Raw genomic sequence first — 72,089 nt, 5'->3', positions numbered from 1 at the left:
AACCCTTAAACCCAAATCTTATTTTCAAGTGTCCACCATACCTACCTAGGGATTGAGCAAGATCCATCAAGTAAGTTGTCATCAGTGCAAAAAGGCAATAAAAATTGCTTCCAAAAGTGTGAGATCATTTAGTGTAAGAGAAAATTGAGCGTTGCATGAACTTGTGATGGTGAAGAATAAAAGCGATAGACTGCATAATAAAGGTCGCTATCACAAGGGGCAATGCAACATCACGTTCTTTTGCATTAAGGGGTTGAGCATACAAACAAATAAGCGCATGGCAACCTCTGCTTCCCTCTGTGAAGGGCCTATCTTTTACATTTATGTATTTACTTTTACGCAAAGAGTCAAAGTTTTCCTTATATTCCCTTTTATTTTTCTCCTTCGGCAAGCATCATGTGGTGAGGAAAGATCTAGGCACATATGTCCAGTTGAATATAGATAGCATGAGTTATTATTGTTGACATCACCCTTGAGGTGGATACGTTGGGAGGCAAAACTATAAGCCCCTGTCTTTCTATGTGCCCGGTTGAAACGTTTTGCTCATGTGTACACGGTGAGTGTTAGCAATCATAAAAGACTATATGATGGTTGAGTATGTGGACTTGCCTAAAGGTGTGATACGTGACCCTTCCTGAAAAGATGATGAACTGTAGTTGCAAAGTTGACTGAAAACATAGTTTGTTGGTTTTTAATAGAGTTTTTGCTTCATACTTCGATTGTGTGATGACTTGTTACTTATTCATGAGAAGTATATGATACAAGTTCTATGATAAAAGTCTTATGTTCAATTTTGTTGCTGTTATAATAATCAACATAATGCTCCTATGTCCGTATTTTGTTTTTATCGGCACCTCTCTCTCTCAAAGCATGTGGACATATTTTTCGATTTCGGTTTTCGCTTGAGGACAAGCGAGGTCTAAGCTTGGGGGCTTTGATACGTCCATTTTGCATCATGTTTTCTTACTATTATTTATAATGTTTTATCCATAATAATGCTTTTTGGAGTAATTCTAATGCCTTTTCTCTCCTAATATGCAAGATATACACAAAGAGGGAGAATTCCGGCAGCTGGAAATCTGGACGTGAAAAAGCTATGTCAGGCTACCTATTCTACACAACTCCAAATGAGCTGAAACTTCACGAGGATTTTTTATGGAATATTTAAGAATTATTGGAGCAAATAACTACCAGAGGGGCCCCACCAGGTGGGCACAACCCACCTGGGCGCGCCAGGGAGCCCAAGCGCGCCCTGGTGGGTTGTGCTCACCCAAGCCCACCTCCAGTGCCCATCTTCTGGTATATAAGTCATTTTGACCTAGAAAAAAACAAGAGGAGGGCTTTCGGGACGTAGCGCCGCCGCCTCGAGACGGAACTTCGGCAGGAGCACTTTTGGCCTCCGGCGGAGCGATTCCGCCGGGGGAACTTCCCTCCCGGAGGGAGAAACCATCGTCATAATCATCACCAATAACTCTCCCATCTTGAGGAGGGAAATCTCCATCAACATATTCAACAACACCATCTTCTCTCAAACCCTAGTTCATCTCTTCTGTTCAATCTTGTTACTGGAACTATAGATTGGTACTCGTGGGTGACTAGTAGTGTTGATTACATCTTGTAGTTGATTTTGGTGGAAGATTATATGTTCAGATCCAATATGCTATTTAATACCCCTCTGATCTTGAGCATGTTTATCATTTGTGAGTAGTTACTTTTGTTCTTGAGGTCACGGGAGAAATCATGTTGCAAGTAATCATGCGAACTTGATATGTGTTCGATATTTTGATAGTATGTATGTTGTGATTCCCTTAGTGGTGTCATGTGAACATCGACTACATGAAACTTCACCATATTTGGGACTAATGGAATGCATTGTGGAGTAGCAATTAGATGATGGGTTGCGAGGGTGACAGAAGCTTAAACCCCAGTTTATGCGCTATTCCGTAAGGGACTGATTGGATTCGAAAGTTTAATGCTATGGTTAGAATTTATTCTTAATACTTATCTCGTAGTTGTGGATGCTTGCGAGAGGATTAATCATAAGTAGGAGGTTTGTTCAAGTAAGAACATCACCTAAACATCGGTCCACCCACACATCAAATTATCAAAGTAGCGAACACAAATCGAGCCAACGTGATGAAAGTGACTAGATGAAATTCCTGTGTACCCTCAAGAACGCTTTGCTTATCATAAGAGACCATTTTGGCTTGTCCATTGCCTCAAAAGGATTGGGCTACCTTGCTGCACTTTTGTTACTACTATTGTTACTTGCTCATTACAAATTATCTTGCTATCAAACTACTATGTTACTTACAGTTTCAGCACTTGCACACATTACCTTGCTGAAAACCACTTGTCATTTCCTTCCGCTCCTCATTGGGTTCGACACTCTTACTTATCGAAAAGAGCTACAATTGACCCCCTATACTTGTGGGTCATCAACGTTGGTGGTAAGTAGTATGACTATCACCGCCCAAAACTCTTTGTGTTCTACTCGTGCATATCATCTACGCATAGACTTGGCTCATGATGCCACTGTTGGGCATCGTTGCATGGAAAACAAAAAAAAAAATCTACGCACACGCAATGATCTATCCATGGAGATTCATAGCAACGAGGGGGAGAGTGTGTCTACGTACCCTCGTAGACCGTAAGCGAACGCGTTTCACAACACAGTTGATGTGGTCGAACTTCTTCTCACGTCAACTGACCAAGTACCGAACGCACGACACCTCTGTGTTTTGCACATGTTCAGCTCGGTGACGTCCCTCGCCTTTTTGACCTAGCAAGACATCGATGTAGTAGATGAGTTCCGTCAGCACGACGGCATGATGACGAGGATGGTGAAGTGATCTCTGCAGGGCTTCGCCTAAGCACTACGAAAATATGACTGGGGTTGTAAATGGTCGAGGGGGCGCCGCACATGGCTAACAATTGATCTGGTGTGTGCTAGGCGCCCCCACATATATATAGGTGGGAGGGAGGGAGGAGCAACCATAGGAGGCACCCAAGTAGGAGGAATCGTACTTGGAGTCCCTCCCAAGGCGCACCCCCCTGCCATATATAACCGAGGGGGAGGAAAGAGGGGGGAGAGGGGCGGAAGTGGGAATCCTAATCCACACTTTCCTTTCCCTTCTTCCCTTTCCTTATCCTCCTCCTTAGGCCGGCCCATATGGGGGGCGCCCCAACCCCTTGTGGCTGGTGTGTTTCCCCTCTTCGCCCATAAGGCCCATATCTTTTGCCGTGGGTGCCCGGAACCCCTTCCAGTGACCCGATAAGTACCCGGTACCCCCGAAACACTTTCGGTGTCCGAATACCAACATCATATATATAAATCTTTACCTCTCGACCATTTAGAGACTCCTCGTCATGTCTGTGATGTCATCTAAGACTCCGAACAACATTCGATCACCAAATCACATAACTCATATAATATTATATCGTCATCAAACGTTAAGCGTGCGGACCCTACGGGTTCGAGAACTATGTAGACATGATCGAGATACCTCTCCGGTCAATAACCAATAGCGTAATATGGATGACCATATTGGCTCCTACATATTCTATTGAAGGAAATATGCCCTAGAGGCAATAATAAAGTTGTTATTTATATTTCCTTATATCATGATAAATGTTTATTATTCATGCTAAAATTGTATTAACCGGAAACTTAGTACATGTATGAATACATAGACAAACAGAGCGTCACTAGTATGCCTCTACTTGACTAGCTCGTTGAATCAAAGATGGTTAAGTTTCCTAGGCATGGACATGAGTTGTCATTGAAGGAAATATGCCCTAGAGGCAATAATAAAGTTATTATTTATTTCCTTATATCATGATAAATGTTTATTATTCATGCTAGAATTGTATTAACCGGAAACATAATACATGTGTGAATACATAGACAAACTTAGTGTCACAAGTATGCCTCTACTTGACTAGATCATTAATCAAAGATGGTTATGTTTCCTAACCATGAACAAAGTGTTGTTATTTGATTAATGAGGTCACATCATTAGTTGAATGATCTGATTGACATGACCCATTCCATTAGCTTAGCACCCGATCGTTTAGTATGTTGCTATTGCTTTCTTCATGACTTATACATGTTCCTATAACTATGAGATTATGCAACTCCCGTTTACCGGAGGAACACTTTGGGTACTACCAAACGTCACAACGTAACTGGGTGATTATAAAGGAGTACTACAGGTGTCTCCAAAGGTACATGTTGGGTTGGCGTATTTCGAGATTAGGATTTGTCACTCCGATTGTCGGAGAGGTATCTCTGGGCCCTCTCGGTAATGCACATCACATAAGCCTTGCAAGCATTACAACTAATATGTTAGTTGTGAGATGATGTATTATGGAACGAGTAAAGAGACTTGCCGGTAACGAGATTGAACTAGGTATTGGATACCGACGATCGAATCTCGGGCAAGTAACATACCGATGACAAAGGGAACAACGTATGTTGTTATGCGGTCTGACCGATAAAGATCTTCGTAGAATATGTAGGAGCCAATATGGGCATCCAGGTCCCGCTATTGGTTATTGACCGGAGACGTGTCTCGGTCATGTCTACATTGTTCTCGAACCCGTAGGGTCCGCACGCTTAAGGTTACGATGACAGTTATATTATGAGTTTATGCATTTTGATGTACCGAAGGTTGTTCGGAGTCCCGGATGTGATCACGGACATGACGAGGAGTCTCGAAATGGTCGAGACGTAAAGATTGATATATTGGAAGCCTATGTTTGGATATCGGAAGTGTTCCGGGTGAAATCGGATTTTACCGGAGTACCGGGAGGTTACCGGAACCCCCCGGGAGCTAAATGGGCCATGATGGGCCTTAGTGGAAAAGAGAAGAGGCAGCCCTACATGGGCCGCGCGCCCCTCCCCTCCCTTGGTCCGAATTGGACAAAGGAGAGGTGGCCGGCCCCCTCTCTCTCTTTTCCCCCTCCGCGAATCCTATTCCAACTAGGATTGGGGGGGGGAATCCTACTCCCAGAGGGAGTAGGACTCTCCTGGCGCACCCCTTGTGGCCGGCCAGCCTTCCCCCCTTTGGTCCTTTATATACTGAGGTAGAGGCACCCTAGAACACACAAGTTGATCCACGTGATCTATTCCTTAGCCGTGTGCGGTGCCCCCTGCCACCATAATCCTCGATAATACTGTAGCGGAGTTTAGGCGAAGCCCTGCTGCTGTAGTACATCAAGATCGTTACCACGCCGTCGTGCTGACGGAACTCTTCCCCGACACTTTGCTGGATCGGAGTCCGGGGATCGTCATCGGGCTGAACGTGTGCTCGAACTCGGAGGTGTCGTAGTTTCGGTGCTTGATCGGTTGGATCGTGAAGATGTACGACTACTTCCTCTACGTCGTGTCAACGCTTCCGCAGTCGGTCTGCGTGGGTACGTAGACAGCACTCTCCCCTCTCGTTGCTATGCATCACATAATCTTGCGTGTGCGTAGGAAATTTTTTGAAATTACTACGAAACCCAACAGTGGCATCCGAGCCTAGGTTATTTATGTTGATGTTATATGCACGAGTAGAACACAAGTGAGTTGTGGGCGATATAAGTCATACTGCCTACCAGCATGTCATACTTTGGTTCGGCGGCATTGTTGGACGAGACGACCCGGACCAACATTACGTGTACGCTTACGCGAGACCGGTTCCCCCGACGTGCTTTGCACACAGGTGGCTTGCGGGCGACTGTCTCTCCAACTTTAGTTGAACCAAGTATGGCTACGCCCGGTCCTTGCGAAGGTTAAAACGGAGTCTATTTGACAAACTATCGTTGTGGTTTTGATGCGTAGGTGAGATTAGTTCTTGCTTAAGCCCGTAGCAGCCACGTAAAACTTGCAACAACAAAGTAGAGGACGTCTAACTTGTTTTTGCAGGGCATGTTGTGATGTGATATGGTCAAGACATGATGCTGAATTTTATTGTATGAGATGATCATGTTTTGTAACCGAGTTATCGGCAACTGGCAGGAGCCATATGGTTGTCGCTTTATTGTATGCAATGAAATCGCGATGTAATGCTTTACTTTATTACTAAGCGGTAGTGATAGTCGTGGAAGCATAAGCTTGGCGAGACAACAACGATGCTACGATGGAGATCAAGGTGTCATGCCGGTGACGATGGTGATCACGACGGTGCTTCGGAGATGGAGATCACAAGCACAAGATGATGATGGCCATATCATATCACTTATCTTGATTGCATGTGATGTTTATCCTTTTTATGCATCTTATCTTGCTTTGATTGACGGTAGCATTATAAGATGATCTCTCACTAAATTATTAAGAAGTGTTCTCCCTGAGTATGCACCGTTGCGAAAGTTCTTCGTGCTGAGACACCACGTGATGATCGGGTGTGATAGGTTCTACGTTCAAATACAACGGGTGCAAAACAGTTGCACACGCGGAATACTCAGGTTATACTTGACGAGCCAAGCATATACAGATATGGCCTCGGAACACGGAGACCGAAAGGTCGAGCGTGAATCATATAGTAGATATGATCAACATAACGATGTTCACCATTGAAAACTACTCCATCTCACGTGATGATCGGTTATGGTTTAGTTGATTTGGATCACGTAATCACTTAGAGGATTAGAGGGATGTCTATCTAAGTGGGAGTTCTTTAATTAATTTGATTAACTGAACTTAAATTTATCATGAAACTTAGTACCTGATTAGTATCTTGCTTGTTTATGTTTGATTGTAGATAGATGGCTCGTGCTGTTGTTCCGTTGAATTTTAATGCGTTCCTTGAGAAAGCAAAGTTGAAAGATGATGGTAGCAATTACACAGACTGGGTCCGTAACTTGAGGATTATCCTCATTTCTGCACAGAAGAATTGCGTCCTGGAAGCACCGCTGGGTGCCAGGCCTGCTGCAGGAGCAACGCCGGATGTTATGAACGTCTGGCAGAGAAAAGCTGATGACTACTCGATAGTTCAGTGTGCCATGCTTTACGGCTTAGAATCGGGACTTCAACGACGTTTTGAACGTCATGGAGCATATGAGATGTTCCAGGAGTTGAAGTTAATATTTCAAGCAAATTCCCGGATTGAGAGATATGAAATCTCCAATAAGTTCTATAGCTGCAAGATGGAGGAGAACAGTTCTGTCAGTGAGCATATACTCAAAATGTCTGGGTATAATAATCACTTGATTCAATTGGGAGTTAATCTTCCAGATGATTGCGTCATTGACAGAATTCTCCAATCACTGCCACCAAGCTACAAGAGCTTCGTGATGAACTATAATATGCAAGGGATGAACAAGACTATTCCTGAGCTCTTCGCAATGCTGAAAGCTGCGGAGGTAGAAATCAAGAAGGAGCATCAAGTGTTGATGGTCAACAAGACCACTAGTTTCAAGAAAAAGGGAAAAGGGAAGAAGAAAGGGAACTTCAAAAGAACGGCAAGCAAGTTGCTACTCAAGAGAAGAAACCCAAACCTGGACCTAAGCCTGAAACTGAGTGCTTCTATTGCAAGCAGACTGGTCACTGGAAGCGGAATTGCCCCAAGTATTTGGCGGATAAGAAGGATGGCAAGGTGAACAAAGGTATATGTGATATACATGTTATTGATGTGTACCTTACTAATGCTCGCAGTAGCACCTGGGTATTTGATACTGGTTCTGTTGCTAATATTTGCAACTCGAAACAGGGGCTGCGGATTAAGCGAAGATTGGCTAAGGACGAGGTGACGATGCGCGTGGGAAACGGTTCCAAAGTCGATGTGATCGCGGTCGGCACGCTACCTCTACATCTACCTTCGGGATTAATATTAGACCTAAATAATTGTAATTTGGTGCCAGCGTTGAGCATGAACATTATATCTAGATCTTGTTTAATGCGAGACGGTTATTCATTTAAATCAGAGAATAATGGTTGTTCTATTTATATGAGTAATATCTTTTATGGTCATGCACCCTTGAAGAGTGGTCTATTCTTGTTGAATCTCGATAGTAGTAACACACATATTCATAATGTTGACGCCAAAAGATGCAGAGTTGATAATGAGAGTGCAACTTATTTGTGGCACTGCCGTTTAGGTCATATCGGTGTAAAGCGCATGAGGAAACTCCATACTGATGGACTTTTGGAACCACTTGATTATGAATCACTTGGTACTTGCGAACCGTGCCTCATGGGCAAGATGACCAAAACACCATTCTCCGGTACTATGGAGAGAGCAACAGATTTGTTGGAAATCATACATACAGATGTATGTGGTCCGATGAATATTGAGGCTCGTGGCGGATATCGTTATTTTCTCACCTTCACAGATGATTTAAGCAGATATGGGTATATCTACTTAATGAAACATAAGTCTGAAACATTTGAAAAGTTCAAAGAATTTCAGAGTGAAGTTGAAAATCATCGTAACAAGAAAATAAAGTTTCTACGATCTGATCGTGGAGGAGAATATTTGAGTTACGAGTTTGGTGTACATTTGAAAAATTGTGGAATAGTTTCGCAACTCACGCCACCCGGAACACCACAGTGTAATGGTGTGTCCGAACGTCGTAATCGTACTTTACTAGATATGGTGTGATCTATGATGTCTCTTACTGATTTACCGCTATCGTTTTGGGGATACGCTCTAGAGACGGCCGCATTCACGTTAAATAGGGCACCATCAAAATCCGTTGAGACGACACCTTATGAAATGTAGTTTGGCAAGAAACCAAAGTTGTCGTTTCTGAAAGTTTGGGGCTGCGATGCTTATGTGAAAAAGCTTCAACCTGATAAGCTCGAACCCAAATCAGAGAAATGTGTCTTCATAGGATATCCAAAGGAAACTATTGGATACACCTTCTATTACAGATCCGAAGGCAAGACTTTTGTTGCTAAATTCGGAAACTTTCTAGAGAAGGAGTTTCTCTCGAAAGAAGTGAGTGGGAGGAAAGTAGAACTAGACGAGGTAACTGTACCTGCTCCCTTGTTGGAAAGTAGTACATCACAGAAAACTGTTTCGGTGACACCTACACCAGTTAGTGAGGAAGCTAATGATAATGATCATGAAACTTCAGATCAAGATACTACTGAACCTCGTAGATCAACCAGAGTGAGATCCGCACCAGAGTGGTACGGTAATCCTGTTCTGGAAGTCATGCTACTAGATCATGATGAACCTACGAACTATGAAGAAGCGATGGTGAGCCCAGATTCCGCAAAATGGCTTGAAGCCATGAAATCTGAGATGGGATCCATGTATGAGAACAAAGTATGGACTTTGGTTGACTTGCCCGATGATCAGCAAGCAATTGAGAATAAATGGATCTTCAAGAAGAAGACTGACGCTGACGGTAATATTACTGTCTACAAAGCTTGACTTGTCGCGAAAGGTTTTCGGCAAGTTCAAGGAATTGACTACGATGAGACTTTCTCACCTGTAGCGATGCTTAAGTCTGTCCGAATCATGTTAGCGATTGCCGCATTTTATGATTATGAAATTTGGCAGATGGATGTCAAAACTGCATTCCTGAATGGATTTCTGGAAGAAGAGTTGTATATGATGCAACCGGAAGGTTTTGTCGATCCAAAGGGAGCTAACAAAGTGTGCAAGCTCCAGCGATCCATTTATGGACTGGTGCAAGCCTCTCGGAGTTGGAATAAACGCTTTGATAGTGTGATCAAAGCATTTGGTTTTATACAGACTTTCGGAGAAGCCTGTATTTACAAGAAAGTGAGTGGGAGCTCTGTAGCATTTCTGATATTATATGTGGATGACATATTACTAATTGGAAATGATATAGAATTTCTGGATAGCATAAAGGGATACTTGAATAAGAGTTTTTCAATGAAAGACCTCGGTGAAGCTGCTTACATATTAGGCATTAAGATCTATAGAGATAGATCAAGACGCTTAATTGGACTTTCACAAAACACATACCTTGACAAAATTTTGAAGAAGTTCAAAATGGATCAAGCAAAGAAAGGATTCTTGCCTGTGTTACAAGGTGTGAAATTGAGTAAGACTCAATGCCAGACCACTGCAGAAGATAGAGAGAATATGAAAGATGTTCCCTATGCATCAGCCATAGGATCTATCATGTATGCAATGCTGTGTACCAGACCCGATGTGTGCCTTGCTATAAGTCTAGCAGGGAGGTACCAAAGTAATCCAGGAGTGGATCACTGGACAGCGGTCAAGAACATCCTGAAATACCTGAAAAGGACTAAGGATATGTTTCTCGTATATGGAGGTGACAAAGAGCTCATCGTAAAAGGTTACGTTGATGCAAGCTTTGACACTGATCCGGACGATTCTAAATCGCAAACCGGATACGTGTTTACATTAAACGGTGGAGTTGTCAGTTGGTGCAGTTCTAAACAAAGCGTCGTAGCGGGATCTACATGTGAAGCGGAGTACATAGCTGCTTCGGAAGCAGCGAACGAAGGAGTCTGGATGAAGGAGTTCATATCCGATCTAGGTGTCATACCTAGTGCATCGGGTCCAATGAAAATCTTTTGTGACAATACTAGTGCAATTGCCTTGGCAAAGGAATCCAGATTTCACAAAAGGACCAAGCACATCAAGAGACGCTTCAACTCCATCCGGGATCTAGTCCAGGTGGGAGACATAGAGATTTGCAAGATACATACAGATCTGAATGTTGCAGACCCATTGACTAAGCCTCTTCCATGAGCAAAACATGATCAGCACCAAGGCTCCATGGGTGTTAGAATCATTATAGTGTAATCTAGATTATTGACTCTAGTGCAAGTGGGAGACTGACGGAAATATGCCCTAGAGGCAATAATAAAGTTATTATTTATTTCCTTATATCATGATAAATGTTTATTATTCATGCTAGAATTGTATTAACCGGAAACATAATACATGTGTGAATACATAGACAAACTTAGTGTCACTAGTATGCCTCTACTTGACTAGCTCGTTAATCAAAGATGGTTATGTTTCCTAACCATGAACAAAGTGTTGTTATTTGATTAACGAGGTCACATCATTAGTTGAATGATCTGATTGACATGACCCATTCCATTAGCTTAGCACCCGATCGTTTAGTATGTTGCTATTGCTTTCTTCATGATTTATACATGTTCCTATAACTATGAGATTATGCAACTCCCGTTTACCGGAGGAACACTTTGGGTACTACCAAACGTCACAACGTAACTGGGTGATTATAAAGGAGTACTACAGGTGTCTCCAAAGGTACATGTTGGGTTGGCGTATTTCGAGATTAGGTTTTGTCACTCCGATTGTCGGAGAGGTATCTCTGGGCCCTCTCGGTAATGCACATCACATAAGCCTTGCAAGCATTACAACTAATATGTTAGTTGTGATATGATGTATTACAGAACGAGTAAAGAGACTTGCCGGTAACGAGATTGAACTAGGTATTGGATACCGACGATCGAATCTCGGGCAAGTAACATACCGATGACAAAGGGAACAACGTATGTTGTTATGCGGTCTGACCGATAAAGATCTTCGTAGAATATGTAGGAGCCAATATGGGCATCCAGGTCCCGCTATTGGTTATTGACCGGAGACGCGTCTCGGTCATGTCTACATTGTTCTCGAACCCGTAGGGTCCGCACGCTTAAGGTTATGATGACAGTTATATTATGAGTTTATGCATTTTGATGTACCGAAGGTTGTTCGGAGTCCCGGATGTGATCACGGACATGACGAGGAGTCTCGAAATGGTCGAGACGTAAAGATTGATATATTGGAAGCCTATGTTTGGATATCGGAAGTGTTCCGGGTGAAATCGGGATTTTACCGGAGTACCGGGAAGGTTACCGGAACCCCCCGGGAGCTAAATGGGCCATGATGGGCCTTAGTGGAAAAGAGAAGAGGCAGCCCTTCATGGGCTGCGCGCCTCCCCCTTCCCCTAGTCCTATTAGGACTAGGAGAGGTGGCCGGCCCCCTCTCTCTCTTTTCCCCCTCCGCGAATCCTATTCCAACTAGGATTGGGGGGGGGGGAATCCTACTCCCAGAGGGAGTAGGACTCTCCTGGCGCACCCCTTGTGGCCGGCCAGCCTTCCCCCCCTTTGGTCCTTTATATACTGAGGTAGAGGCACCTTAGAACACACAAGTTGATCCACATGATCTATTCCTTAGCCGTGTGCGGTGCCCCCTGCCACCATAATCCTCGATAATACTGTAGCGGAGTTTAGGCGAAGCCCTGCTGCTGTAGTACATCAAGATCGTTACCACGCCGTCGTGCTGACGGAACTCTTCCCCGACACTTTGCTGGATCGGAGTCCGGGGATCGTCATCGGGCTGAACGTGTGCTCGAACTCGGAGGTGCCGCAGTTTCGGTGCTTGATCGGTTGGATCGTGAAGACGTACGACTACTTCCTCTATGTCGTGTCAACGCTTCCGCAGTCGGTCTGCGTGGGTACGTAGACAGCACTCTCCCCTCTTGTTGCTATGCATCACATAATCTTGCGTGTGTGTAGGAAATTTTTTAAAATTACTACGAAACCCAACAGTCATTTGATTAACGGGATCACATCATTAGAGAATGATGTGATTGACTTGACCCATTCCGTTAGCTTAGCATTTGATCGTTTAGTATATTGCTATTGCTTTCTTCATGACTTATACATGTTCCTATGACTATGAGATTATGCAACTCCCAAATACCGGAGGAACACCTTGTGTGCTACCAAACGTCACAACGTAATTGGGTGATTATAAAGGTGCTCTACAGGTGTCTCTGATGGTACTTGTTGAGTTGGCATAGATCGAGATTAGGATTTGCCACGCCGATTGTCGGAGAGGTATCTATGGGCCCTCTCGGTAATGCACATCACTATAAGCCTTGCAAGCAATGAAACTAATGAGTTAGTTGCAGGATGATGTATTACGGAACGAGTAAAGAGACTTTCCGGTAATGATATTGAACTAGGTATTGAGATACCGACGATCGAATCTCGGGCAAGTAACATACCGATGACAAAGGGAACAACTTATGTTGTTATGCAGTTTGACCGATAAACATCTTCATAGAATATGTAGGAGCCAATATGAGCATCCAGGTTCCGCTATTGGTTATTAACCGAAGACGTGTCTCGGTCATGTCTGCATAGTTCTCGAACCCGTAGGGTCCGCACGCTTAACATTCGGTGACGATCGGTAATATGAGTTTATGTGTTTTGATGAACCAAAGGTAGTTCAAAGTCCCAGATATGATCACGGACATGACGAGGAGTCTCGAAATGGTCGAGACATAAAGATTGATATATTGGAAGCCTATATTTGGACATCGGAATAGTTCCGGTGAAATCGGGATTTTACCTGAGTGCCGGGGGGTTACCGGCCCCCCCGGGGGGGGGGGGGCTAGTGGGCCTTGATGGGCCCTAGTGGAGAGAGAGGGGGGACGGCCATGGCAAGCCGCGTGTCCCCTCCCCTTGAGTCCGAATAAGACAATGAAGGGGGGGCGGTGCCCCCCTTGCCTTTCCCCTCTCCCACTCTTTCCTTCCCCCTCCTAGTGGGACTAGGAAAGGGGAGTCCTGCTCCCACTAGGAGGAGGACTCCTCCTCTTGGCGCGCCCTGCTAAGGCCGGCCGGCCTCCCCCCTTGCTCCTTTATATACGGGGGCACGCGGGCACCCCAAGACACACAAGTTGATCGGTTGATCTTTTAGCCGTGTGTGGTGCCCCCCTCCACCATAATCCACCTCGGTCATATCGTAGCGGTGCTTAGATGAAGCCCTACGTTGGTAGCATCATCATCACCGTCATCACGCCGTCGTGCTGACGGAACTCTCCCTCGAAGATCTGCTGGATCGTGAGTTCGTGGGACGTCACCGAGCTGAACGTGTGCTGAACTCGGAGGCGCCGTGTGTTCGGTACTTGGATCGGTCGGATCGTGAAGACGTACGACTACATCAACCGCGTTGTCATAATGCTTCCGCTGACGGTCTACGAGGGTGCGTGGACGACACTCTCCCCTCTCATTGCTATGCATCACCATGATCTTGCGTGTGCGTAGGATTTTTTTTGAAATTACTACGTTCCCCAATAGTGGCATCCGAGCCAGGTTTATGCGTAGATGTTATATGCACGAGTAGAAACAAATGTGTTGTGGGCGATACAAGTCATACTACTTACCAGCATGTCATACTTTGATTCGGCGGTATTGTTGGATGAAGCGGCCCGGACCTACATTACGCGTACGCTTATGCGAGACTGGTTCTACCGACGTGCTTCACGCACAGGTGGATGGCGGGTGTTAGTTTCTCCAACTTTAGTTGAATCGAGTGTGGCTAGGCCCAGTCCTTGTGAAGGTTAAAACATCACATACTTGACGAAATATCGTTGTGGTTTTGATGCGTAGGTAAGAATGGTTCTTGCTCAGCCCGTAGCAGCCACGTAAAACTTGCAACAATAAAGTAGAGGACGTCTAACTTGTTTTTGCAGGGCATGTTGTGATGTGATATGGTCAAGACATGATGCTAAATTTTATTGTATGATATGATCATGTTTTGTAACAGAGTTATCGGCAACTGGCAAGAGCCATATGGCTGTCGCTTTATTGTATGAAATGCAATCGCCATGTAATTACTTTACTTTATCACTAAGCGGTAGCGATAGTCGTAGAAGCAATAGTTGGCGAGACGACAACGATGCTACGATGGAGATCAAGGTGTCGCGCCAGTGACGATGGTGATCATGACGGTGCTTTAGAGATGGAGATCAAAGGCACAAGATGATGATGGCCATATCATACCACTTATATTGATTGGATGTGATGTTTATCTTTTATGTATCTTATTTTGCTTAGATCGACGGTAGCATTATGAGATGATCTCTCACTAAATTTCATGGTATAAGTGTTCTCCCTGAGTATGCACCGTTGTGAAAGTTCTTCGTGCCGAGACACCACGTGATGATCGGGTGTGATAAGCTCTACGTTCACATACAACGGGTGCAAGCCAGTTTTGCACACGCAGAATACTCGGGTTAAACTTGACGAGCATAGCATATGCAGATATGGCCTCGGAACACTGAGACCGAAAGGTCGAGCATGAATCATATAGTAGATATGATCAACATAGTGATGTTCACCATTGAAAACTACTCCATCTCACGTGATGATCGGACATTGTTTAGTTGATATGGATCACGTGATCACTTAGATGATTAGAGGGATGTCCGTCTAAGTGGGAGTTCTTAAGTAATTTGATTAATTGAACTTTAATTTATCATGAACTTAGTACCTGGTAGTATTTTGCATGTCTATGTTGTTGTAGATAGATGGTCCGTGCTTTTGTTCCGTTGAATTTTAATGCGTTCCTTGAGAAAGCAAAGTTGAAAGATGATGGTAGCAATTACACGGACTGGGTCCGTAACTTGAGGATTGTCCTCATTGCTGCACAGAAGAATTATGTCCTGGAAGCATCGCTAGGTGCCAAACCCGCTGCAGGAGCAATGCTAGATGTTATGAACATATGGCAGAGCAAAGCTGATGACTACTCGATAGTTTAGTGTGCCATGCTTTACGGCTTAGAACCGGGACTTCAATGACGTTTTGAACATCATGGAGCATACGAGATGTTCCAGGAGTTGAAGTTAATATTTCAAGCAAATGCCCGGATTGAGAGATATGAAGTCTCCAATAAGTTCTACAACTGCAAGATGGAGGAGAATAGTTCTGTCAGTGAGCATATACTCAAAATGTGTGGGTATAATAATCACTTGATTCAACTGGGAGTTAATCTTCCGGATGATAGTGTCATTGACAGAATTCTTCAATCACTGCCACCAAGATACAAGAGCTTCGTGATGAACTATAATATGCAAGGGATGGATAAGACAATTCCCCAGCTCTTCGCAATGCTAAAGTCTGCGGAGGTAGAAATCAAGAAGGAGCATTAAGTGTTGATGGTCAACAAGACCACCAGTTTCAAGAAAAAGGGTAAAGGGAAGAAGGGGAACTTCAAGAAGAACAACAAGCAAGTTGTTGCTCAAGTGAAGAAGCCCAAGTCTGGACCTAAGCCTGAGACTGAGTGCTTCTACTGCAAAGGGACTGGTCATTGGAAGCGGAACTTCCCCAAGTATTTGGCGGATAAGAAGGATGGCAAGGTGAACAAAGGTATATGTGATATACATGTTATTGATGTGTACCTTACTAATGCTCGCAGTAGCACCTGGGTATTTGATACTGGTTCTGTTGCTAATATTTGCAACTCGAAATAGGGACTACGGATTAAGCGAAGATTGGCTAAGGACGAGGTGACGATGCGCGTGGGAAATGGTTCCAAAGTCGATGTGATCGCGGTCGACACGCTACCTCTACATCTACCTTCGGGATTAATTTTAGACCTGAATAATTGTTATTTGGTGTCAGCGTTGAGCATGAACATTATATCTGGATCTTGTTTGATGCGAGATGGTTATTCATTTAAATCTGAGAATAATGGTTGTTCTATTTATATGAGTAATATCTTTTATGGTCATGCACCCTTGAAGAGTGGTCTATTTTTGATGAATCTCGACAGTGATACACATATTCATAATATTGATGCTAAAATATGCAGAGTTGATAATGATAGTGCAACTTATTTGTGGCACTGCCGTTTAGGTCATATTGGTGTAAAGCGCATGAAGAAACTCCATTCTGATGGACTTTTCGAATCACTTGATTATGAATCACTTGGTACTTGCGAACCATGCCTCATGGGCAAGATGACTAAAACGCTGTTCTCCGGAACAATGGATCGAGCAACAGATTTGTTGGAAATCATACATACTGATGTATGCGGTCCAATGAATGTTGAGGCTCGCGGCAGGTATCGTTATTTTCTCACCTTCACAGATGATTTGAGCAGATATGGGTATATCTACTTGATGAAACATAAGTCTGAAACATTTGAAAAGTTCAAAGAATTTCAGAGTGAAGTGGAAAATCATCGTAACAAGAAAATAAAGTTTCTATGATCTGATCGTGGAGGAGAATATTTGAGTTACAAGTTTAGTCTTCATTTAACACAATGTGTAATAGTTTCGCAACTCACGCCACCCGGAACACCACATCATAATGGTGTGTCCGAATGTCGTAATCGTACTTTACTAGATATGGTGCGATCTATGATGTCTCTTACTGATTTACCGCTATCGTTTTGGGGTTATGCTTTAGAGACGACTGCATTCACGTTAAATAGGGCACCATCTAAATCCGTTGAGACGACGCCTTGTGAACTGTGGTTTGGCAAGAAACCAAAGTTGTCATTTCTTAAAGTTTGGGGTTGCAATGCTTATGTGAAAAAGCTTCAACCTGATAAGCTCGAACCCAAATCGGAGAAATGTGTCTTCATAGGATACCCAAAGGAGACTGTTGGGTGCACCTTCTATCACAGATCCGAAGGCAAGACATTCGTTGCTAAGAATGGATCCTTTCTAGAGAAGGAGTTTCTCTCGAAAGAAGTGAGTGGGAGGAGAGTAGAACTTGATGAGGTAACTGTACCTGCTCCCTTATTGGAAAGTAGTTCATCATAGAAATCTGTTCCTCTGACTACTACACCAATTAGTGAGGAAGCTAATGATGATGATCATGTAACTTCAGATTAAGTTACTATCGAACCTCGTAGGTCAACCGGAGTAAGATCCGCACCAAAGTGGTACGGTAATCCTATTCTGGAGGCCATGTTACTTGACCATGACGAACCTACGAACTATGAGGAAGCGATGATGAGCCCAGATTTCGCAAAATGGCTTGAGGCCATGAAATCTGAGATGGGATGCATGTATGAGAACAAAGTGTGGACTTTGGTTGACTTGCCCGATGAGCAGCAAGCCATCGAGAATAAATGGATCTTCAAGAAGAAGACTGACGCTGACGGTAATGTTACTGTCTACAAAGCTTGACTTGTTGCGAAAGGTTTTCGACAAGTTCAAGGAGTTGACTACAATGAGACTTTCTCACTCGTAGCGATGCTTAAGTCCGTCCAAATCATGTTAGCTATTGCCGCATTATGATTATGAAAATTGGCAAATCGATGTAAAGACTGCATTCCTGAATGGATTTCTGGAAGAAGAGTTGTATATGATGCAACCTGAAGGTTTTATCGATCCAAAGTATGCTAACAAAGTGTGCAAGCTCCATCGATCCATCTATGGACTGGTGCAAGCATCTCGGAGTTGGAATAAACGTTTTGATAGTGTGATCAAAGCATATGGTTTTATACAGACCTTTGGAGAAGCCTGTATTTACAAGAAAGTGAGTGGGAGATCTGTAGCATTTCTAATATTATATGTGGATGACATATTGTTGATTGGAAATGATATAGAATTTCTGGATAGCATAAAAGGATACTTGAATAAGAGTTTTTCAATGAAAGACCTCGGTGAAACTGCTTATATATTGGGCATCAAGATCTATAGAGATAGATCAAGACGCCTAATTGGACTTTCACAAAGCACATACCTTGATAAAGTTTTGAAGAAGTTCAAAATGGATCAAGCAAATAAAGGGTTCTTGCCTATGTTACAAGGTGTGAAGTTGAGTCAGACTCAATGCCCGACCACTACAGAAGATAGAGAGAAAATGAAAGATGTTCCTTATGCCTCAGCCATAGGCTCTGTCATGTATGCAATGATGTGTACCAGACATGATGTGTGCCTTGTTATTAGCTTAGCAGGGAGGTACCAAAGTAAATCCAGGAATGGATCACTGGGCAGCGGTCAAGAACATCCTAAAATACCTGAAAAGGACTAAGGATATGTTTCTCGTTTATGGAGGTGACAAAGAGCTCGTCGTAAATGGTTGCAAGATTTTGGAGAAGCCTGTATTTACAAGAAAGTGAGTGGGAGATCTATAGCATTTCTAATATTATATGTGGATGACATTTTGATTGGAAATGATATATAATTTCTGGATAGCATAAAATGATACTTGAATAAGAGTTTTTGAATGAAAGACCTCGGTGAAGCTGCTTATATATTGGGCATCAAGATCTATAGAGATGGATCAAGACGCTTAATTGGACTTTCACAAAGCATATACCTTGATAAAGTTTTGAAGAAGTTCAAAATGGATCAAGCAAATAAAGGGTTCTTGCTTGTGTTACAAGGTGTGAGGTTGAGTCAGACTCAATGCCCGACCACTACAGAAGATAGAGAGAAAATGAAAGATGCTCCCTATGCCTCAGCCATAGGCTCTATCATGTATGCAATGCTGTGTACCAGAGGTGATGTGTGCCTTGTTATTAGTTTAGCAGGGAGGTACCAAAGTAAATCCAGGAATGGATCACTGGACAGCGGTCAAGAACATCCTAAAATACCTGAAGAGGACTAAGGATATGTTTCTCGTTTATGAGGTGACAAAGAGCTCGTCGTAAATGGTTACGTCAATGCAAGCTTTGACAGTGATCCAGATGACTCTAAGTCACAAACCGGATACGTGTTTATATTGAATGGTGGAGCTGTCAGTTGGTGCAGTTCTAAGCAAAGCGTCGTGGTGGGATCTACGTGTGAAGCGGAGTACATAGCTGCTTCGGAAGCAGAAAATGAAGGAGTCTGGATGAAGGATTTCATATCCGATCTAGGTGTCATACCTAGTGCATCAGGTCCAGTGAAAATCTTTTGTGACAATACTGGTGCAATTGCCTTGGCAAAGGAATCCAGATTTCACAAGAGAACCAAGCACATCAAGAGACTCTTCAATTCCATCCGCGACCAAGTCAAGGAGGGAGACATAGAGATTTGCAAGATACATGCGGATTTGAATGTTGCAGACCCGTTGACTAAGCCTCTCTCATGAGCAAAACATGATCAGCACCAAGACTTCATGGGTGTTAGAATCATTACTGTGTAATCTAGATTATTGACTCTAGTGCAAGTGGGAGACTGAAGGAAATATGCCCTAGAGGCAATAATAAAGTTGTTATTTATATTTCCTTACATCATGATAAATGTTTATTATTCATGCTAGAATTGTATTAACCGGAAACTTAGTACATGTATGAATACATAGACAAACATAGCGTCACTAGTATGCCTCTACTTGACTAGCTCGTTGAATCAAATATGGTTAAGTTTCCTAGCCATGGACATGAGTTGTCATTTTATTAACGGGATCACATCATTAGAGAATGATGTGATTGACTTGACCCATTCCGTTAGCTTAGCATTTGATTGTTTAGTATATTGCTATTGCTTTCTTCATGACTTATACATGTTCCTATGACTATGAGATTATGCAACTCCCGAATACCGGAGGAACACTTTGTGTGCTACCAAACGTCACAACGTAACTGGGTGATTATAAAGGTGCTCTACAGGTGTCTCCGATGGTACTTGCTGAGTTGGCATAGATCGAGATTAGGATTTGTCACTCCGATTGTCGGAGAGATATCTCTGGGCCCTCTCGGCAATGCACATCACTATAAGCCTAGCAAGCAATGCAACTAATGAGTTAGTTGTGGATGCTGTATTACGGAACGAGTAAAGAGACTTGCCGGTAACGAGATTGAACTAGGTATTGAGATACCGACGATCGAATCTCGGGCAAGTAACATACCGATGACAAAAGGAACAACGTATGTTGTTATGTAGTTTGACCGATAAAGATCTTCGTAGAATATGTAGGAGCCAATATGAGCATCCAGGTTCCGCTATTGGTTATTGACCGGAGACGTGTCTCGGTCATGTCTACATAGTTCTCGAACCCGTAGGGTCCGCACGCTTAACATTTGGTGACGATAGGTAATATGAGTTTATGTGTTTTGATGAACCGAAGGTAGTTCGGAGTCCCGGATATGATCATGGACATGACGAGGAGTCTCGAAATGGTCGAGACATAAAGATTGATATATTGGAAGCCTATATTTGGACATCAGAATAGTTCCGGGTGAAATCGGGATTTTACCGGAGTGTCGGGGGGTTACCGGAACCCCCGGGGGCTAATGGGCCTTGATGGGCCCTAGTGAAGAGAGAGAGAGGGGCCGGCCATGGCAGGTCGCGCCCCTCCCCTTGAGCTCGAATAGGACAAGGAAGGGGGGGGCTTGCCTTTCCCCTCTCCCACTCTTTCCTTCCCCCTCCTAGTGGGACTAGGAAAGGGGAGTCCTACTCCCACTAGGAGGAGGACTCCTCCTCTTGGTGCGCCCTGCTAGGGCCGGCCGGCCTCCTCCCTTGCTCCTTTATATACGGGGCAGGGGGGCACCCCAAGACACACACGTTGATCTTTTATCCTTGTGTGGTGCCCCCCTCCACCATAATCCACCTCGGTCATATCGTACTGGTGCTTAGGCGAAGCCCTGCGTCGGTAGCATCATCATCACCGTCATCACACCATCGTGCTGACGGAACTCTCCCTCGAAGCTCTGCTGGATTGTGAGTTCATGGGACGTCACCGAGCTGAACGTGTGCTGAACTCGGAGGTGCCGTGTGTTCGGTACTTGGATCGGTCGGATCGTGAAGACGTACGACTACATCAATCGCGTTTTCATAATGCTTCCGCTTACGGTCTACGAGGGTACGTGGACGACACTCTCCCCTCTCGTTGATATGCATCACCATGATCTTGCGTGTGCGTAGGATTTTTTTTGTTGAAATTACTACGTTCCCCAACATCTATGAAGATCTTTATTGGTCCAACCGTTATGACAACATATGTAATTCCCTTTGTCCATCGGTATGTTACTTGCCTAAGATTCGATAGTCGATATCTTTATACCTAGTTCAATCTCGTTACTGGCAAGTTTCTTTACTCGTTCCGTAATACATCACCTCGTGACTAACTCATTAGTCATTTGCTTGCAAGCTTATGATGTGTATTACCGAGAGGGCCCAGAGATACCTCTCCGATACTCAGAGTGACAAATCCTAATGTCGATCTATGCCAACCCAACAAACACCTTCGGAGATAGCTGCATCTTTATGATCACCCAGTTACGTTGTGACGTTTGATAGCACACAAGGTATTCCTCCGGTATCTGGGAGTTGCATAATCTCATAGTCTTAGGAATATGTATTTGACATGAAAAAAACAATAGCAATAAAATTGAACGATCATTATGCTAAGCTAACGGATGGGTCTTGTCCATCACATCATTCTCCTAATGATGTGATCCCTTTATCAAATGACAACTCATGTCCATGGTTAGGGAACCTTAACCATCTTTGATTAACCAGCTAGTCTAGTAGAGACTTACTAGGGACACGGTATTTGTTTATGTATTCACACATGTATTTAAGTTTCCGATCAATATAATTCTAGCATGAATAATAAACCTTTATCCTGATTTAGGAAATATAATAATAACCATTTTATTATTGCCTCTAGGGCATATTTCCATCATATATTCCGTGTTAAGTTACAACCCCTCCAACCAGACGTAGTCCTTGTGCAGAAGGATGAACTGGTCGAACAAACACCCTGTCGCCATCGAGCATCACTTGGTTACCCCTGCTACTCCTATTTACTTTCGATCATGTGATTTGTCTCGATGCATGTTTTAGTTTCCTTTCGGTAGTTTGTTTTAGCTCGCTGTACTTTGTTTTTCATTCGCTCCGCTGTTGGGTTCCGAGGCTTTTGAGATTTTTGAAAGAAATTTTAAAACTCCCATTCACCCCCTCTGGTAGACATACTTCGTTCCTACATCCAACATTGTATGTTTATCTATAAGAGAGCAATGGAGGTTTGGTCAGATCTAGGGGTGAAGGACAGGGTAGAGGAAGCAGTACGACATGATCGCTCAATGTCTATAACTGCTGAAATCCCGTGTCAGATGAATGGAGTAATTGACAGACTGCCTGCTGCGGAACCTATGATGGTAGCGGCCTTGTTCCTATGGTGGCAACAACGTCAACATGTTAAAGTGAACCAATCCAGACCCCTAATAGAGCTGCAATCTCTATTAAGGTTTTGGCAATGAACTGTACCGGGCTTATACGGCTGGATAGCCAATGAGGATCCATGAGCATATGTTGAAGAAACCGACTAGTGATGTGGTTAAAATCAACGACGAGTCGTCGACGCGACGTTCTAAGCTGAAACTTTATCTGGTGCAACTGGTGCTATTGCTCGGGGTTGGAGAGGAAATTTTATTGCGGTTGCAACATGGTTTGTTCCTCATGTGGTCGGTATTGATTCTGCTAAGATGAGAGCAATTCAGAACAAACTATATCTAGTAGAGAGGGTCGGTTGCAACAAAATGATCATCGAGTCCGATACTAGCTTTGTGGTGGAAGGGGTGCAACAACCAGATACATATGTTGGCTCAGATGTTGCAATGGTGCTCGAGTGCAAACAATTAGCAATAGACTTCGTAATTGTTTCTTAGCGCCAGTTCTTTTGGGTGATTCTGAAGAATCGCCCCCTTCCCCAGCTTCTCTCAGAATCGCCACTTGATTTTATTATGTTAAGATCTAATTAGCTAGGATTGTGAAAAACATATGAAGTGACGATTCTGGAAAAAGGTGATGAGGAGGGTGATTCTAGCAGAATCATCCAAAAGAACTGGCCCTTACACACAGTGCCCACGTGAAGCTAATGAAGTAGCTCATAGCCTAGCTAAGAACTCGTAGTGAAAAATCGTCTTTGTTTTGGGAATCTATAATTCCTGATTTTATTTCTCATTCACTTGTAAACAATATGTCCGAATAAATCTGTTGCTTTTAAAAAAAGTCTGTCTACTGTAAAAAAAAGACCCGCGGCACCGCAAATAAATATCCTAGGCTCCTATTTCCCTCTTCCCACCCTGCATTTTTCCAGTCCGCGAGTAAAACGTACGAGTAGTACAGTACTACTACACGAAGAGAGAGAGAAAGTTCGGGGGGCCAATAGGGAAAAGGCAAAGAGAACCCCGCGAAGCGAGAGACAAGAGCGAGAGGGAGAGGGAGGGAAAGAGAGAGATAGGGAGGTGAAGAGAGGCGAGGGGAGGGGAGGGAGCTCGCCAATGGCGGTTAGGGTTTCGCCTCCATCCTCCTCCCGCTGCTAGCCGCGTCGCGATTCGAGAAGCTGCCGTACCGTCCCCCCGTCGGAACGCGAGCGGGGTCTCCGCGATGGGGGAGAAGCCGGGCCAGGGCAGGAAGGAGGCGTGGCAGGGCGAGTCGCTGCGCACGCGCATGAAGGTGAGCTCCTCCCGCTTATTGCCCCTCATCGGAGTTCCTAGAAGCATCCAGCGGCGAGCTGGTGCGGTAGATCCACTCGCGGCAGTTTTTTTGGCGCGCCCGTGCCTTCGGTTTGCGGCTTGGGGCGCGGGCTGTCATCGGAGCTCCCGTTTGATCCCCATTTCGAGGTACCCGATGTTTCTAGAAGTCCGCGGGCTCTGGGATTGACGAGGTCGCTCCTCTGGAACTGAGAGGCGGTAATTCGATGTTCCGTTCATGTTGGGACAGTGTAGAGTGGGCATAGTTTTGGGGATTTTCAAGCGCACGGCTGGTTGGAGAAATCTAGGATGTCTTCGCTATGTTTTGTGCGATTTTCTGCAGCAGCAAGCCCTACAAGTGACGATCTCTTGCTAATTAGCACATACAATCGTTTTTCTTTTTAAGTCAGCACCTACAGATTATAATACTTTGATTCGATATAGCCATATAGGAGATTAGGAGTATCAGAGGTATTTCACGTGTCCAGTTCATTCACGTGAATGCAGTATGCCGCCTCGTGTATATCTAGAGGAACGGTGCAACATCAGTTTGCTGAATAGTTTTTACTCAAGACATTTTAGTTCCATTTGCCGAAAAAGGCTCACGCCACATTTTATGTATAAAGCAACTTTTTAGTTCCATTTCAAGCTTCAGCTAATTTGTTTACTATGCTGCAAACAAGGATTTACAGAAACCCCGTTTCTGCTGCGGAGTTGTTATTCACAAGGGAATTTTCCTGCTCAGCATCTTAGGTGCTGGTTAGTAGCAAGCATGTAACATGTTTGTTTAGTTGTTTTTGAGCTTCGTGCTTCAAGGATATGGCATGTACACCTGCTCGATCTTGTATGAACTATCAGGTTTTATCTAAATATATGTCAGTTAGTAACCTGATGTCTGCATTGGGATAGCTACTTGTAGAAGAAGGTCAAACTTCATGCCTTAAACGGGATTAGAGCATCAGAAGTGGGATATAGTGTATGGGTGCTACTCTACTGGTGTGCAATACAGCCATGGATCATAAATAGATCTGAGTAAGGAATTTAGACCACTATGCTCTCTGTTTGGTTCAATTAAAAATCACCATCACAGAAGTGTTGCTATCTCCTTATTGTAATGATTAGATTTCTGCTTATCCGGTTCTGTTTGGTAAGGAGGATAATCATAGGTCAAGATTCATAAGACTTATATTCCAGTAATTTGTAGATCACATTTATTTTCGGCAGAGGGAATCAGGGGGTTATAGTATTGCGTTATTGATATAGAGAATCGAGCATCGTCCTGTTGGCTAAAGGCGCGGGTCCGTGCCGACCCACTGTGTTCGAGGCTTAGTCTCCATGGGGTATGCTTGTGACCATGGTTATCTTCTTAATTGAAATGCCACGGGTGCTAGTGCCTTCTTGGTGCTGGTTGAGTTTCTTTATATACTGATATGTATTTTTCCAGACATTAGTTTGATTATTCAAATGTAGGTTGTTGAACGTTCCCAAGCATGAAATTTCAGAGTCATAGCAGAGCAGTAGTTTGTTTTGGAGTGGGTAAATTAGGATGCCACACAGTTCATCATTTTCTGCTGTGTGTGGTAAAGATTTTACAAGTAGCTTGGCGTGACTACTATGGTATCCTTCACCTCATTTACTAGGCCCGTTTTTTACTGGGTCACTCAAATGTGCAATATGCTTTGCCTGTAACTGTTAATCTACTTATTATCTTATCCCCACTTATTTATGCATTTTGTGCTATGCTATATAAGCAATAGCCATTAAGACATTTGACACTTTAAAAATTGCTCCAGCGTGTCAAAGTGTACCGGTTGGAAGATAATGGGAAGTGGGATGACCAGGGAACGGGTCATGTAACCATTGACTATATAGAGGTATGGTTTGACAATATTTCTTAGTTATATATGGTTTCTCTGCTGATGCACCACATAATTTAAATTTTCTAGAAGCATGTGGTGATGTACATGTCGTTATTCACACTATTACTGGATTTTATTTCTATCTTGATAGTTTTGCTATGTTGTTGATGGCTTTATCATCCTTCTGTTTTTCTGTATTTTGTACAATTACATTGGAGTTGAACAGGCCAACATATTTGCAGTATGGGAGCTTAATATTACTACACATATTCATAGTGCCTCTGATGGCATTAGGGATGCAAGTGCGCCGAGCCAACCCATTGACTTATCCTGCGTTTGCTAGATATATATTTTTAAAGTATACTAGAGATGACGCCTGTGTGTTGCTGTGGAAATTGGTTCAATTATTTCAATGAGATTTGGTTGTATGAAACATTAGTTTTTGGATAACATTATGAGAATTTAAACTAAAATAATATAATTTATTGTATTTTATTATACTATATAGTTGTAGAATATTTACTGAATATGAGTATCATCCATGGTGTATGTTAACGTGTGTCTTTTCCCATGCATGGTGGTATGCCATGGTGAGTTGGCATAGTTGCACGTGAAGTGTTTTCTATGGTGGGTCTTTTCACATGCATGGTGACATAGTTGCATGTTGAGAGAATTAGAGTTAGTGGGGATCAACTATTTAGATATATAGGATATGCAAAGTGGACCACCATTTAAGTTAACACCAAAGTGGCCAATTGGGCCGACCCGCTTGCATCCCTACATGACAGTGAAGTTTGGTCTGTTTATCACTGAGAAAAAAGTAAGGCATGAAGCAGTGTTGGTGACAAGATTTTTCTTTTTAAGCGTTATTGTTTGTCATTCGAGATTTACTTTCTTAGCTTTTTTCTTACCTAGGGATCAAAAGATCTCGCTCTTGCTGTCGTGGATGAAGAGGATAATGACACTCTGCTGCTTCACAACATTACACCTGATGATATCTACAGGAAACAAGAAGGTGAACTGGCATGCTATCATTTTTTTTTTGATAGCCATTTCTTTCTTTCTCCTGACACAGTGGTTTGCCCATTTTATTTGGTAGAAACAATCATCTCATGGAGGGATCCTGAAAAGGCACTAGAATTAGCACTGAGCTTTCAAGAAGCCGAATCATGCTCATTCATATGGTGATTCAACAATAAATGGTGTTATTTCTGTGTCCCTTCCCTTCAGTGGCTTAATCATGTCTAATTTGCATTCTGATGGCTTTATGCAGGGAGAATATGTGTACCATACAGCTTGAACTACAATCTAAAATCCTTGGCTGTGAGTTTGTTAAATCAGTTGGTTTTTTGTCTGGTTATTCTCATTCGTCCTTCTAATTATTTTGCCATGTCTTGCAGCTCATGAAGTTCGTCCACAACGAACAGTGAAATCTCTAGAAGCTCCAAGAGATTCGCTTTCGCGTGGTAGGTAACTACTTATTCTCTCGTGTGCAACATGTGCTCTATAATGTACTCCCTCCATCCCATATTAATTGTCGCTCAAACGGATGTATCTAGCACTGAAATATGTCTAGATACATCCGTTTGAGCGACAATTAATATGGGACGGAGGGAGTATTTGATAACTTAGTATCAAAGTAATCTTTACAATTAACTCTTGATTGTTATGTTGCAATATGTGCACATGATCTCTTTAGTATTGCTAATGTTCAGTACAGAGTTATTGGAACTGATTTACCATTTCAATTCAACAACCCCAAGAACTCTGCTTAATTCTTGAGTGGATTATTTGGTGGCCTGATCACATTATATTCAATTTCACAAGCTCTGTATGAAACATTACATTCTTATGTTTATTTATTCAATTGAGAAGTCATGCTAAGGATCCTTTTTTTTATTTGTGATGATCACTTAGAAAGTTTAGAATATTAATCAGTTATTGCTTTACCTGCAGGTAAATCCTTAGCATTTGAACTTCCTCCTCTTGAATTGTCCAGTCTCTCTGTTATTTTAAAGGTGTGAGCAACCTTCAGTGTTCTTTTCATGTAAACCTTTTAACACTTAGTGTTTTTATGATGCTTTATTTAATGACATCTTTTCGGTTGCCAAGTAGAAGCATCATATACTTTGCTATCAGATATTAGGAGCTCAAAAGTATTGTGAAGTCATTTAGGACATGGGGGAGTCTTCATGTATTTGTAGGATTCAACTTGGTCAATGTGCATGTAGTAAACATACAGAATGAATCATACAATGTTTTATTCTCAAAAAATTATACAGCCAGCCCACCAGGGTTCGACCATCCCTGACTGAAAGTCTGGTGTCTTATTCTTCTATATTAATTGTAGCAAGGGGCTTCTCGCCCCTTAGGCCCTTCGTTTTTCTTGAAAAATTATACAATATTTTACATACGGAATATTGAAATATTGTTCACCAAATGTACAGACTATACTGCTATGTGATGTGACGCAGCAGACACGTCTCGCAGATTTAATATTGAAAGATGTAAGTCATTGACTTGTTTATTTGTGGTTATGATGCTGTATGTAGCACGTTTCTCTCCCTGCAGTTAGGTGCATACATGTAGATTTGACGCAAATATTAAGTCAAATGCAGCGCAACGAGATTTATCCTGTGGAGCCAACACATGATCAAGTGTTTTTTTTTAAATGTTAAACACATAATAAAAAATGTAATTTGTTTAACTCACATATTGTTCTTATACGGCTGATTCACAAGATATCAAAGGAAAAATGAATTATGAATCATGCAATTAGCTGATGAGATTTAAGACTAATAAGTTTTTCAAGTATTCATCCTCCAAATGTTTGTCAGCTTTCACAAAATCTTCCAAAAGCCAGAAAGTTCCTCTTACATATTTTTACTTCGCACCTGATTTTCAAATGGGCACAAACCTTAATATGTGCTTCCTTTCTCTTTTAATATATTTTAACTTTGAACCTGATTTTCAAATGGGCACATGCCTTAATATACACAGCTTTAAGTCTTGGATTTCATATCTTCATAGAATCAATTTAGATGTGTAAATTTCATCGCAAAATCCTCTCATACTTGCACAATGTAGGTGCAATCAGCCCCCATATGTATAGTAGAAACTAGACAAATGAATGCTTTTATTTTGGTATGAGGAATGAATGTAGCTAACTAGACTGTCAACAAATTGCATCTGCACACAAGGTTTTCTGAATTTTGATTTATTTATGTATGTATACCGTGATGTTTTGAACTTATCTGTTTCACTAATACAACATGTTACAGCGTGATTTTTTCCCCAAGATAGTGGACCTTTTCAGAACATGCAAGGGTTTAGGGGACATGGATGGTCTCCACAAGATCTTCAGATTAGTCAAGGCAATCAGTAAGTACATAGTACTTAGTAAGCTTCAGCAAAGATTATTTCAGCTTGCTACTTACATTTTTTCTGATTGTGCAGTATTATTGAACAGTGCTGCTATATTTGACAAGATTTTCTCCGATGATTTTATTCTTGACATAATTGGTGTCCTTGAATGTAAACACTATACCCTGTACCTCTCAGTTGTGCTTTACATCAGTAAATTATAAACTCTGCTGTGTTCTACACAATGACATACCTGTAGAGCTACATGCACTGTTCTTTACTTATTTATTAACGAGTCCTGATCTATACAGACGATCCAGAGGATCGTAATGTGCAAAATCATAGTGCTTTCCTGAAGGAGCATGCAGTTTTCAAGGAGGTAAATCGAGTGTCATCTTTTATGCATCTTAAACTGTTTGAGTTGTAATGATTTTAGGTGACGCTTTCTCTCTCATAGGCCATACCCATTAGAAATGCTTCTGTGGTTTCAAAGATTCATCAAACATACAGAATATGCTATATAAAGGTCAGTGCTCTGCTGCACCACCCTGCCCCCGCCATCTAGAGTTTTCGTTTATTTGATCTCTGTTGCCAACTTTTGTGCTAATTATTTCAAACCGGAGTGCCTGTCATCTACAGGATGTTATATTACCGAAAGGACTGGATGAAGCTACTCTGGCAAGCCTTAACGCAATTATTAATGCGAACAATGCTTTTGTTAGTGTTTCAACTATACCAAGTTTTCACGTGCTTTAAACAAAAATTTCCTTCTGTAATTTTGGACTCTATGATTCTCCTGTAGGTTGTTTGTCTACTGAAGGATGACACTTCTTTTATGCAAAGACTGTTTGCTACTATGAGGTCTTCAAATATTTCCGCTGAATCAAAAAGAGAACTGGTGAAACTAGCATTTCATTTCGTTGTTTATTTCTTTAGATACACCCTTCTGTATAGAACCTGCAAGAATGTATGATTATAGTAGTCATGATGGCTATATTATATTATGATCTGTTCTGTTAACCTTGTTTGAACTATTCAGTTGCAATTGTTGAACTGCCAGAAAAGAAGAAAGGCTAATGAATGTTCATTCCTTTCATGGATCACAGTAGTTCCATGATGTGTTGTAGGCAGTTGGCACTTAGAGGAAATGAAACAAACCATGAACCCAAGGATGTGTTTGATGATGCTAGCGTCTAGATGAAGTAGTTTATTTGTTCATCATGTACTGTTGCGTGACTATCGTAAATTAGATTGGAAAATATATTTGAGCTCTGCTGAGCATTGGCTTCCATCATTTGGGAGTTGATATGAGTGTGGACTATGAATCTTTGCACTAAGTTGCTCCAAAAGTATCTTTGTACTACGTACCTTATTACCTTTCTAGTCAATCTGCTAGTTCTTTATGTTGAAATTATATATCATTGTGTGTGTTGGGGGGAGTGTGGCGTGCCAGTGTACGCTCAATTCAGCAATGGTTCTCCTTTTGTATGCCATTTACATGGATAACATTTTGTTCTTTGCAGGTCTTGTTTCTGCGTGAGTTTTGTACTGTCAGCTCAAGTCTGCAGCCTGCTCAACGAATGCAACTATCTAGGTTGGTATATGAATGATGTATTTTCTCTTGCGCACTTCAGAATTTCTTTCTTTGTTTTGTTAGAATTTATCGCAGTTATCACGATATTACCTGGGGGCCTGCCACACTGTATTCATGGTCATTTCGATCAGGTTTTGTTCATCATTGACAACAAAAACAACAACAACAACACCAACGCCTTTCAGTCCCAAACAAGTTGGGGTAGACTAGAGTTAAAATCCGTAAGATACCGAAACCAGGTCATGGTTCTGGCACATGGATAGCTAATTTCCACACACCCCTGTCCATGGCTAAATCTTTGTTGATATTCCAGTCCTCCAGATCTCCCTTTACGGACTCCTCCCATGTCAAGTTTTGGTCTACCCCGCCTCTCTTGACATTATCTAGGTTTTGTCCGTGGTCGTGGCAAAATTTTCTTTGTTAGTTGATGGGTATTCGTGGCAGCATTTTATGGATGTAATAAGCAAATAGTTGGATCAGCTTTTCCATTTTCCTTTCTCTCCCTCTAGATCGGCTCACACTTGTTATAATAACTTCTCTGTCAAGCCCATTCTTAGATAGATAAACATAACTAATACTGGTAGTAGGTTTCTGTTCCACATTCGTCGCCAAGTCTCGTGGTAAATGTATATTACAATCTTAGCTTTTGTTGGTTATAGGGTGATGCTGTCCATTTGTCAGTTATTCCTGTGTGTATGACTGCAGCCCTTTCAGTTACATGATGACTTATGACAAGCCAACGCTTCTACGGGTTGTGTTTACTCTCTGCTTTTTTTTTGCAGGAGTGTTTACTCTCTGCTAGCCATACGCTTTATGCCAAAATTATTATTGTACATATTGTTTTTGACAGTATACTGTATGGATGTGCTAAAGGATATAGTGCATATGTACGTAAAGGGAACACTATTGACCTCTCGTTTGTGTTTTGATCATTATCTTGCCTTTTTGATGCAATGCAGACATGCCTCTCGAGCAGTTTAGTCAATTTTAACTAAACATCATTCAAGTACAATTTCTTGTAAGCTGTATCATTAGAGACTGTTGTAGTAGTTTACTAATCGTGTTTCTCTATTCAGGGATCTAGCAAGTCGAGGTGTCTTTGATATAATTTCTGATGTGCTGCGGAGTCAGGAAAAAGTGCTTGTCTCAGCTGGGTAACTTCTGGCGCAGTGAATGAATTCTTCTTTGGTTGTTTCTGTATCTTATCCTTTTAAGTCTCACCATTTTTTGGGCAAATGCAGGACAGACATCCTACATTATCTTACTCAAGATCCTAACTTACTGAGATCATATATTGCAAACCACGAGGAAAGTTCTAGAGAAGGCATTTCTCTTCTTGGGCTTCTGGTAAGTGAATTTTGGTCTCCGTACAGATTTGTTGCAGTACTTTTGGTCCAAGCAGTGAATTACATTCCTGTAAAGCCATCGTGTTCTTGGGTCTGTTCAAGCTTGTGTCGAGGGAGAGCCAATTGTGCTCTCTTACCTTGGCAAGGTTTTCCGTGCCCCAACTGCTCTCTCTCTCTCTCTCTCTCTCCTGGCAAAGCTAATGTCATTGTGCTGCTACAAAACACCAGGTCTGGCCAGCTAAGGCTAGAAATAGTGTAATCTAGCTTTGGATCCAAATGCACCCTAAATCATGGCACCTTCTTGTATTGTGGGTATGTCCTGTCCATTTGTTGTGAACTGCGAGTATCTTACATTTTAGTGGAGCATTTGGACATTGAATTGTGTATTTGCTTGGCATATCTTCTTTTCTTCTTCTTCGAATCCATGCAAACTGTTTGCCTTTTCCTGTTCATTGTGTTATTTTTATCAGGTGATTGTTTTTTTGTCTGATGCTTTTCAGAATATCCTTTTAGCAAAACTCAAATTGCCTTCTCTAGCATAATTGTGGATACTGCTAACAGTTAATCAAATTTCAGATTGAAGGCATTGCAACTGACTTCGGTGGCGAAATGCTCTGCCAGTTTCTGGAAATTCTGAAGGTGCTGCTGGATGGATGTACTGCGGATACGGTTACACAATGTGTAAGATGCTTTAGCTTATATCATGTACTTTTGTCATTCTCTAAATGTATAATCTCCTGATTTTAGGAATGATTTGTATTAAGGACATTATGTAATGCACATCCTTGGTATGATGAATCTCTTCGAGAAATAGTGTTTTTCTCATGTTTCTGCCCCTCTGCTCTCCAATGCTTTTGATCTTCATTTTGGTTTATGAGTAGATGCACGTAGCTAATATGTTTGTTTTATAGAAGCCAATATGAGCTTTGTGGTCATTACAAAATATTACATTTTTTCAAATGCTTGTGTTTAACTAGATTGTGGTATGAAATTTTTGTCTCTGTCCTGTTGCAGAGAGACTTCATCGAGCTATTTTATGAGAAGTGTTTTGATAAGTTGATCAATATAATAGAATCGTCAAGAGTTGAAGAATATTCTGCGAAGCTTGAAATATTGTATAACATTTGTGAGCTCTTATGCTTTTGTGCACGTCATCACCCCTACAAGATCAAGTAATGCTCGGTCGCACCGGTCCACCCCCCCAGCTGTTCATTTTTTTGGCGTCTTTGTTAACACGCGGCTCTCAATCTTGCAGGATCACCTTTTTTGGAAGCAATTCAATGGAGAAGATCCTTACTCTAACCCGTCGAAGAGAGAGGTCTTTGGTTGTGGCAGCTGTCCGAATCATGCGTACTATTATTGGTGCTTGCAGAAATGTAAGAAATTTACTTTGTCCCATAAATAAATTAAGCATTGCATCATTGAGGGCTCTTTACATCCAGGAAAAGCACTATATAATTGAAATTTTGGTTCTTCTGCGCACTACTAAGTCTATTGGTCCTTCTTGACTACATTATGACTGCCAACTTAAAACTAGATACAGTCTAGCAAGCATTCCATGTTGACCACTGGATAATGGATCAGATTCACCGGGATGTAATTATTGCAGCACAACTGACAACTTCTTAATTAACCCACTCACATGCTGAACATATTTATGATTGTTCCCACGTCCTCAAGAGTTGAGTATCATGACCACCCAAATCCAACCTATCTTTCATCCAATGATCCACATGCGAGTTTATCATACACCTATGCTTGTTTGCTTATATGCATCACATGCACCCCATATCTTATTACTGCAAAAAAGAGTCGTTTGTAGCTTAAAATATTTAACAGCGGTGGCGACTTTTACTAGTGAAGGCAAATCTCTCTTGATTTGTATAGTTGAATCCGCCCTTTATGCACAAGTGTACCAGCTGGTGCAGCACAGCATGGTATAAAGCCGAATAAAAGGACTGATGATTCCAAGATGAGGATTTAGCTTCCTTCGTCGGAGGCAATAGTAAACATGTCTGTCAATCATGTTGCTTGCTTCTTTTAGCAAAACTGTGTGGTACACCTTATATCGCTGATCGTTAGAGAATAGGCCTACCAGCCAGCAAGCATATCCTAACTGCAATGTTCTTGTCATATCTTAATTTGAGATGTTTTTTTTTGCTGTGTTCTCTAGGACGAGCTTCTAATTAGCCATGTCATTGAATTCAACACGTTGAAACCAATTATTGAAGTATTTGTTGAAAATGGGAATAGATACAACATGCTACACTCCACGGTCCTCGAACTGTTGGACTTCATAAGAAAGGTACATCCTTATCCATTGACATGTACATGTTATCGAGTATGGGAAAAAATATTTGTCTCTCCAAAAAAGGAAAACCATTATCTACTGGGCTTTGCCATCTGATGCATTTTTGTGAACAGGAAAATCTAAAATCCCTCGTCGTATATGTTGTTGAGTCTTTTTGGGATCAACTTTTGATGTTTGAACAACTGACAAGCATTCAGGCCTTCAAACTCAAGTATCAAGAGGTGGAGAGTTGAGACTTTGTCTGTTCTCGCATTCTGCCATTACTGTCAATTTTGTCACTCTAGCAAGTTAGGCATTAGTATACCATGTACTATTGACATGAACAATGATGGTATTTTGTTTCCTGCTAGTACGTGGATATTGCTGAGGAAACGCAAACTACCAGTGTGGATCATACGAGAAAGGCAGATGAAAGAGGTCTTGATAAGGAAGAGGAAGATTATTTCAGTAAAGACAGGTCTTAAAGTTTATTTCCTCATTTGCTGCTTATTTTATGTTGCTGGGTTGATTGGATTCCAGATGTTCCATTTTTTGTAACTCTTGATGTTGCATTGTTTACTGAACCCATGTGAAATTTCTGTTTTACCTTTAGCAATGAAGAAGATTCTGCTGCACAGACCAGACATGCACATCAACAATGCCTGGTTAAGCCAGCTAATGGAAGTGAAATCCATCACATCCCTGCAAGGTATCTCATCTTCGACAGCTGGGGATATTACCAGCTGTACTGTGTTTAAGATTAATGTGCTGTCTTTTACTGGTTCACGTTGATGATAACTCGGCAATTTTTCTGGGTCCTATTTTCTGTACTGATCATGTAATTTCTGTACTCTTAAACATACTTCGTTTCTTGTGTTTCATTCATCTCTTGGCATTTTCAGGCCTAAATCTGGTGGTCTTGTGGATAATGACTCCGACAAAGATTATAAGCCATCTCCCAAGCGACCTGTAAAAGCCGATGAAGCCTTAAATATACCCATGGCGAGCCCAAGCTCATTGGACAGCAAAGATGCAGATGGGAATATTCTAAAGAAGCCCAAGCTAGAAGATAATCAGTCACCACTCTCACCTGCTTCAAGCATAAAAAATTCTGACGGCAACGATGATGTAGGGAAGGCAAGCCCAGGCTCTCCAGATCAACAACAACATGCCCCGGAAAGCCTGGATTCTGGCCATCAAACTGGAGACGACTGTATGAAAGATGCTGAGGATACAACAAAAACAACCGACTCTGAGCCTTCTACAGCAGGATGAGTCATTTTTCTCCATCAATTGGCCTCAACCCGGTCTTTCCTTGCAGCTACAAGGATAAGGAATCACGTTTGGCTCCAAAGAAGGCTAGATCCATAATATGCTAAACTTCAAGCCCGCAAGCTTGACTGGAAGTGAGACAGCTTTGGGCACAGCCATATATATCTTGGATGTGATATCGACTGAACGTGTAAAATTGATCTTCAGGAATAGATCCTGAAGCTGAGAATGAGCGCAGCTTTCGTCACGGCAACATAGGAATTTTTGGTTGCATTAGTCTAGTATGGACAATATGACATTAAGCAGGGGCGTGGAATGTGCCCTTTGCTAGAAGCTTCCACCCATGTGGAATGAAAGGCAGATGAGCTGTTATCTTGTAAAACTGCCGGTAGATATTAGAATGGTTCACAATAGCTTGCTCTACTTTGCAAGTCCAAATTGATGGTAGTCTAGCAATCTAGTTTCTGGTAGTACGGTGTCTATGTAACACGGGCTATGCGCTGTGCATACGCTGTTTCCTGGTTTGCCACTCCGGTGCGGCTGTCTCATGATTTGGGGATTTCAATTGAATTAATCCTAGGCCATTTCTCTGAGCACATCATTACCTGTTTTTTTTTCTGCGTTTGCTAAACGTGAGGTACCTGATTTTTGAGTGTCGGTCGATTTCGGCTTTGCGCGAGACCTAAGACGGGGACTGTGAGGAGTGCCGGCAACGGCGAGACTGTGACTCTGAAACTTGACGGGTGAGGGTTGTGAGTTGATGCAGGTGGTGGTGGTGGCCTGGTGGGGGGTCTTTAGGTGGATGGTTGTGGCAGGCGGCAAGCAATGGCGGTAGGGGGAGGTTCAGAGGATGACGAGGCGGAGGCAGGCGGTTGGGCCGGGGTAGATGGGCGGCTGCGTGGGTAGAAGATGAACATCCAGCAGCTAACACTGTAATCTGTGTAGCCAATTTGGTGGGAAAATAAGAAAAAAGTTGGTTAGCTAAATGATACTCCCTCCGTTCCATAATGTTCTTATATTATGGGACGGAGGAAGTAAATCAGAGAGATTAAACAAGCAAGATTAAGATAATCCACCGGCGCCAAACACAGCCTCACGGTGATGGCACTCTGCTGAAGGCCCAGAGACGAGCATCCATGCTGCATTTAGAAGTCATGCCTTAAGAGTGACAATTTGCTACACCACGAGCTTATTTCTAAGGCGGGTTTGCACTCGAATAAAGTCCGAAACTAAAGTAACCATTAACCATTCATCACCTCATACAATTCTCCCAGTCTAGAGGTTATTATTGGCAACGAAAGCCTTCTGCTTGGCCATCCAGGTCCAGGCAGCAAGCCGAGCGAACTCGGAATTCAAACTCAGAGGTGCTTGAAGATGAGGCCACCGTGCGCGGCGAAGAATGGCGCGAAGACGAGCGCCTCGACGGCCATGAGCTTGATGAGGATGTTGAGCGACGGGCCGGAGGTGTCCTTGAGCGGGTCGCCGATGGTGTCGCCGATGACCGCCGCCTTGTGCGCGTCCGACCCCTTGGGCCCCAGCGCCCGCGCCTCCGCCGACGCGCCGGCCTCGATGTACTTCTTGGCGTTGTCCCAGGCGCCGCCGCTGTTGGACGCTGAGATCGCCACCTGGACTCCCGACACCAGCGCGCCGGCGAGGAGCCCGGCCAGCGTCTCGGTGCCGAACAGCGTGCCGGCGACCAGCGGGCTGAGCATGACGAGCGCGCCGGGCGCCAGCATCTTCTTGAGCGACGCGTCGGTGGAGATCTTGACACAGGTGGCGTAGTCCGGCTTGGCCGTGCCCTCCATCAGCCCCGGGATGCTGTCGAACTGCCGCCGCACCTCCTCCACCATCGCCAGCGCCGCGCTCCCCACGCTCCGCATGGTCATCGCCGAGAACCAGTAGGGCAGCATGGCCCCCACCAGCAGCCCCGCGAACACCCGAGGGCTCAGCACGTCCACCGCCGCGACCCCGGCGCGGCTCACGTAGGCGCCGAACAGCGCCAGCGACACCAGCGCCGCCGACCCGATCGCGAACCCTTTGCCGATGGCGGCGGTGGTGTTGCCGGCGGCGTCGAGTGCGTCCGTGCGCTCGCGGACCACGTGCGGCATGCCGGACATCTCGGCGATGCCGCCGGCGTTGTCGCTGATGGGGCCGTAGGCGTCGATGCTGAGCCCCGTGGCGATGGTGCTGAGCATGCCCAGCGCCGCCAGCGCGATGCCGTACATGGCGGCGAGGCGGAAGCTGGCGTAGATGGCCGTCGCGATGGCGAAGATGGGCACGATCACCGACTTGTATCCCACCGCTAGCCCGAAGATCACGTTCGTCGCCGCTCCCGTCCGGCATGAGTTCGCCACCGCCTGCACCGGCCTACATATACATGCGTCGAACAATTTAAGCAGTGATTAAGTAATCAGCATCTATCCCGTCTTAGCTCAAGTTCGTGCAATTTTTGTAAGTTGTATAATTTCTATTACCTGTAAGCGTTGCTTGTGAAGTACTCTGTGACATAGCCGATGACAAGACCTGCCCACAAACCGGCGGACACACAGATGAACAGGTACCTGCATTCGCAAAGTCATACAAAACCAAATGTCAAATCCATCGATAATTGTTCATGAATATAAAAGTGTATCAATTTGCATTTTGTACTAAATTGAGGATCTCAAGGAAAATGGCGTAGTACGACGAGATCGAGTTGGCATACCAGTTCTTGACGAGCTTGCGCCTGCCGAAGTCGAAGAGGGTGAAGCTGTGGGGCAGGACGAGGAAGCTGACGATGGCGATGCCGACGGTCATGAGCACGGTGGAGATGAGGATCTGCCGCTTGAGCGCCGGCCCGATCTCCTCGACGGTCTTCACCTCGGCGAGGTCGGTGGCGACGACCGTGGTGGCCAAGCACACCACGATGCCCATGGCGCTGATGAGCAGCGGGTACATCATCGCCGCGAAGTTGTGCTCCGTCCCGAACGACGAGATGGACGCCACGAACAGCGCCGCGCACGACGACTCCGCGTACGACCCGAACAGGTCCGACCCCATCCCGGCGATGTCGCCGACGTTGTCCCCCACGTTGTCAGCGATCACCTGCACGCGCACAGCATCGATCGTCTCAGGGTCAGGGACATGCATGGAAAACATGGAGTATTTTTTTCAACTTTGGTAGTAATTCTCAGTACGTACCGCGGGGTTGCGAGGGTCATCCTCGGGGATGTTGCGCTCCACCTTGCCGACGAGGTCGGCGCCGACGTCGGCGGCCTTGGTGTAGATGCCGCCGCCGACGCGGCCAAAGAGGGCCATGGACGAGCCGCCGAGGCCGTAGCCGGTGATGGATTCGTACAGCCCGCCCCAGTCGTCGCCGTAGTAGACGCCGAAGAGGTTGATGGCGACGTAGAGGACGAACAGCGCGCTGGACGCGAGGAGGAAGCCCATGGCGGCGCCAGACCGGAACGCCACGACGAAGGCGCGCCCCACGCCGCGGCGAGCCTCGAGCGCCGTGCGCGCGTTCGCGAACGTCGCCACGCGCATCCCGAGGTACCCGGACATGACGGAGGTGAGCGCGCCCAGGAGGAACGCGATCATGCTGAAGGCCGCGTTCGCTAGCGCCGGCCGGCACAGCCGCGCCGGGTCGTACGTGCATGGCTCTGGCCGCGTGCTGAAACGCTGCGCCGACCCCAAGAACATGAAGATCACCACCGCGAACCCAGCCATGAACACGCCGAGGTACCTGAATTCATCAATAGGATAATTTTTTTGACTATCTGTCAAAATATTCGCCTGACACACGAGTTCAAGCCAGACTCAATACAATTCATATTTTAATGAATTTCTTCAAACTTCGGTAGGAATCCACCCATTTCAAGTGAAAATCTAGTTCATCACCAGGTAATATTTTTTGGGCATGCTTAGATGCTGGCCAATTCAATACCCATCATACCATTTTTTCGACAAATGTTTTTGCTTGTTTGGATGTTTGCAATTTTTTGGTACAGGCCAATCCTTCTTTTCTTTCCTGTAAATGTTGGCCGACAGCGGCAAGCAAAATCTTGATGAAATTTTTGTCTGGCTAAATATTTATTAGGAGAACGTTTGCTAAGACAAACATATACCCCTGGAAGCACGGCATTTATTAGTGTTTTTTATGGCAAGTTCTTCAAACACACATGGCAAATTCTGGTAAACAAAGAATTTTGCTGTGAAATTGCAGTGTTCGCTTGAAAGAATTGCCATGCTACCAACACATAAATTGTCGCGAAAGACGTTTCTCTGGTCATGTACCCCCTGTGAGGGTTCGCTGAATAACATTACCCAAACATTTTATTAGTATTTTCTGCAAATAATATATCTTTTGTCATTTGTACCTTGATTTCAGTTATTCATATAGTATTTTTTTTAAAGTTTAATCACCACATAAGATAAAAATGCATGCAAATGTTAATTGCTAAAAATAACAATAAGAGAAAAATATTATATTACACTCCTTCCGTAACAAATATAAGACATTTTTTGGCACTATCAGTACTATATACTAGAAGCCAAACATTTTTTTGGCATTTTCCGCAAAAAGTGTTTTTTTTGTTGCATTGTACCATGATTTTTGTTAGTCATCTGTAATTAAGTTGAATCAGCACGCAACCTCAAAAACATGCCAATATTACTTGCTAAAAATAATACTAACAGTAATAAAAAGAAACAATATATTACTAGCGTGTTTTTTATTTTTCATCTCTATGCAAGTGGCACCAAAAACATTTTGGAAAGCAAAATTTGACATCAAAGGCGTGTGTATACCTGTACTCCGTGAAGAGGAAGGACGTGGCACCGATGGAGATGGCGTGCTGGATCTCGGCGCACCGGGCCTCCACCTGCCGGTAGTCCACGCCGTCCTCCGCACTCTCATCGTGCCCGCTGCGGCCTTTCTGGGCGGCGGCGCCGCCGCCATCCTCGCCGTCGTGGGATGGGACCGGCACCTTGGCCACCACGTACCACTGGAACACCGCGAAGGCGATGCCGATCACCGCCGCCAGCGGTATCAGTACCTCCGCCCCCGCCGTCCCGATGACAGCCATCCGAACAACCTTTGATGGACTAGTGACTATAGGCTTTTGCTCCTGAGCTCCAATGGCAGAAAATAGTTCAGGCGAGAGCAGTGGCTTGGTGGCTGAGACGAAGACGCGAGCCCCCGTTAAAAACAGGGCGCCGAGCCCAGAAACTGCAACCAGAACCCTCACTTCACCGCTTACTACACACTGGTCATTGACTCAATGTATATCTGCTAGCGCGAGGGCGGGCCGAGGGTGGTTTATACCTACAAGGGCTGGGACGAAAAGTTGCCGCCTCGCCTCGTGCTCTGCATGCATGCATGACGATCACGCACAAGCCATGCACGTACGTCCAAGCTTGCACATGTGGCTCATGTCCACCTCTGCCGTTGCTGTGCTGTGCAGTGCAGAGCTAGCTCAGGCTATGGGTTCGCCCGCCATCTGGCTCATGTCCTGCTCGACCGCCGTTGTGCTGTCCACAACAGCTAGCTGAAGCTATGGGTTCGCCGGCCACGTATATACGTTGCTCACGTCCTGCTCGGCCGTTGTTGTTGTGGACAGCTAGCTAAAGCTCTGGCGTCGTCGTCGGACACCGTAGATGCATGGGTGTGCATGCTTCACAGCGTGTCAATTTTGGCAAATGTGTGTTGTTTTCGCAACGTATTTTGTCACCGCCTTCCGTTTTATGGGAAGAGTGTAATTTTGGCAAATGTGTGTTGTTTTCGCAACGTATTTTGTCACTGCCTTTCGCTTTATGGGAAGAGTGTCCAAAGACTCCAACAGAAAGCACCCATAAACGTCTAAGAAAAAAGGGTATCCAAAGACTCCAGGCCAGCAGAGGATGTGGCCAGCGGTCTAGAGTTCTCTGTTGTGTCTTTGGGCTGGATATATACGATGATGCGTCGGCGATGAAATGTCCTGCTAAGGGCGGGCATGGACAGGCGATGGAGAGGCCGATGGCGTGGCCGGAGGGAAAATGCAGGCAGGCATATGTCCATAAGTCCATCCAAGGAAGAGGTGCCATCGAGGCTCGATAGCTTCACATTTTCAGCCCAAGGAACTATTGGAGCCAGCTGCAGTTTAGTTGTCTGCTTCCTCTTTCTTTTGAAAAGCTTGCGAAAAAATACACTGAGAAGATCATGCTGAAAATGTGAACTGTGATGCTATTCAACGAACGTTCGCTGAATGTGCATGTCAAAACTAAGTTTCCGCAGTGTTGGGTGTATGACAATTCCTTCATGCGAACATGTCAGTTTCCGCAGCAAATGCTCTGTTTGCCAGAATTTGTCATGTGTTTTGAAAGAAATTGCCATAAAGAAGGTTCGTAATTGCCACTCCCTCCCAGAAAACGTTGGCTGGTTATTAGAGTCCTGACTCCTGACTAATTAACCTTAGAATGAGGAGATAAGGCTGAACCATAATTAACAATAGCACACCCTCTGCATAGGCGTCACCCTGTGTCGTTATCCCATCTTTTGTTTCCTTTTTCTTTTCTTTTTGCAATCCCCTCCCCCCTCCCTCCAAACTTTGAAATGGGTGTCGGTACGATAGTTGGCGGTCACACACAATTCAAGGGATGTTTGAAGCTTAAAGATTTGACAAAGTCTTTTTGTATTTCCTCTTGTATTTTACTATAAGAAATCTTCTAAGGACAAGTATACTGTGAGGCACAAGGACCGAAAACTCAGAAACCTCCGGTGCATCGTTATCACTGGACCAAGTTCATTTAACACCAGTGGACAAGAACTTGATACATACTTCTATAAGCAACATAGTTTTATACAAAAATGTTACTATTGTCAATGGAAACTGCTCCGACATGCCCCCATGACGACAATCACTCCGGCCCCGCTGCACACCACCACTTTTCATGTGGTCGCGCTTGCCATCCGCAAATCCGTTCCTGCCATTGGAGGATGGTTGGTGGCACGCTCACTCCTTCCCTAGGCTGCAAAGGCACCAACTCTGGACCCACTACCTTGACCGGTGCCTCCTCCGGCCTGCTACAACTCCCCCGACATCGATCCCTTCAGGTGGAGTCCAGTGACGGCCTGTCTTCCTCCACCACCCTTGCCCGTTCCATATTGGGAGGAGCTAGACAAGATCATTGTGTTGCCTATGCCATGCCTGGAAATGGGGTGGACGCCGAGCTCTGCCCCCTCACAATATATAGGTACATGTGTGTCAACTCCTAGGAGGCTTGGGTCCCCGCTGCCGCCTCTGCATGGGCACGCCTACCGGCCCCATGACCCATCTCCTCTGGCGTTGGCTACCCCAGTTGCCGCACCATATTTAGAGGCCGCCTCCGCCGCCTCAGGAGGGACGTGCTCCTAACCAGATTGAGCAGGTGCTTGGGTCCCCATCACCTTCTACGCCTGGCCATCCACGCCGACCCCACGTCTGGCTTCCCCCAACGATGAGAACCTGACCTCAATGATGACCACTCCTCGAATGTTGCTGCCACCTCCTACACCGGTCGTCCTCACAAGTTTGTCGCGTGCCATTGCTGGATGTGACATGTTCGCGCTAGTGGCCTCTCCCATGCGCCTTGGTTAGGGTGAAGGGTGTAGTTGTATCAGCCGAGACATGAAGCCTGCTACTTACTTGTGTTGCGATCCAACACGTCGTGGGGAATTGTTGGGGACTAACACCTCGTCAAGGCAAGGCGTTGCGGCTCACCGCCTTCACCGGCCTTCCACCTTCCTGCTTGCAACACATATGTGGCTCCTCCGGCGTGGATGAGGGACCAATGCTTTTGGTGCCTCTCAAAAGGTCGTTGAGCCCGCTCCCGCAGGGACGCAATTCGGTGCACGAACTACCTATGACCCGGTGACACCATTTGATTTGGCCATGCAAAGCTCTCCATCAACCTGAATACGCAGCTCTGATGTGTTGCACCACTGCTTCCCACAATGCCTTTACACGCCAACGTTGCAACCCCGATAGATGTATCATTGCAGAGCGTCCTCACGCAACAAGCTGAACTGCAAGGTTGCCTAATGAGAGTTCGGAGGATTTTGGTGAGCCGCGGGCTCTTCTTGGAGGGCTCCTAGTTGTGCCTCTACTGGCCTAGCTCTTGGGTTCCATGAGTGAGGGGAAAACATACCTCTATGGTTGTTTCTCACCTTGTGTCAGGTCTTGAAGTCACCGTCTGTTGTGCCGTCTGCCTCTGGAATTGAGGCCATCTTCGGGTCGTTCCTCCGGTTTCTCAAACCATGTTAGAACTTCAGCAACTACGTGGGATGGCTGATTTGTCTCTTTTGATGGTGCATCTAGGGGTAGTCTTGCTTGTGACCTTAGCGCCCACACCGCCATTACTGGAACCCAACCAACCTCTCGCCTTCATGGAGCATGTAGGTTTGGATGCTATTGTCTTTCACTCGCTGGAGTCTATCAGGTAAGTGGTTCAGAGGGTCACGAGGTCATTGCGTCCGGTGCATTTGCACCTACTCGCAATGCTCTTTTCGCATTAAAGCTTTACGACTTTATTGCCAGCTTGGAGGCTGCTACCCTGAATTTGGCAAGATAATTGGTTGGATCCTAATCGCCAGGGAAATTGAGAAGAGGTGCGCTGGCTGATCCGCAGCCTGAAATAGAAGTATTTTAGGATCAAAAGCAAGAAGAATGGCGGTATTAGGAAGTCGTCTACGGCTGCTTGATGGATGCAACGTCGATATTAGGAAGGCATCTACGGCTTCTTGATGAATGCACCGTCCATTTGGTGTTCTCCGATGCCTTGGTCTATGTATTTTCGTTGGGTGTATGTTTGGTGATGTTGTGATCCATGTGCCGGGGGTTTCCGATTATAGCATGTTTTAGGATTAAGATACAATGAATTGAGAGTGACCTAAGAATATGGGCGCTGCTACGCGTCCGTCGGTAGATGTACTGAAATTATCCGCCGCCTGGAAAGCCGTTGGATCCCTGAGCTGTTAGCCGTCTGATACGTCTCCAACATATCTATAATTTTTGATTGCTCCATGCTATATTATCTACTGTTTTGGGCAATATTGGGCTTTATTATCCACTTTTATATTATTTTTGGGACTAACCTATTAACCGGAGGCCCAGCCCAGATTTGCTGTTTTATGCCTATTTCAGTGTTTTGAAGAAAAGGAATATCAGACGGAGTCGAAACGGAACGAAATCAACTGGAGAAGTTATTTTTGGAAGGAAACACACCTGATGGACTTGGACTCCACGTCAGAAGATACGGGAGCTGCCCACGAGGGTGGGGGGTGCGCCCCCTGCCTGGTGGGGCCCCCGTGGCTCCCCTGACGTGCTTCTTCTGCCTATATAACTCCATATACCCTAAAACTTCCAGAACAGAATTTAGACCAGGAGTTCCGCCGCCAGAAGCCTCCGTAGCCACCAAAAACCAATCTAGACCCGTTCTGGCACCCTGCCGAAGGGGGCAATCCCTCTCCGGTGGCCATCTTCATCATCCCGGTGCTCTCCATGACGAGGAGGGAGTAGTTCTCCCTCGGGGCTGAGGGTATGTACCAGTAGCTATGTGTTTGATCTCTCTCTCTCTCTCTCTGTCGTGTTCTTGAGATGATACGATCTTGATGTATCACGAGCTTTGCTATTATATTTGGATCCTATGATGTTTCTCCCCCCCTCTTCTCTCTTGTAATGGATCGAGTTTCCCCTTTGAAGTAATCTTATCGGATTGAGTCTTTAAAGATTTGAGAACACTTGATGTATGTCTTGCCGTGGATATCTGTGGTGACAATGGGATACCGCGTGCCACTTGATGTATGTTAAGGTGACCAACTTGCGGGTTCATGAACCTATGCATAGGGGTTGGCACACGTTTTTGTCGTGATTCTCCGGTAGATCTTTGGGACACTCTTTGATGTCCTTTGTGTTGGTTGAATAGATGAATCTGAGATTGTGTGATGCATATCGTATAATCATGTCCACGGATACTTGAGGTGACAATGGAGTATCTAGGTGACATTAGGGTTTTGGTTGATTTGTGTCTTAAGGTGTTATTCTAGTACGAACTCTAAGGCTGTTTGTGACACTTATAGGAATAGCCGAACGGATTGATTGCAAAGAATAACTTTGAGGTGGTTTCGTACCCTACCATAATCTCTTCGTTCCTTCTCCGCTATTAGTGACTTTGGAGTGACTCTTTTTTGCATGTTGAGGGATAGTTATGTGATCCAATTATGTTAGTATTGTTAAGGGAACTTACACTAGCGAAAGTATGAACCCTAGGCCTTGTTTACCATCATTGCAATACCGTTTACGCTCACTTTTATCACTTGCTACCTTGCTGTTTTTATTATTTCAGATTACAAAAACTATTATTTACTATCCATATTGCACTTGTATCACCATCTCTTCACCGAACTAGTGCACCTATACAATTTACAATTGTATTGGGTGTGTTGGGGACACAAGAGACTCTTTGTTATTTGGTTGCAGTGTTGCTTGAGAGAGACCATCTTCATGAGTCAAATGCTGAGCATGATGAAGCCTTTGCCACGCGACGCTGAATACCCAACCGAATTCTTTGTTGAAGACCTAGAGTATCTGCCCCGCACCATTTACCATATCATCAGAAAGACTCTATGGCCTGTCAAAGGACATTCATCTACAACGAAGCTTGAAGGAGCAATGAAGACTTTGGTTTTCTATATCTTCAATGGCATAAGCTTCAATGCTCAAGACTTCTTCATCAGGCAGTTGGCTGCATCTGGCTCCGACATCTTTGGTCTGAAGTTCTATGCTCCATGGGTAATGCGTCTTATCAAGCTTCACTCTGCCTTCAACTATCAGCCGTCTGCGCGCAATCATCTTGTATTCTTGCCAGAGGTTGATCTGTCTGTTGAAGCTATTTACCCAGAGCCTGCAAAGGATCCAATTTATCTTCACAATGTTGATCGTCAAAGCTTCACCCAGCCCATTGAAGGAGTTCAGGCAGTCTCTCATGTTTATCCCTTGGCTGGCAACTGATACGTCTTCAACGTATCTATAATTTTTTGATTGCTCCATGCTATATTATCTACTGTTTTGGGTAATATTGGGCTTTATTTTTCACTTTTATATTACTTTTGGGACTAACCTATTAATCGGAGGCCCAGCCCAGATTTGTTGTTTTATGCCTATTTCAGTGTTTCGAGGAAAAGGAATATCAAACGGAGTTAAAACGGAATGAAATCAACTGGAGAAGTTATTTTTGGAAGGAAACCTACCGGATAGACTTGAACCCTATGTCAGAAGATGAAGGAGGTGCTCACGAGGGTAGGGGGCGCGCCCACCCCCTGGGGCGCGCCCCCCTCCCTCGTGACCCCCCCCCCTTCGGTCCACCTACGTACCCCTTGTACCCATACTAGCCGAATGCCCGTGCTTTGCCACGGAACAATAAACTTAGACATGAAACATTGCTAAAAATAAATCAAATATAATTTCATAATTATATGTTTGAGCGGTGATACGCGCCGGCGCGCTGACCCGAATTTGGGCCAGTCGGCCTCCAGCCGTCCGATCCAGCAGGCAGGAGCCATTCGTTCCGCCTTCCCCCACGTCATCGTCTTCTTCCCCCTCTCCCCCACGCACGCGTCTTGGTTCAGATCCACCGGTGACATGTCCCTGCCCCAACCACCACGAGTGTGTGCTCCGGCGAGACACAAAAGCACCCGTGTCCTTTCCCTCACAGTTACTGCTCGTCACATCACCGAGCTGCTCGTCGTCGCAACCTCTCTTAGATCGCCGATGTCACATTTTTCTGCTCCGGCGATGGTAGCAAAAGAAATTGTTGGTTCCAGCTTTCCCGAACAACGTTTCCAGCTTTTCTGGTCGTAGCATCGGCGGCGACAACTTCAGCATTGCTGCTTGCAGCATATACGGCCGCGAGTCATAGCCTTTTCTGTTGCCGGTTGTAGCATTTTCTCCCGTGGGATGCATCTTCCTTGGTCGCCAGTAGCAGTCGTCTACCTCAGAGGCCAAAAAAATCACCGTCGCTGATGCAACAAAAATTGGCTGTTGGTTGTAGCTTTTTCTAGGGCGGTTGCATCTCTAGCGCCTGAGGTTGCAGCTTCCACAGGCCACGGCCCCTCGTTGCAGCCCCGATGCTGACCTTCGCTGTCCGCATCTTCACTCCGCCGCTGCAGCAAAATGGTCAATGAGTTGTAGATTTTTCTTTTGCCAGTTGAGATTTTTGTTCCGCGGGATGCATCTTCATGGTGGCATGTAGCAAACAAGGACGCCGGTTGTAGCAATTTGTAATGCCGGTTGTAGCTCGCAGCTCCGATGATGTCCTCGCCCATCCCATTCCCATGTCAGGTGCACCCCGTCGTCGCAGCTTCTCGTGCCTTGGGTGTACCTCGCCATCACAGTTATGCAGCTGGAGATGGTGAGCTGGGAGAATCGCTGGCCGTGCGGAGAGGAACTGGAGATGGTGAGCTGGGAGAATCGTCGGCCATGCATAAGACGACGACCTCACCGATGAGATTGGGCTGCAGCTAGGCAGGGGCCGATGCGGGGCGGACGACGGCCTCGCCGGCGAAATTGGGCTGCAACAGGAGGGGGGGGGGAGGATGCAGGGGTAGAGAGTGGCCTCGCATATGCGATGGGCCTACAGCGGGGCAGGGCGATTTGCGGGGCTTGCAGAAATAGGACCGCGTGGTAGCGGGCGACCGACCAAAGCTTCGGCCGGCGTGCCATCTCCAAACATTTTCCTATATGTTTTGAGAACAGAGTTGTAGGTGCCATACATATATTTCTTGCAATCAGTTCAAAACAAATCAAACATATTTCTCTTCCATGTAGTTCTTTGGTAAGTCAATTAATTGCATGCTAGAGTATTAGAAAGTAGTAGTAGTTGGCTAAGGAGTAAAATGTAGAACCGACACACTTATGATAAACATGCTCATAGTTTCCTGTCGGTCGAGTGTTGCTCCTCTGGCTATTGAACATCCGATCTTGTTGCCAACCTGTTGTATGAGCCGAATCAATCGCAAAAAGCTAGTTTCTTAGTGCCTGAATTCAGGACAAACTGCAATTCGTACTTCGGCTGGTGTAGTAGCAGTACACACCTACCTTCTGTGGTACTTCAGTTGTCTTTCACTCCAAGGATGTTGAGAATCATACAAAATATGGTTCTGGTTTATATATATTAGCAAGGCCACAAAAGACACCTCACTTGAGAGTACCACAAAATTCCAACACAATTGTTCTGGGCAGGCTCTCTACATGGTGAATTAATACTTTTCCGTGTGCACTATGCAATAAATTAAAATTGCACAAGAGTTTTTTGCCAATGGTATAAGAGTTTTAGTAGTATCCTCCTAAAACTAATTTTGGTACTATAATGTTTGTTACTAATGGGAAGTTAAGAAGATATGATATGTTATAATAATCTATGCAAGCAGGTCGCCTATACAACTAAATGTCATTAAAAGCAATACACTGGCCTAGTTTCCTTCCTTGTAAAATATAGGGTGCCCAAGGCTTCATAGATAAGAACATAGTGATGCAAAACAAAGAGAAAGAAAAAAAACCGGTTAACTTGTTGATATCAAATTTCTCCAAGAGCCTTTGAGATGCTCCTGGGAGGCGCAGTGTAATGGCTTTACAAAAAAGTAATGCATATTATCTGAATTTTTCTGGGTTTATATCATTGCATGATGTGATAAAAATGTTTAGGTAACAGGAACTTTAGTATACACTCAAAGGAATAAACAAGATTAATCGTCTATTTCTACGTGGAGCTGAATACAGTTCACAACCGCAGAAAATTATACAGACATAAAATAGACTACGACCACAACCACACAAACGAAAACAGTCAATATTTTTGTCCTTACGTCGATACCTCAACAGCAAAATTTCTATTTCATTGCCAAGCACAACCTACAGATCGAATCACATTACTGCTACAGTTGGTGAGATATTGTCAAGCTTAGTGAAAAAAACAAAAAAAAATCATAATGTACCATCCCTTTAGCTGGTGACCTCTTGGAGTTAAGTATATATGATTTCCAAAAACAAGAAGTGAGATGTTGTATCCGGGCCTCACCCAAACACACTTCTGTTCATTCTCTTGTTGTTTATGTTCAATAACCAACAATAGAAAATGGTGTAAAGAAAGACCAACATAATAAAATGGGTTGCAACACATAGTCAGTAACCTCTAGCTAGGTGCATGCCATATTTCTTTTATAAAAATCAGAACAAAGTTATTTATGTGCATCTCTAGTTAGAAACCAACTGAAAATTAATAAAATCTCTGAGGTGAAAACACATAAAAACTAATGGACTAAGAAATAGCAGGATTAAGCACCAAATCCCAGGGGTTGCATGTTTGATAGGGTAATCGTTAAGACTAAGGTCGATCCATGATGAACGAAAGCCTGCACAAATGGTCAAATTCTGTAAAAAAACAACAAACAAAGAATATTCAGAGGACTGTCAACTAACACCTCAGGGAGCATTTTGAAGCAGGCAAATATCATGATTAACATGATTCTCAACAAGTTAAGAATTGTACCTTAAGCTTGACCTCCTATATGAAGTATCTTATAGTACAACATAGCAAGGTAGCCTATATGAAAGAACAAATGGGACAATAAAAACAATCACTACTCAAGCTGACCGATCAAAACCTAATTGAAACATGCGATTTCAGAATCCGCTCCATTCGCAAAAAATGGAAAAGCACCAAACATGAACTATATCAATAAATCTAGTAATAGACTAATAGTTAGGTTGGATGATAGCTTAGCACTACTTAAATTAGCACAATGAGTCTAGAACTCTAGATAAAATGGTGAAATCAGCAGCTTGCTAGTTCTCTCTGTTGGGTACGTATAGATCTCACATGCATATAGCCAGAGTTCACCAACGATTGCTTGTCCAAAGTAATATAGAAATCCTAATCTCTACTTAGACAGGTGATACATGTAGCTCCTAGGTTTTATCACCGTGAGTTGAAGTATACACAATAAATACGTCACATACCAGTGTGCGCGTGTGTTGCTAGTCAATCAATAGAATCCACCTGCTAGCTAGCTACATTGTTAGCTGATTTAACCCCTTAAGGCAAGCCAGGCACCGGCCAGGCGGAATACTGGTTTGACAGGAACGGAGACAATCAGACAACGGCATCGAAGGAAAGGATCAAGATCTACGCACCTGTGACACTGTCCTTGACGGAGGCAAAGGGCGTCAAGTTCGAGCTGTTGGCCTTCTACGCGTCCTCGTACACCATCCGCTCTGCCACACGGTCCTCGCCGTAGCCGCCTGCGATGAAGACGATCGACCCGTCGGATTCTAGGACGCACACCCTCCTCGCATAGTTCACGGCTGCCACAAACCCAAATCGCCGAAGCTGCCGGCCGCGGAAGACAAGGATGGAGGGCAGAGACGGAGCAAGACTCAATGGAGAGAGGGCGAGCCGTCACCCCTCGTCGCCACGACCGAGTCCACTGAAGTTTCTCGGAAGAGTTGAGATTGGAATCGATGGGGTTGGAGGAGTTGGGGCGACTCCAACGAAGAAAGAAGAGGAGGGGTTGGAGAGAGTTGGGGCGTGTGTCCTGGGTGAGTTGGTCGTGGGTGAGCCGAACTGTTTTTTTCTTGGTCGTGGTTCTCTGTCCGTGGGCTGACTTGGAGTTGGATTTTTGGGCTAACCGGGCATGGCCCTCGCGTGATGGTTATCCTAAGAAGGGGGAGATGGGGAGATGGTCGAACCATCACGACGTTTGATCCTCCTTTAATAGTAGAGATATACCTACGTATCGTAAAACTTCCAGAACGGAGATTAGATCGGGAGTTCCGCCGCCAGAAACTTCCGTAGCCATCGAAAGCCAATCTAGACCCGTTCCGGCACCCTGCCGGAGGGGGAAATCCCTCTCCGGTGGCCATCTTCATCATCCCGGTGCTCTCCATGACGAGGAGGGAGTAGTTCTCCCTCGGGGCTGAGGGTATGTACCGGTAGCTATGTGTTTGATCTCTCTCTCTCGTGTTCTTGATTTGGCACGATCTTGATGTATCGCGAGCTTTGCTATTATATTTGGATCCTATGATGTTTCTTCCTCCTCTACTCTTTTGCAATGGATTGAGTTTCCCCTTTGAAGTTATCCTATCGGATTGAGTCTTTAAAGATTTGAGAACACTTGATGTATGTCTTGCCGTGCGTATCTGTGGTGACAATGGGATACCACGTGATTCACTTGATGTATGTTTTGGTGATCAACTTGCGGGTTCCGCCCATGAACCTATGCATAGGGGTTGGCACACGTTTTCGTCGTGATTCTCCGGTAGAACTTTGGGGCACTATTTGAGGTCCTTTGTGTTGGTTGAATAGATGAATCTGAGATTGTGTGACGCATATCGTATAATCATACCCACGGATACTTGAGGTGACATTGGAGTATCTAGGTGACATTAGGGTTTTGGTTGATTTGTGTCTTAAGGTGTTATTCTAGTACGAACTCTAGGGCTGTTTGTGACACTTATAGGAATAGCCCAACGGATTGATTGGAAAAAATAACTTTGAGGTGGTTTCGTACCCTACCATAATCTCTTCGTTCGTTCTCCGCTATTAGTGACTTTGGAGTGACTCTTTGTTGCATGTTGAGGGATAGTTTTATGATCCAATTATGTTATTATTGTTGAGAGGACTTGCACTAGTGAAAGTATGAACCCTAGGCCTTGTTCCAACGCATTGCAATACCGTTTACGCTCACTTTTATCATGAGTTACCTTGCTGTTTTTATAATTTCAGATTACAAATACTATTATCTACTATCCATATTGCACTTGTATCACCATCTCTTTGCCGAACTAGTGCACCTATACAATTTACCATTGTATTGGGTGTGTTGGGGACACAAGAGACTCTTTATTATTTGGTTGCAGGGTTGCTTGAGAGAGACCATCTTCATCCTACGCCTCCTACGGATTGATAAACCTTAGGTCATCCACTTGAGGGAAATTTGCTACTGTCCTACAAACCTCTGCACTTGAAGGCCCAACAACGTCTACAAGAAGAAGGTTGTGTAGTAGACATCACCGTCCGATCTAGTGTGCGCGTCCCCATGCCCCCCTTATTATTCTAGCAACACGCGCGTTGTTGCAGAAACAAAGACAACAAACTTGACCCCGGCCCCGACAGAGCTGCGCCCAACGCAGCGCCGCCGCCAACCCGCCCCCAAAATCAGCCCGCCGCCGGTGTGCAAGAGCTAAATTAAACTCTTCGCAACACCATGGCGCACCATATCACACGCTAGATGCTTGGATCCGACGCAAATCGAGCTCACCGAGGGGCCCTGCTTGGAGAACAGGCACGACCTCTACTCCAGCATGACGGCGACGAGCTCCCATACTGGGCACTCCTTTGACGATTTCTGCAACTGAAGCTACGTTTCTGAAACATGCGTCGTGTTGCAATGCTTGGTCTCGTACACTCTAACATCGTGCGCTCCTCCAATGCTTTCTACAACCGGGGCTATGTATCTGAAGCAAGATCCCTGTTGCAGAAGAAAAAAATCTTCGCTGCTGAACCATTTCTTTTTCTAAAATAAGACCTCTGTTGCAGAAACTTTCTAAAATTAGACCCTGTTGCTGAAAAAAACTTCACCACCGAATCTTTATTTATTTATTTTTGAAACAAGATCTCTGTTGTAGAAACCTTCTAAAACAATACGATTGTTGCAAAAAAAATTGGTTGCACACGACTTGTGGCCGTCCAACGTGAGCGCTCGATCAAGATTGATCCGATGGCTACGCATGCGGCGGACGCTGCGCGTGCATCCGTCGGGTGTAAGATAGCGTTTTCCTAAGAATATTGGAATGCAAAATTAATTCTATATTTAGTATTCCCCAAAGTTGAATATTGGGTTGATTAGCTACCAAGCTTTCCTTTATTTATTATATGACAAATATTCACGGTATCTATTCGTATTGACATAATTTTGGCATAAACTAATTACTTGCATGTATATCCAAATATATGGTTTTTTAGTGGGACAAAAGATACTGACTTAATCTTCTGCAGCACTGTCAAGTCTTTCCGATTCTAGACTTAGCAGGTCGGCGTATGGGCACTTAGTTGTAGCCGGAAGTTCATTCTCTAGAAGCTTACGAGAGAGCAAAACAGGGTAGCAGATTGTTGGGCATTATATTATGATGACCGTTGTGTGACTTGGTCAAGGTCCTCCTTGTATAGAGCAATTACTATCTCTGGATTGTAACCCTATCAATATATGGAATAAAATTCACTTTTTCCTTGAAAAAAAGCCATAAGTAGCACGATTTTAATGCATTCACCCATAATGCACAAATGTTGCTCCGCCTGCCTAGTCTTCCGCTTGAGCCAAAGATTTCCCCCCCTTTTTGCGTTCGAGCTGACTTAGAGTCAAAGATTGAAACAATCAGCAACACACCGCCTTTGGCATTATCAAGCACGGATTAATTACCCTATGCCTATATATTCACCTCTCTCCGTCAACTAAAACATACCACCAGTTCAGTAGAAGTGACATATCACTTCGAAAAAGAAAAAAAAAAGGAAAAAAAGAAGAAGAAGTGACATACACACTGGTGGTTACCATGGGGAAATTGCTCGCTTTTTTGCTCTGCATTTCGCTGTTTGAAGGTTAGTTTTCCCAAGTTCATATTACCACAGTTTGTATTTCCAACACCAGGGAAGTTCCTTGCGGTTTGCTGCGTGTTTCAAGTTTCCACCGATTGCACATTGTAAGATATGCTAATGATGTATATGTATGTAGGGTGGATGGTCCAGTCGGTTCCCTATGATTATACCGCGAGCATTAAGGCAAGTAGTACCTTTTTTCTGCCAATTACTGGATATATTGTTGGATTTGTGTTCCTTCTTCTTATCTTGAAACTAAAGGATGTTGTTTTGATCTTGTTATCCAGTGCTTGAGCAGCCCGATGAGGTCTCTGTACAAAGGGGGCATTATCGAGAACAGCGAGTTCAACAGCGGCCTGACGGGCTGGTCGGTGCCGTGGGGCGTGACGGCCAACGTGAGCAGCTCGCCGTCCGGCAACAACTTCGCGTTGGCGTCGGCGAGCAACAATGGCCAGCCGTCGCGCAGCGTCTACCAGAAGATCCAGATGGAAACCGCCCACCACTACTCCCTCTCGGGTATGTAAACTCAAGCATATACTCCGTACTGCACCATCGTCATTTACTCGTGATCTTGTGATATGCTGTATTTTCTTGTTGCTCATGTGTGCCCGTATATATATGGCTCCATGCATGCATGCATGCAGCATGGTTGCAGGTTTCGTCCGGCACGGCGGTGGTGAGATCCGTCTTCAAGGATCCCAACGGCGCCTTCATCGCCGGTGGAGCCACCGTCGCCAGGTCCGGCTGCTGGAGCATGCTCAAGGGCGGCATGACCGCCTTTGCTTCCGGCCCAGGCGAGCTCTTCTTCGAGGTAGATCGAATGATTACGCATGAATTAATTGTTCAACGCCAAAAAGGGAAACCAAAGTTCGCTTGTACAGGCCGATGGTAGGGTGGACATCTGGGTGGACAGCGTGTCTCTGCAGCCCTTCTCCTTCCCCGAGTGGGACGAGCAACGCCGTCTGTCGGCCGGGAAGACCCGCCGGAGCGCCGCCAAGGTGGTCGCCCGGGGCGCCGACGGCGTCCCACTGCCGAACGCCAACCTGAGCGTCAAGCTCCTCCGGCCCGGCTTCCCGTTCGGCAACGCCATGACCAAGGAGATCCTCGACATCCCGGCCTACGAGCAGTGGTTCGCGTCCCGGTTCACCGTGGCCAGCTTCGAGAACGAGATGAAGTGGTACAGCACGGAGTGGATGGAGAACCACGAGGACTACACCGTCGCGGACGCCATGCTGCGGCTCGCCGAGAAGCACGGCATCGCGGTGCGCGGCCACAACGTGCTCTGGGACACCAACGACACGCAGGTGTCGTGGGTGAAGCCGCTGGACGCGCAGCGGCTCAAGGCGGCCATGCAGAAGCGCATCAGCTCCGTGGTGTCGCGGTACGCCGGCAAGGTCATCGCGTGGGACGTGGTGAACGAGAACCTCCACGGGCACTTCTTCGAGAGCAGGCTCGGCCGCAACGCGTCGTCCGAGGTGTACCATCGGGTGGCGCGGATCGACCGGACGGCGAGGCTGTTCATGAACGAGTTCGGCACGCTGGAGGAGCCGCTGGACGCGGCTGCCATGTCCAGCAAGTACGTCGCCAAGCTGCAGCAGATACGCTCCTACCCCGGCAACCGCGGCATCAAGCTCGCCGTCGGCCTCGAGAGCCACTTCGGCACGCCCAACATCCCCTACATGAGGGCGACGCTGGACATGCTCGCGCAGCTCAGGGTCCCCATCTGGCTCACTGAGGTCGACGTCAACCGGAATGCCGGCCCCTACGTGCCGATCTACCTGGAGGAGGTGCTGAGGGAAGGCTACGGGCACCCCAACGTGGAGGGCATGGTGATGTGGGCGGCCTGGCACGCGCAGGGCTGCTGGGCCATGTGCCTCACGGACAACAACTTCAAGAATCTTCCCGCCGGCGACCGCGTCGACAAGCTCATCGCTGAATGGAGGACGCACCCGGAGGGCGCCACCATGGACGCCAACGGCGTGACCGAGCTGGACCTCGTCCACGGCGAGTACAACTTCACGGTGACTCACCCGTCGCTTGGCTCGCCCGCCGTGCGCACTTTGACGGTGGACGCGTCGTCGGCTGCGGTGGAGCACACTATAGACATCAAGGTGTAGGGACTAGGGATCGGACACAAACACAATACACAGCAGCTTAGTTTCATCTGCTATATACAATATATTCTTGAGAAGAAATATCTTTCCCTATACATTTATTTAATAATAATAAAGCATGTATTGCTTTTGCTCGTCCGTCATAAGATTACCCATGAGGTTAACGAGCACTCCTTCGGGAGCCTCGCAACAATCAGCGCCATTTGGCGCGCTCTCAGCCATTCGCCATGTGTCGCGCTCTCGGCGCTCCCTCCGGATTTTGTTTTGTTTTTGCACGCGTTTTCGGCTTTTTAAACGGGTTTTTTCGACGTCCTGGTTTTCCGCCGGTCTTCTTTAGATTTTTGATTTTTTAAAAAAAATTACGCGAAAAACGCGTTTTTTTCCTTTTGTGAGAGTCACGGCTTGGCTTTCGCGAGAGCCACGGCCATGCCTCTCGGAAACAAAAAAACAAATTTTTTATTTTTTTTCACGAGAGTCACGCTTTTTTTTCGCGAGAGGCACGGTGTGCTTTCGCGAGAGTCACGGCCGTGCCTCTTGGAAACGAAAAAACGCGTTTTTTGTTTTTTTTTCCTTTCACGAGAGTCACGGTTTTGCTTCCGCGAGAGGCACGGGTGTGCTTTCGCGAGAGTCATGGCCGTGCCTCTCGGAAACAAAAAAAACACGTTTTCTGTTTTTCCTTTCCTTTCATGAGAGTCACGGTTTTGCTTCCGCGAGAAGCACGGGTATGCTTTCGCGAGAGTCATGGCCGTGCCTCTCGGAAACGAAAAAAAATATGTTTCTGTTTTTTCCTTTCGCGAGAGTCACGGTTTTGCTTCCGCGAGAGGCACGGTTGTACTTTTGCGAGAGTCACGGCCATTCCTCTCAAAAACGAAAAAAAATATGTTTTCTGTTTTTTCTTTTTGCAAGAGACACAGTTTTGCTTTCATACGCAACTCCTTCATTGACGTGCCGCGCATCGGAACACACCATGAAAAAGAAACTTAGATCATGATCAATCAACATTTTGAGTTGTTTAGAAAACTAATGCGATGCACTAAAGCGCGATTTACAGAGCATCACCCACAGCAACCATGACAGTAGCATGCAATGGGATCATCATACATGAGCATCCGGTCTGATCTATCAGGAATATATAATGTATAAGTTTTTTTATGGAAACGTGCATACAAGTTGAGATTAACGTGAGCACATACAAAATTATATGCCTTTGCACTAAAAAAAGAAACTTAGATTGTGGTTGATCAAGATTTTATGTTGTTCAAAAAAACATAATGGGATGCACTAACGCACGACTTACACAACATCATCCACGGGGGACATGACAATAGCAAGCAATCGAATCATCATCACACGCATGACCGGTCTCACACATTAAATGGTGTGGCGCCTATCGCGCTTGAAGGGATGAGCAGACACATCCGTGCATTATAATTTCCGATAATAATATTAGACATATTTTATTAATTGCATGGATAAAAAATACAACTTCATTTACATGTGAATTGCAAAATAATATACAAGAAATAAAGTATTAAATATATTTCCGTTATTTAAAATTAAGTTATAGGGATTAAATGTAAAATTTAACCAGTAAAACAAAACATAAGTTTAAAGTTAAATTAGATTAGAATGCGATTCCAATCTAATTAAAATATATGTTTGTTGAAAAACAATAAGATATTCGACAAGAAAAATTAAATACCATTTTAAATGAACAAAGACCAAGAATTGCTTCACCCCATATACACAACATTCGGTAATTATGGCCCAAAAATGTCATAGTTTTTCTACATGCTCCGAGGCTTATTCAGTTATTGAACTGATGAATTTCTTCTTTGTGTCTAAATCATCTTAAACCGCATTTTTGTAGCTAAATTGAGAGGTGTTGTGTTTAGGTGCACCTGCCATGGGTAAACTACTTCTTTATATATGAATTATTGACGTCAAAAACCAAGATACGATATTGTGATACTAATATTTGACGTATCAGAACTGTTTAACTCAAGATCAAAATATTGCGATAACACATGCAAAAAAACTATGTCTAAATCACAATAAAAACTTTTTATTATTTGTTGGTCATATGATATATTTTTCTAAGACCAAAACAAATCTTCACTATTATGTTTCAGCTCGACCCACTAGCGCCCGTCACCAAAGTACAAGGAGTTGGACACGGAGTTCCTACTGTGTGACACAAACCCCGCACTTTACTCTGTTATATTAGCCAAAGATGGAGGGTCTTTGGACAACACTCCTAATATTTATTCTGTTTCTCGTGTGGCGGTGTGAAGGATTTCAAGGAGTTTGTTGATGACATCATGTTTGGCGATGGGTCATGGCGAGAGGAGGAGGCGGTCTTGAGCCATTGGGTTAGTGAAGTTAGGTTTTTTTTATTTCCTATTGCAACACACGGACATTTGTGCTAATAATAATAAAGCATGTATTGCTTCTGTTCGTTCGTCATAAGATTACCCATGATTTTTTTCCGGAAAAGGGTGCTTTATTACTTAAATGATTTAAGCATTAAAACTACCCATGAATGAAGGTATCAATAATGGACTCGCTAAATCTCAGTCGACGCGTCATCCGTTGGATCTTTGTTCGCTTCAAGATTCGCGCTGGAAGTGGGTTGTCTTGTTTCGGCCTGTGTAACGCGCATGTCTAGCCCGTTTGGTTGTTTTTTGTCACATCCCTAGTTCTGGTATGACCTAGACTAGCCAGTCATGTGTGCATCATGTTTAAATTTTATTTAAATTTGAAATGGGGATTTGTGAAACCCTTAGAAATCATTTCTGAAAATGACCCAGATAAAAATTACTCCAAAAAGGTTCAAGAAAATGTTCATGTTACTCTCTGAAAATATTGGCCAGAGTTAAAATTCAAACCAATATTTCCAGGAGCTCATAGATATTTATTTTGGGCATTTGAAATTAATGGAGTAATTATTTGCTTTGGATATATATTGTTATATATATAATATTGTTCAAAAATTATGCTAGTTGATGAGGAGCTCTGGAATAATACCACTAGCTCCTACAAAAATTGGCATAAGAATATACATTAGTTTGGTATTATTTTTAAATCAAACAAATGTCAGAAAAATAGAAAAGGGAACAGAAATGGAAAAACTTAGCTGTGCTCACCTGAGGCCTGGCACTGTGCGGCCCAGCTGGCCCTGCCAATCGTCCCTCTCCTCTCGCCAGGAGGACAGGGGCGTGTGCTCGCCGCACGCGCGCACGCGCTCGGCCAGCTCCTGCTTGCCGCTGCTGCTGGAGGCTGCTACGAACGCCACGTGACCCCCCAGGCCTCCCTCACTCTCTCTTGTTCTCCCTCCTCCTCTGGATCCCTCTCTCTCGACCCGCCCGAGCGGAGCTCGTCGCCGCCGCTCGCTACCCGCGCAGCCACCGCGCCTTCCCCTCGCCCTCTCTTCGTGTCCGGGTGCTCCGCCTCATCGCCTGCATCGTCCTCGAGGAGCCAAGCAACCAGGGACGCGCTGCATCGCCGCCACCATCGTCGTCTTCACCTCCGGCCGCCCGAGATCGCCGCCGTCGTTCCGGCCGCACCAGTGCATCCCCGAGCTCGCGCATGACGTCGTCGAGACCGCTGTGAGCTCTCATCCGTTTCCCCTCCTTCCCCGTACTCGATTTCGTGCCGTAGCCCTGCTAACCGTCAAACCCGCGAGCGCCACGCCGTCGGCCATGTCGCCGTCGTGGCCAGGGCCACCGCACTCAGCGACCTCCCAGAAGACCAACGCCGCCGCCCACAGCTCCTATCGTGCCCCGCAGCACCCCGCGCGCACCTGGCCGTGCTTCGGCCGCCGCCCGAGCTCGTTTCCGGCGAGCTCAGGCCACCCCGCCTCTCCCGCTTGCTCCAAAAGACGCGGACGAGCCTTGGCTCCTCGCCCATGGCCTCCGCCGTCCAAATGGTCGCCGAAAAGCGAATCCCGTGCCCCTCCGCCGCGTTCGGCCTAGCCGGTGGCTAAACGCCGGCGGGTTGACTGGGTTTGACCCCCCAGTTGACCAGATTTGACCCGTATGAGTCAATGACAGGTGGGGCCTGTCTCTGACTAAATCTATAGTTAGGTTAGTGTTAGTGCTAATTAACCTCTGTTAATTAACTAAGACACTGACGTGTGGACCCCACACGTCAGGTTTGACCTGGTCAGCCCCGTTTGACTCGTTGACGTCATGCCACTGTCATGCTGACACAGTTATTCATTTTCTGGTATTAAAATAAATCAGGAAATTCCAGAAAATTAGCTAAACTTCAAAAATTCATAGAAATTCAACCATAGCTCAGAATGAAATAATTTATATATGAAAAATTATCAGAAAAATGCAAGGAATCCATTTATGCCAGTTCCATGCATGAAAAACCAACTTATACATGCTATATAAGTGAAAACATAATGTGGGCATTTTAAATGCTTCATTTTGAATTTGCATTTGAATCTTTGATTCAAATGGGCTTCAACCAAATTGGTAGCATCTTGCATTAGCCCAAACACTAGCATTTGCACATATCTTGTTCATGCATCATATTGTTGCATTTGTTTGTGTATTGATTGCCGGCACCGTTTCTTCTCGATAGGTTCCACTCCGGAAGGTGTTCCCGAGTACCTGTCGAAAAAGCAGTGCCCTTCGTTGATCTATCAGGCAAGCAATCCCCCTTGAGCATTTCGATAAAATCCCACTCTCTCGCTCCTGCTCCTTATACTGCATTAGGACAACAACGATTCAACTACTACTTTTCTGCTGTGGTAGTTGAACCCATTCCTCTGCATGACCTGTCATTGCCACAGTAAATAGTTGAAACCCACTAGCATGAGTAGGAGTTGCTTGAGCCTTGATGTGCCTACTCATTCATGCTTGTTTTCTTTATGCCAGCTATGCTTAGAGTTGTGTCAGGTCTGATTCATCAGGAATGAATCGGAGTGGTGAACATGTCCTACCGATAAAGGCTAAGTGTGTGAACACGTTTTGGTAAAGGTAGCGATGAGAGGCCATGTAGGATTACTGTTGGAGAACGTAGTAATTTCAAAAAAATTCCTACGCACACGCAAGATCATGGTGATGCATAGCAACGAGAGGGGAGAGTATTGTCTACGTACCCTCGTAGACCGAAAGCGGAAGCGTTATCATAACGCGGTTGATGTAGTCGTACGTCTTCACGATCCGACCGATCAAGTACCGAACACACGACACCTCCGAGTTCAGCACACGTTCAGCCCGATGACGTCCCTCGAACTCCGATCCAGCCGAGTGTTGAGGGAGAGTTTCGTCAGCATGACGGCGTGGTGACGATGATGATGTTCTACCGACGCAGGGCTTCGCCTAAGCACCGCTACAGTATTATCGAGGTGGACTATGGTGGAGGGGGGCACCGCACACGGCTAAGAGACGATCAACTTGATCAACTTGTTGTGTCTATGGGGTGCCCCCTGCCCCTGTATGTAAAGGAGCAAGGGGGGTGTTGCCGGCCAAGGGGAGAGGCGCGCCGGAGGAGTCCTACTCCCACCGGGAGTAGGACTCCCCCTTTTTCCTAGTTGGATTAGGACTTGGGAGGGGGGAAGAACGAAAGAGGGGGGCCGGCCCCCTTTGCCCTAAACCAATTCGGTTTGGGCCTTGGGGGGGGGGGGCGCCCCACACTTCCCTTGCTTCCCTCCTTTTCCACTAAGGCCCATGTAGGCCCATTAAGCCCCCGGGGGGTTCCGGTAACCCCCCGGTACTCCGGTAAAAATCCCGATTTCACCCGGAACACTTCCGATATCCAAACATAGGCTTCCAATATATCAATCTTCATGTCTCGACCATTTCGAGACTCCTCGTCATGTTCGTGATCACATACGGGACTCCGAACAACCTTCGGTACATCAAAACATAAAACTCATAATATAACTGTCATCGTAGCGTTAAGCGTGCGGACCCTACGGGTTCGAGAACTATGTAGACATGACCGAGACACGTCTCCGGTCAATAACCAATAGCGGAACCTGGATGCTCATATTGGCTCCTACATATTCTACGAAGATCTTTATTGGTCAGACCGCATAACAACATACGTTGTTCCCTTTGTCATCCGTATGTTACTTCCCCGAGATTCGATCGTCGGTATCTCAATACCTAGTTCAATCTCGTTACCGGCAAGTCTCTTTACTCGTTCCGTAATACATCATCCTACAACTAACTCATTAGTTGCAATGCTTGCAAGGCTTATAGTGATGTGCATTACCGAGTGGGCCCAGAGATACCTCTTAGACAATCGGAGTGACAAATCCTAATCTCGAAATACGCCAACCCAACAAGTACCTTTGGAGACACATGTAGAGCACCTTTATAATCACCCAGTTATGTTGTGACGTTTGGTAGCACACAAAGTGTTCCTCCGATAAATGGGAGTTGCATAATCTCATAGTCATAGGAACATGTATAAGTCATGAAGAAAGCAATAGCAACAAACTAAACAATCAAGTGCTAATCTAACAGAATGGGTCAAGTCAATCACATCATTCTCCTAATGATGTGATCCCGTTAATCAAATGACAACTCATGTCTATGGTTAGGAAACATAACCATCTTTGATCAACGAGCTAGTCAAGTAGAGGCATACCAGTGACACTCTGTTTGTCTATGTATTCACACATGTATTATGTTTCCGGTTAATACAATTCTAGCATGAACAATAAACATTTATCATGATATAAGGAAGTAAATAATAACTTTATTATTGCCTCTAGGGCATATTTCCTTCAGTCTCCCACTTGCACTAGAGTCAATAATCTAGTTCACATCGCCATGTGATTTAACATCAATAGTTCACATTACCATGTGATTAACACCTATAGTTCACATCGTCATGTGACCAATACCCAAAGGGTTTACTAGAGTCAATAATCTAGTTCACATTGCTATGTGATTAATACCCAAAGAGTACTAAGGTGTGATCATGTTTTGCTTGTGAAGGAAGTTTAGTCAACGGGTCTGCCACATTCAGATCCGTATGTATTTTGCAAATTTCTATGTCAACAATGCTCTGCACGGAGCTACTCTAGCTAATTGCTCCCACTTTCAATATGTATCCAGATTGAGACTTTGAGTCATCTGGATCAGTGTCAAAACTTGCATCGACGTAACCCTTTACGACGAACCTTTTGTCACCTCCATAATCGAGAAACATATCCTTATTCCACTAAGGATAATTTTGACCAATGTCCAGTGATCTACTCCTAGATCACTATTGTACTCCCTTGCCAAACTCAGGGTAGGGTATACAATAGGTCTGGTACACAGCATGGCATACTTTATAGAACCTATGGCTGAAGCATAGGGAATGACTTTCATTCTCTCTCTATCTTCTGCCGTGGTCGGGTTTTGAGTCTTACTCAACTTCACACCTTGTAACACAGGCAAGAACTCCTTCTTTGACTGTTCCATTTTGAACTACTTCAAAATCTTGTCAAGGTATGTACTCATTGAAAAACTTATAAAGCGTCTTGATCTATCTCTATAGATCTTGATGCTCAATATGTAAGCAGCTTCACCGAGGTCTTTCTTTAAAAAACTCCTTTCAAACATTCCTTTATGCTTTGCAGAATAATTCTACATTATCTCCGATCAACAATATGTCATTCACATATACTTATCAGAAATGCTGTAGTGCTCCCACTCACTTTCTTATAAATACAGGCTTCACCGCAAGTCTGTATAAAACTATATGCTTTGATCAACTTATCAAAGCGTATATTCCAACTCCGAGATGCTTGCACCAGTCCATAGATGGATCGCTGGAGATTGCATATTTTGTTAGTACCTTTAGGATTGACAAAACCTTCTGGTTGCATCATATATAACTCTTCTTTAATAAATCCATTAAGGAATGCAGTTTTGTTTATCCATTTCCCAGATTTCATAAAATGCGGCAATTGCAAACATGATTCAGACAGACTTAAGCATAGATACGAGTGAGAAACTCTCATCGTAGTCAACACCTTGAACTTGTCGAAAACCTTTTCGTGACAATTCTAGCTTTGTAGATAGTAACACTACTATCAGCGTCCGTCTTCCTCTTGAAGATCCATTTAATCTCAATGGCTCGCCGATCAATGGGCAAGTCAATCAAAGTCCATACTTTGTTCTCATACATGGATCTCATCTCAGATTTCATGGCCTCAAGCCATTTCGCGGAATCTGGGCTCATCATCGCTTCCTCATAGTTTGTAGGCTCGTCATGGTCAAGTAACATGACCTCCAGAACAGGATTGCCGTACCACTCTGGTGCGGATCTCACTCTGGTTTACCCGGTAGTAACTTGATCTGAAGTTACATGATCATCATCATTAGCTTCCTCACTAATTGGTGTAGTAGTCACAGGAATAGATTTCTGTGATGAACTACTTTCCAATAAGGGAGCAAGTACAGTTACCTCATCAAGTTCTACTTTCCTCCCACTCACTTCTTTCGAGAGAAACTCCTTCTCTAGAAAGGATCCATTCTCAGCAACGAATATCTTGCCTTCGGATCTGTGATAGAAGGTGTACCCAACATTTTCTTTTGGGTATCCTATGAAGACGCACTTCTCCGATTTGGGTTTGAGCTTATCAGGTTGAAACTTTTTCACATAAGCATTGCAACCTCAAACTTTAAGAAACGACAGCTTAGGTTTCTTGCCAAACCATAGTTCATACGGTGTCGTCTCAACGGATTTAGATGGTGCCCTATTTAACGTGAATGCAGTTGTCTCTAATGCATAACCCCAAAACGATAGTGGTAGATCGGTAAGAGACATCATAGATCGCACCATATCTAATAAAGTACGGTTATGACGTTCGGACACACCATTACAATGTGGTGTTCCAGGTGGCGTGAGTAGTGAAACTATTTCACATTGTTTTAACTGAAGGCCAAACTCTTAACTCAAATTTTACCTCTGCGATCATATCGTAGAAACTTTTATTTTCTTGTTACGATGATTCTCCACTTGACTCTGAAATTCTTTGAACTTTTCAAATGTTTCAGACTTGTGTTTCATCAAGTAGATATACCCATATCTGCTCAAATCATCTGTGAAGGTCAGAAAATAACGATACTTGCCGTGAGCCTTAACACTCATCGGACCGCATACATCAGTATGTATTATTTCCAATAAATCAGTTGCTCGCTCCATTGTTCCGGAGAACGGAGTCTTAGTCAACTTGCCCATGAGGCATGGTTTGCAAGCATCAAGTGATTCCAAAAGTACATCAGCATGGAGTTTCTTCATGCGCTTTACACCAATATGACCTAAACGGCAGTGCCACAAATAAGTTACACTATCATTATTAACTTTGCATCATTTGGTTTCAATATTATGAATATGTGTATCACCACGATCGAGATCCAACAAACCATTTTCATTGGGTGTGTAACCATATAAGGTTTTATTCATGTAAACAGAACAACAATTTATTCTCTTACTTAAATGAATAACCATATTGCAATAAACATGATCAAATCATATTCATGCTCAACGCAAACACCAAATAACACTTATTTAGGTTCAACACTAATCCCGAAAGTATAGGGAGTGTGTGATGATGATCATATCAATCTTGGAACCACTTCCAACACACATCGTCACTTCACCCTTAACTAGTCTCTGTTCATTCTGCAACTCCCGTTTTGAGTTACTACTCTTAGCAACTGAACCAGTATCAAATACGGAGGGGTTGCTATGAACACTAGTAAAATACACATCAATAATCTGTATATCAAATTTGTTCACTTTGCCATCCTTCTTATCCGCCAAATACTTGGGGCAGTTCCGCTTCCAGTGACCAGTCCCTTTGCAGTAGAAGCACTTAGTCTCAGGCTTAGGACCAGACTTGGGCTTCTTCACTTGAGCAGCAACTTGCTTGTCATTCTTCTTGAAGTTCCCCTTCTTCCCTTTGCCCTTTTCTTGAAACTAGTGGTCTTGTCTACCATCAACACTTGATATTTTTCTTGATTTCTACCTTCGTCGATTTCAACATTACGAAGAGCTTGTGAATCGTTTCCGTTATCCCTTGCATATCATAGTTCATCATGAAGTTCTACTAACTTGGTGATGGTGACTAGAGAATTCTGTCAATCACTATCTTATCTGGAAGATTAACTCCCACTTGATTCAAGCGGTTGTAGTACCCAGACAATTTGAGCACATGCTCACTGTTTGAGCTATTCTCCTCCATATTTTAGCTATAGAACTTGTTGGAGACTTCATATCTCTCAACTCGGGTATTTGCTTGAAATATTAACTTCAACTCCTGGAACATCTCATATGGTCCATGACATTCAAAACATCTTTGAAGTCCCGATTCTAAGCCGTTAAGCATGGTGCACTAAACTATCAAGTAGTCATCATATTGAGCTAGCCAAACGTTCATAACGTCTGCATCTACTCCTGCAATAGGTATGTCACCTAGTGGTGCATCAAAGACATAATTCTTCTGTGCAGCAATGAGGATAATCCTCAGATCACGGATCCAATCCGCATCATTGCTACTAACATTTTTCAACATAAATTTTCTCTAGGAACACAATAAACTGGGAGCAACATCGCGAGCTATTGATCTACAACATAGATATGCTAATACTACCATGACTAAGTTCATGATAAATTAAAGTTCAATTAATCATATTACTTAAGAACTCCCACTTAGACAGACATCCCTCTAATATTCTAAGTGATCATGTGATCCATATCAACTAAACCATGTCCGATCATCACGTGAGATGGAGTAGTTTCAATGGTGAACATCACTATGTTGATCATATCTACTATATGATTCACGCTCGACCTTTCGGTCTTCGTGTTCCGAGGCCATATCTGTTATATGCTAGGCTCGTCAAGTTTAAACTGAGTATTCCGCGTGTGCAACTGTTTTGCACCTGTTGTATTTGAACGTAGAGCCTATCACACCCGATCATCACGTGGTGTCTCAGCACGAAGAACTTTCGCAACGGTGCATACTCAGGGAGAACACTTATACCTTGATAATTTAGTGAGAGATTATCTTATAAGGCTACCGCCGAACTAAGCAAAATAAGATGTATAAAAGATAAACATCACATGCAATCATAATATGTGACATGATATGGCCATCATCATCTTGTGCCTTTGATCTCCATCTCCAAAGCATCGTCATGATCTCCATCGTCACCGGCATGACACCACGATCTCCATCATCTTGATCTATATCAATGTGTCGTTACATGGTTGTCTCGCCAACAATTGCTCTTGCAACTATTGCTATCGTATAGCGATAAAGTAAAGCAATTATTTGGCGCTTGCATCTTATGCAATAGACAGATAACCATAAGGCTTTTGCCAGTTGCCGATAACTTCAACAAAACATGATCATCTCATACAACAACTTATATCTAATCATGTCTTGACCATATCACATCACAAGATGCCCTGCAAAAACAAGTTAGACGTCCTCTACTTTGTTGTTGCAAGTTTTACGTGGCTTCTACGGGCTGAGTAAGAACTGTTCTTACCTACGCATCAAAACCACAACGATAGTTTGTCAAGTTGGTGCTGTTTTAACCTTCGCAAGGACCGGGCGTAGCCACACTCGGTTCAACTAAAGTTGGAGAAACTGACACCCTGATACGTCTCCAACGTATCTATAATTTTTGATTGCTCCATGCTATATTATCTACTGTTTTGGATGTTTAGGGGATTTATTATCCACTTTTATATTATTTTTGGGACTAACCTATTAACTGGAGGCCCAACCCAGATTTGCTGTTTTATGCCTATTTCAGTGTTTCGAAGAAAATGAATATCAAACGGAGTCGAAACGGAACGAAATCAACTGGAGAAGTTATTTTTGGAACGAAAGCCACCGGATAGACTTGGACTCCACGTCAGGAGATACCGGAGGTGCTCACGAGGGTGGGGGCGCCCCCCCTAGGGCACGCCCCCTGCCTCGTGGGGCCCCCGTGGCTCCTCCGACGTACTTCCTGCACCCATATATATCGTCGTACCCTAAAACTTCCAGAAAGAAGATTAGATCGGGAGTTCCGCTGCCAGAAGCCTCCGTAGCCACCAAAAACCAATGTAGACCCGTTCTAGCACCCTGCCGGAGGGGGCAATCCTTCTCCGATGGCCATCTTCATCATCCCCGTGCTCTTCATGACGAGGAGGGAGTAGTTCTCCCTCGGGGCTGAGGGTATGTACCAGTAGCTATGTGTTTGATCTCTCTCTCGTGTTCTTGAGGTGATGCGGTCTTGATGTATCGCGAGCTTTGCTATTATATTTGGATCCTATGATGTTTTCTCCCCCCTCTACTCTCTTGTAATGAATTGAGTTTCCCCTTTGAAGTAATCTTATCGGATTGAGTCTTTAAAGATTTGAGAACACTTGATGTATGTCTTGCCGTGGATATCTGTGGTGACAATGGGATATCACGTGATTCACTTGATGTATGTTTTGGTGACCAACTTGCGGGTTCCGCCCATGAACCTATGCATAGGGGTTGGCACACGTTTTCGTCGTGATTCTCCGGTAGAAACTTTGGGGCACTCTTTGAGGTCCTTTGTGTTGGTTGAATAGATGAATCTGAGATTGTGTGATGCATATCGTATAATCATGCCCACGGATACTTGAGGTGACATTGGAGTATAGGTGACATTAGGGTTTTGGTTGATTTGTATCTTAAGGTGTTATTCTAGTACGAACTCTAGGGCTGTTTGTGACACCTATAGGAATAGCCCAACGGATTGATTGGAAAGAATAACTTTGAGGTGGTTTCGTACCCTACCATAATCTCTTCGTTCGTTCTCCGCTATTAGTGACTTTGGAGTGACTCTTTGTTGCATGTTGAGGGATAGTTTTATGATCCAATTATGTTAGTATTGCTGAGAGGACTTGCACTAGTGAAAGTATGAACCCTAGGCCTTGTTTCAACACATTGCAATACCGTTTACGCCCACTTTTATCATTAGTTACCTTGCTGTTTTTATAATTTCATATTACAAATACCTTTATCTACCATCCATATTGCACTTGTATCACTATCTCTTAGCCGAACTAGTGCACCTATAAAATTTACCATTGTATTGGGTGTGTTGGGGACACAAGAGACTCTTTGTTATTTGGTTGCAAGGTTGCTTGAGAGAGACCATCTTCATCCTACGCCTCTTACGGATTGATAAACCTTAGGTCATCCACTTGAGAGAAATTTGCTACTGTCCTACAAACCTCTGCACTTGGAGGCCCAACAACGTCTACAAGAAGAAGGTTGTGTAGTAGACATCAAGCTCTTTTCTGGCGCCGTTGTCGGGGAGGTTAGCGCTTGAAGGTATATCTTTAGATCTTGCAATCGAGTCTTTTAGTTTCTTGTTTTATCACTAGTTTAGTTTATAAAAGAAAATTACAAAAAAATGGAATTGAGTTTGTCTCATATGCTTCACCTTTTTAATATCTTTCGTGAGTATGATGGAAAGGATAATTGTGCTCAAGTGCTAGAAGAAGAAATTTATAAAATGTTTGGCACTAAATATTTGAATGATGAGCATGATTGCAATGTTGTTAGTATGAATTCCTTGAATATCCATGATGCTAATGATATGCAAAGCCACAAGCTTGGGGAAGTTATGTTTGATGAAGATGATATTTTTTGTCCCCCAAGTTTTGATGAGAAAATTTATTATGATGAAAGCATGCCTCCTATCTATGATGATTATTGTGATGACATGTATGCTTTAAAGAATAATGATAACCATGAAACTTGTCATCTTGATCTTAATTTTCAATCACATGATAGTTATTTTGTTGAGTTTTCCCCCACTATTATTCATGAGAAGAATTTTGCTTGTGTGGAGAGTAGTAAATTTTCTATGCTTGTAGATCATGAAAAGAATGCTTTAGGTGCTGGTTATATTGTTGAATTCATTCATGATGCTACTGAAAATTATTATGAGGGAGGAATATATGCTTGTAGGAGTTGCAATAATATCAAGTTTTCTCTCTATGTGCTTAAAATTTTGGAAGTTATGCTTGTTTTACCTTCCTATGCAAGTTGATTCTCGTTCCCATAAGTTATTTGCTCACAAAATCCCTATGAATAGGAAGTATGTTAGACTTAAATTTGCTAGTCATATTCTTCATGATGCTCTCTTTATGTTTCAATTCTTATCTTGTATGTGAGCATCATTGAAATCATCATGCCTAGCTAGGGGCGTTAAACGATAGCGCTTGTTGGGAGGCAACCCAATTTTATTTTTGTTCCTTGCTTTTTGCTCCTGTTTAGTAATAAATAATTCATCTAGACCTGTTTATATGTGGTTTTATGTGTTTAAGTAGTGTTTGTGCCAAGTAGAACCTTTGGGAAGACTCGGGGAAAGTATTTGCGATCAGGCTGTAAAAAAACAGAAACTTTAGCGCTCACGAGAATTGCTGCCATTTTTATTTGGAGAGTGCTATTTAGTTAATTCTTTTTGAATATGATTAATAGATAAATTACTCAGGTCCAGAAATTTATTTGAGAATTTCTTGAGTTCCATAAGTATACGTTTGATCCATATTACTACAGACCGTTCTGTTTTTGACAGATTCTGTTTTTCATGTGTTGTTTACTTATTTTGATGAATCTATGGCTAGTAAAATAGTTTATAAACCATAGAGAAGTTGGAATACAGTAGGTTTAACACCAATATAAATAAATAATGAGTTCATTACAGTACCTAGAAGTGGTGATTTATTTTCTTATACTAACGGAGCTTACGAGTTTTCTGTTAAGTTTTGTGTTGTGAAGTTTTCAAGTTTTGGGTAAAGATTCGATGGACTATGGAATAAGGAGTGGAAAGAGCCTAAGATTAGGGATGAACAAGGCACCCCAAGGTAATATTCAAGGACAACCAAGAGCCTAAGCTTGGGGATGCCTCGGAAGGCATCCCCTCTTTTGTCTTCGTTCATCGGTAACTTTAGTTGGAGCTATATTTTTATTCACCACATGATATGTGTTTTTCTTGGAGCGTCAATTTATTTTGTTAATATTTACTTGCTGTTATTTAGAACAATGTTTTGCATATTTTATTTCAATAAAAGTGGCATTGATAGCCTTTACTATGCCTGTGTTACAAGTTTACATGTTGCTGTTTGAAAACAGAAAGTTTACCGCTGTTGCAATAATTCCCTAGAAAAGTCAGAATGTGATAAAATGTTGAAACATTTTGCATATTAAGCTCTCATAAATTTACTACAGTGGGAATTTTCTTTCATAATTTTTGGAGTTAGGGAAGTATGGATGTTGCAGCATTCTTTACAGACTATCCTGTTTAGGCAGATTGCTGTTATGTTTGCATTGTTTGCATATGTTTGATTCTTTAATGATTCTATTTGAGGATAGGACTATTAAATATGTAGAGTAATTTAATATGCAATGTTGAATAATAATTTTAGTGGTTTGCTACAGTAGAGTATGATAAGGTTTTTGCAATGGTCATGAGTCCTTGTTGAGTTTTGTGTGGATGAA

At 44.1% G+C, this 72,089-nt stretch overlaps 3 protein-coding genes across 3 annotated transcripts; 2 read left to right on the top strand and 1 right to left on the bottom strand.

The window, feature by feature from the left end:
- Nucleotides 1-23,807: 23,807 nt before the first annotated feature.
- On the top strand, nt 23,808-36,424 carry LOC125550883 (serine/threonine-protein phosphatase 4 regulatory subunit 3-like). The gene is made up of 25 exons (XM_048713997.1): nt 23,808-24,087; nt 25,898-25,978; nt 26,879-26,978; nt 27,063-27,147; nt 27,237-27,286; nt 27,364-27,429; nt 27,920-27,981; nt 28,411-28,470; nt 29,245-29,344; nt 29,420-29,497; nt 29,638-29,705; nt 29,784-29,852; nt 29,966-30,043; nt 30,129-30,224; nt 30,850-30,920; nt 31,997-32,074; nt 32,162-32,267; nt 32,843-32,947; nt 33,281-33,438; nt 33,522-33,642; nt 34,440-34,571; nt 34,691-34,798; nt 34,928-35,034; nt 35,170-35,265; nt 35,459-36,424. Exons 1-25 carry the CDS (start codon nt 24,019-24,021, stop codon nt 35,829-35,831), a joined length of 2,517 nt encoding a protein of 838 aa, XP_048569954.1. The 5' UTR covers nt 23,808-24,018; the 3' UTR covers nt 35,832-36,424.
- Nucleotides 36,425-36,890: 466 nt separating this feature from the next.
- On the bottom strand, nt 36,891-41,072 carry LOC125550889 (pyrophosphate-energized vacuolar membrane proton pump-like). The gene is made up of 5 exons (XM_048714002.1): nt 40,617-41,072; nt 39,009-39,552; nt 38,533-38,912; nt 38,303-38,389; nt 36,891-38,195 (listed from the first exon to the last, which is right to left on the bottom strand). Exons 1-5 carry the CDS (start codon nt 40,892-40,894, stop codon nt 37,187-37,189), a joined length of 2,298 nt encoding a protein of 765 aa, XP_048569959.1. The 5' UTR covers nt 40,895-41,072; the 3' UTR covers nt 36,891-37,186.
- Nucleotides 41,073-54,351: 13,279 nt separating this feature from the next.
- Nucleotides 54,352-56,720, top strand: LOC125550874 (endo-1,4-beta-xylanase 5-like). The gene is made up of 5 exons (XM_048713987.1): nt 54,352-54,476; nt 54,610-54,656; nt 54,761-54,989; nt 55,118-55,284; nt 55,355-56,720. The coding sequence occupies exons 1-5, from the start codon at nt 54,431-54,433 to the stop codon at nt 56,588-56,590; spliced, it is 1,725 nt and encodes a 574-aa protein (XP_048569944.1). The 5' UTR covers nt 54,352-54,430; the 3' UTR covers nt 56,591-56,720.
- Nucleotides 56,721-72,089: the final 15,369 nt, after the last annotated feature.

Source organism: Triticum urartu, chromosome 1, assembly GCF_003073215.2.
Source record: "Triticum urartu cultivar G1812 chromosome 1, Tu2.1, whole genome shotgun sequence".
Classification (NCBI taxonomy): domain Eukaryota; kingdom Viridiplantae; phylum Streptophyta; class Magnoliopsida; order Poales; family Poaceae; genus Triticum; species Triticum urartu.
The sequence above is the reverse complement of the archived record's forward strand: the minus strand, read 5'-3'. Positions and strand labels throughout refer to the sequence as shown.

Coding starts and splice junctions, on each gene's coding strand:
- LOC125550883 (XM_048713997.1), top strand. CDS start 24,019: ATGGGGGAGAAGCCGGGCCAGGGCAGGAAGGAGGCGTGGCAGGGCGAG. Junction 24,088..25,897: donor CGCTGCGCACGCGCATGAAG/GTGAGCTCCTCC, acceptor AAATTGCTCCAG/CGTGTCAAAGTGTACCGGTT. Junction 29,498..29,637: donor CATAATTGGTGTCCTTGAAT/GTAAACACTATA, acceptor TGATCTATACAG/ACGATCCAGAGGATCGTAAT.
- LOC125550889 (XM_048714002.1), bottom strand. CDS start 40,894: ATGGCTGTCATCGGGACGGCGGGGGCGGAGGTACTGATACCGCTGGCG. Junction 39,553..40,616: donor TTCCTCTTCACGGAGTACAG/GTATACACACGC, acceptor TGATGAATTCAG/GTACCTCGGCGTGTTCATGG. Junction 38,390..38,532: donor CGCAAGCTCGTCAAGAACTG/GTATGCCAACTC, acceptor TTGCGAATGCAG/GTACCTGTTCATCTGTGTGT.
- LOC125550874 (XM_048713987.1), top strand. CDS start 54,431: ATGGGGAAATTGCTCGCTTTTTTGCTCTGCATTTCGCTGTTTGAAG. Junction 54,477..54,609: donor CTGCATTTCGCTGTTTGAAG/GTTAGTTTTCCC, acceptor ATATGTATGTAG/GGTGGATGGTCCAGTCGGTT. Junction 54,990..55,117: donor CCACCACTACTCCCTCTCGG/GTATGTAAACTC, acceptor GCATGCATGCAG/CATGGTTGCAGGTTTCGTCC.